We start from the raw sequence: 72,089 nt of genomic DNA, 5'->3' as shown, positions 1-72,089 counted from the left end.
CATGGCCTCAATGATGTTTAAATTCAAGAAGACACCCCACAGAAAGACTAGGCCCACGCACCACTCACTACCCCTGGGCATAATGGATGAAAGCTAGGCAAAATGGGTGCAGGCCTCAGACACTGCCTGTCTTCAAAATAGCCCCTTGAACCCCAAGCACATGTTGCCTGTACCACCACTCAAGATGGCCACCACCACCCACATGGCCAGTCCACATCAACAGTACACCCCAAAAAAACGAAAAACACACAAAAATCACCACAATCTAATGCCATCCAGGATGTTTACATTAAAGAGAGTGAGACCCCACAGGCAGACTCAGTCCATGCACCACTCACTACCCCTGGGCAAAAGGCCCCACCAGAAGCCCCAAAATAACGACAAAAACCACAAAATTCAGCACAATCCCAGCCCATCCATGGCCTCAATGATGTTTAAATTCAAGAAGACACCCCACAGAAAGACTAGGCCCATGCACCACTCACTACCCCTGGGCATAATGGATGAAAGCTAGGCAAAATGGGTGCAGGCCTCAGACACTGCCTGTCTTCAAAATGGCCCCTTGAACCCCAAACACATGTTGCCTGTACCACCACTCAAGATGGCCACCACCACCCACATGGCCAGTCCACATCAACAGTACACCCCAAAAAAACGAAAAACACACAAAAATCACCACAATCCAATGCCATCCAGGATGTTTACATTAAAGAGAGTGAGACTCCACAGGCAGACTCAGTCCATGCACCACTCACTACCCCTGGGCAAAAGGCCCCACCAGCAGCCCCAAAATAACAACAAAAACCACAAAATTCAGCACAATCCCAGCCCATCCATGGCCTCAATGATGTTTAAATTCAAGAAGACACCCCACAGAAAGACTAGGCCCATGCACCACTCACTACCCCTGGGCAAAATGGATGAAAGCTAGGCAAAATGGGTGCAGGCCTCAGACACTGCCTGTCTTCAAAATGGCCCCTTGAACCCCAAGCACATGTTGCCTGTACCACCACTCAAGATGGCCACCACCACCCACATGGCCAGTCCACATCAACAGTACACCCCAAAAAAACGAAAAACACACCAAAATCACTACAATCCAATGCCATCCAGGATGTTTACATTAAAGAGAGTGAGACTCCACAGGCAGACTCAGTCCATGCACCACTCACTACCCCAGGGCAAAAGGCCCCACCAGCAGCCCCCAAAAAACGACAAAAACCACAAAATTCAGCACAATCCCAGCCCATCCATGGCCTCAATGATGTTTAAATTCAAGAAGACACCCCACAGAAAGACTAGGCCCATGCACCACTCACTACCCCTGGGCATAATGGATGAAAGCTAGGCAAAATGGGTGCAGGCCTCAGACACTGCCTGTCTTCAAAATGGCCCCTTGAACCCCAAGCACATGTTGCCTGTACCACCACTCAAGATGGCCACCACCACCCACATGGCCAGTCCACATCAACAGTACACCCCAAAGACTCAGTCCATGCAGCACTCACTACCCCTGGGCAAAAGGCCCCACCAGCAGCCCCCAAAACAACGACAAAAAACACATAATTCAGCACTATCCCAGCCCATCCATGGCCTCAATGATGTTTACATTCAACAAAACAGTTGTATCATGCACCCATATCTAACCCTGGTCCTACTGGATACTGTGGCTACCCACAATATATTTTATTTAATGTCCTGAAAAAGTTCCAAAATTGTAGTTGCAGCAACTGTAATGCCCCAAACAAACTTACTTGTGAAAGTTGATTTCTAATCCAAAAGTGATCCAAAGAAAGTCAAAAAGGCCTCAAATCCAAATATCCAGCAGCATCCACAAGATGTAATCCTTCCAGGTCAAGGTCCAAATGAAAGTGACCAGCACATGAAGAAAGTACTGGGAGGAGCCTGCTGGACAGGAACAGGAAGTTGGAGATTGTGGGGCACTTCCATCCTCCCCCCCAAATGGATTCCTTGCAAACAAAAATGTAGGCAAATGTCAACCTGAGGAGTAATTCTGATAAAAATCATCATTTCCAGAAGGTTTATGCTGCTTGCTGGTGGATTTCTTGTGCAGAATTGCAAATTTTGCAATTTCGCGAGTGCGAGATTGTTGCTGCCCGCCGCATCTACGTGTTCGCAATTGCGAACTCTCGCGATGCGTGCTGTGCAAGGTGGCAAGACGCGATGATGTAATCGCGGTCGCCAAACTCCCGCGGGATCCCGCAGCAAGATCCAAAATGGCGCAGCACACGCAAAATATGGAGAAAAACAACTCTGCAAACGCTGAATGACGGTAAGTGAATGCCGCTCGCTGCAAAATTGTATCACCAAGCAAAAAAAATCCGCTGCCTGCGAATTTACGTATTTTCGGCAAATTCGCGAGAGGTCGCGGATTGCGAATTTGCCGAAAATCCGGAAATTCAGCGAGCGGAACGGATTTTACGCCCATGCTTAGTAGTCAGTGCTATACATGAGTGCCCCCCCGGGAAATCTTCAGACCTAATGGGATCCCAATAGATTTATGCAAGCAATATGTAGACTTCTTGGCTTCCATTGTGACCAATGTCCTGAATGAAGATAGCAACTTCACCAGCCCAAATGTTGGTTGGAATCTATTATTGCTCCAGTAAAAAAAAACAGGAGATGGGATCTACAAATGTCATGCACTGACATCCCTCATCGATTCCTTGCTGAGAATGGTGGGAAATTCAGAGAAAATCCTGACTCGGGTCATGGCAAACAGTAGCTCTTATTATGATGGTCGTCCCAATCTGCACGATTAGGACAGGACCGACATGCTTTTATCTACTGCAGTTTGTGCTTAGGCCCAGGATTAGGGCTGCAGCTCAAACCACAGTAGAAAAGGTCACGTTGTGCATAGCCAAGTGGTGCATGGTACACGGTGCATGGATGTGTGTGGGGAGGGCACTTGGCTGGAAACCACCTTCACTGAGTTTTAGTTTTTTCATAACTGAAAATATACATGACATTTCTATTTTAAAAAATCACTCACAGCTCTGAAACACTCTAGGCCTGAATGCCAGAAAGAGGTAAAACATGTGTTAGCTGTGCACTCCTCAGCGTGTTTCTGAAATTAATAAGGTGAGCAAGAAGCCAGAAAATAAGGAAGAAAAGGAAATAGAAAAGATAAACTGTACTGTATAATTCTTATACAAGTCTGTGTTATGTAAGCTATCTGCATCTTCATGTTAAATGATTTAGTGAGCCTCAGGTTACAGATTGTAGAGTTCCAATTTACTCAAAACTTATGAATTTATGAATGAGATAATATACAAAAAGAGAAATCTGCAGCATATCTAGCAGAAAGCACAACAGATAGTATGATGGAATGGGATGGGGTATTTACCACACAAAACAATAACCGGACAAAGATATCCAGGGTGCAGTACTTTCTGGTTGTGGTAAATACCTCTTTATCCTGGCGTTGGTCCTTGTTTTGTAGCCACACATGTAGACACAGTATTTATGAGCCCAAATTCCTCATGTTTGCTTGTTATTGGGACATTTGTTCTTGAAAAATTGACAGTGGTGTGATAATTACCCTATGCAGCCATAGCAACCACAGCCCTGATTGCAGCCCTCCTGGACTGTGGTTAAATGGCAGCCCTCATCCTCCTGGACCTGTTAGCCCCTTTTGACACCATCTCCCATCACAACCTGATCAACAGACTCCGCCACATTGGATTGCCTCATACCTCATCGGAAGAACCCAGAGGATTCCTCTTGCAGCATCCAAGAAAGTCATCTGCAGAGTCCCCCGAGAACCATCTCTTAGTCCCACCCTATTAAACACCTACTTAACCCCCCTGGCCTACACCATCAGATTGCTCCGATTTAACATTATCTCCTACACTGACCACAACTAGCTGATCCTCTCGCTGTCCAAAGACCCCTTCACCATTAGAGCCAGATTCCACAGATGCACGAAGAACATTGCTGACTAGATGAAGGACAACTGTCTCAAACTCAACACAGACAGATAGATGTCCTCATTCTTAGGAACAACAACTCGCAATGGAACAATGCATTGTGGCCCACGGATCTCGGCCTTCTCCTGCCCTGACACACTACGCCCGCATTCCTAGGCATCATACTGGACAGAACGCTATTCATAAATAAGCTGGTCTATGCAGTCTGATCCGCTTGCTTCCACACCCTTCTCATGCTCCGAAAGATCTTCATTTGGCTCCTAGTCAACACCAGAAGGACATTCACGGAGGTCTTCATCACTAATAAACTGGACTATGAAAATACGCTCTACGTAGGAATCACTGCACGTCTCCTGAAGAGACTTCAGACAATGTAAAACTCAATGGCAAGACTCATCCACAGATGACCCACATCACACTCCACCTCAAGAAATTACACTGGCTCCTGATCAAGAAGAGATGCCAGTTCAAGATGCTGACCCACTCATACAAAACCCTGCACATCGAAGGACCAGCATACATGAAAAAACACCTGGCCTTCCACCAGCCACACAAATACCATATATCTGCTTTCCTGTTCATTTCAGACAGCCCCAGGATCTGCTGAAGCAATAACAGAGGAAGATCTTTATCGCACCTGGTGGGGAAGACATGGAAAAACTTGCCCCAGCACCTCAGGACTAATTCGTCCCTCCATCAATTCAGAAAATACATCAATGTTCAAATGAGCAACTACCACGCAGCAGTTAAAATCTCCAATGCCTCAAGACCCTTACAGGTGATTGGGAAACATCCTTTACAACAAAACTTTTACAACGCACTACCATTACGATGCAACTTTTACAACGCAAACTATTACAATGCATATCGCTTGGGGGCACTCTAGGATAGGGAATAGGTTAATTTACTATCCAATAACCTTCCCTAGTGTCCACGGGGACTGGAGTTGGAATAGTAAATTAAACTATTCACTATCCAGCGCCCAAAAGAATTATGCGTTGTAATGGTATGCGTTGTAAAACTTGCGATGTAAAGGTAGGCGTTGTATCGTCATACATCCCAGGTGATTTACTGTGCTTTATAAATGCTGATTGATTGATTGACTGTTTGATTGATTGAGGTAGAAAATACTCCACCACGTGGTAAATACCCGTAAGTAAATTATTATGACTCCTACACATATTTATATATGATTGTTGGATTGGAATTGAGCTCAGCACTTATAATCATGGCCTCAGCACAATTTGGTATTTACTCAACAAATTTGCAGTACATAGTTTCCTACAGTATATTTCCAAGCGATGATGCCAGCAACCAGAGAAGTGCTCCCAGTCACACACAAAGAGTTCAGCCACATCCTGTGAACATAACTTAGGAATCCTGTGCCCCTCCCTTTCTGTGAGAGTATAAAAGGCATGCCCTGAGCATGAGATGTGCAGCAGACCCAGCAAGTGAGCCAGGTTAGAGACTCCATCCCCTAATCCTTACTCTGCTAGCACCATGAGGGCCTTCCTTGCAGCTGTGGTCATGCTCCAGGTACTGATAACTGGAGGTAAGATGGTCATAAACTTGTACAGTTTTGATTGTTGTGAGTATACACTAAGGTGCACATAGATATTAACCCCTTCGCTGCAGGGTGTTTTCCCCCCTGTGCGGGGGCGAGGGGGGCCGCGCGCGGCACTGCTGTGCTTGTGATTAGCTCGGCTCGTCATGAGTCACAGTGCAGCTGCACTCATGACGAGCAGAGCTCGTCACAACCACACCCGTTTTTCAAACGTTCAGCACAGTGGGGTAATTATCCCCGCGTTCGAATGTTCCAACGGCCATGACGAGCTCAGCTCATCATGAGTGCAGCTGCACTGTGCGTAGAAGAGGTTAAGAGAGTAATGATCAGGACAGAGCTTAATTCACTCCAGAAATCTGCTGTAAGTTTAAATGTCCCCAGATGTCTTTATCTTCTATCATATCATTGCCATTTTTCTTTGTTTCTGTCTTTCCCTCTATTGTTCATTTTTTAGCTCATTTTTGGACAACCTGTAAATGCCAGGGTCCGCCTCCCTAACCACAAACTCTAGGAGGGGCCTATAGGTTATATTAATTGGAATGCCTTGTATTCTTTAGGGTGTGTTGAACTGTACCTTAGGTTCTGCTTGTGGTTCGGCCAGGCTGGACCTTGCTACGGTTTTGAGTTCTGTCCCTTGGGGCTTGTCCTGCTAGCCTTCCTATGAAAATGCAATCTAACGACCTCATAGAAACCGAGCTCCTTTGGATTGCTTTAATGTTAATGTTACTGTGATTCATAAAGTGCACATATACCCGGAGGTGTCTTGGCGCTGGATGCATGTTAATTATTATATACAATGTAAGAGGTGCATTGTAACAATGATCACAATCATCTTCAGGGCACCTGTTGTCATGGTGACCATTAGATGATCACAAACATATGTGTGCCTGAAAGTTGACTGCAAGAAGAAGGTTGGCTGCTGGCAACAGAGAAATAACAGAATCAGCAATGTCTCCAGACCCTCTTACTACAGTGCTCTCTTTTGTCCTCAGTGTGTCTCAGAAGGAGATGCACAAACACTTACAGGGCATTCTTGGCAGGATTCTTTTGGTTCAGGAAGGATCTCCTTCCGGCACAAAAACAATCTTTAGGGGCATTTTCCTCTTTCTGTGCATGCTACAGAATGCAGACCATATGAAAAGAGGAAATAACAAAGAGAAATACATATATTTCTCCTCCATCCCCATTGCTTGGCAAGGCATAGCATTTCATCACTTTCCCAGGTTCACAACTCTTCCAAAATCTGGAAATGCAGCAAAATCCATGGCAGAATTCATGGGAAAGCCCGTGCTCCAATCATGTAACGACTCCCAAGTTGAAATGTAACATAATATAGCGCAAGCAGCTGCCTTGCTTTACATTTCTATGAAAAAGTCCATGCAATGCTGTGAAATCAGGCTGTGTGAGGCTTTGTAAATATTACTGGAGCCTTTGCATTGTACATGCGTCACTCTAAATATTCTTGGGTTTATTTACAAGCCCCTTGTGCCACACGTACATAACTTGTCCCATCTTAAAAATGAAGCATAAGCGGCGCAAGGCGCTTGTAAATAAGACCCTTTTTTCTCCAAACATTTCCAGCTTTCCATGTGTGCTCTAATGAACAACATTTTTAAATTATCTATAAGCACAGAATTTTGTAGTGGAAGGGTACACTTCCAGTCCGAAACCCACGCGGCACATTACAGAGATGGCTTTGCACTATAGAGCTTAGCAATGGCGGACAGCGAGTTGACAAGTGAAGGGCGTGCGACCTTCATGAAAGATTATATTGCTAGCGTCTATTATCAAAGAAGAACATGCAAAGATAAGGACAGAGGACAATTCATCCCTGTTTAATACCAAAGAAACATATACAATCCAACTAAGACCTGCTGTAGAGGATCTTCCAAGTCAAGTACTGATAGATGCAACCACCTAACTTCATTATTAGAGATAGCAAAGGATAATTGTACCTATCACACCAACCTCTGTGACAGCACAGGATATCACCAATAAGGTTCCCTCATTACTAGCTGTTTGAGTTTATCCTTTTCACTAGCTGCACAGATAAGTTGTACTGCCAGAGTACCCCAAGAACGTCACAAATAGATTATCTTTCCCCTCCTTCCATCCGTTTTTAAGCAATTATAAAAAACAAGTCCTGAAGAAGGTGGTTAAAAAGCAATAGTACCATTGAAACATGTGTTGGCTAAGAGATAGAGTGTGGCACCCCAGATTACAGCACAGCTACTCAGGGGTGATCATATCACCTTGTTCTCATCTGTGCATGCTGTGTTGTTCTGGTGGTGCAGAGTATGAATGTGTGAGTGTAAGAGACAAGAGTGGTAGGTGAAAGAGGTGTGATTGAGTGTAGGGGAATTGCTGAATGACTGTGATATAATTTAATCACATGTGATTTCCAAATTATAGATATGAATAGGATAATGTTTTAAGTCAGAAGCCACAAATACTTCTGTATCTGAGAAAATGTCTTTCTAAGCATGAAAATTATAATAAACACAAAACGTAATGAATATAAACAAGTATATAATGAAGAAAATAAAATAAAATACGTAATGAGAAATTTAAAAAAAACATGTTTTTGTGTAATTCAATTTTCATGATGCCCTATTTCTAAGCAATATTTAGCCAGTATTTAAAGTAATTTAGGTCTAGAGGGAATTCTACTGTTGTAGTTCATAGTCTGTTGTTTTTTCCCCTGTTCCCAGACCTACAGAAATCAATTTTGCTCCAGCACAGACAGAAAGAAAAACACAATATATTAGTCAAAATGGTGCTGTTCTGATTTCTCTCTCTCTTTGACACAATACAGCTCATCAAATGTGTTTGTGTGAATGCTTTAGTTATCTCTAGATCTTTGTATTTGTTCTCATCTATTTCTGTTAGTCTCCATCTGTCTCTATGTGCCTGAGTCTAGCCATTTGTGTGTTTTTATTGGTTTCTCTCTGTCTCATTCTGTTATAATCTTCTTTCTGCCTCAGTTTTTTCTCGCCTCTCCTTGGGACCCTTGTGTTTATATTACTTCATTTTTCTGCTCTCCAAACAATTGGAACTCTCTGATGCATTACCTATTTCCTGTTATATTTTGTACCACCGAGTACCAGAACTTTCTTCTCTTCTCCTTATTCCTAAAAAATTCCACGTGAAGTGTGAATGTGGCCCGCTCTAAGTCTAAAGCCCCATACTTGTTTTTTACAGATATTTCTCTATGTTTGAGTGAAAAGCACAATTTTGCTCCGATTTCTAGATTGCATTTCTTTTTCCTGCAGATTGCCTACTTTGCGAGAAGTGTCTTGCTACCGGCACCACACAATGCTCAGGTATCTTCAAGCAATGCCCTCCTGACGTCACTCACTGCGAAAAAGGGCTGGAGAATGGCACAATTGGTGAGTGTCACATGCCACATATCTGTAACTCTGTACACTGCAGCTGGCACCACCTGTGGTCCTTGTCAGCACTGCCTGATACCTGTACCAATGGCACACCTACATGAGGTAATGAATGAATCAATGAATTAATAAATAGTGATATTTCTTGAGAACATGACTACTCCAAGGAGTGTTCTGGCACCGAGTGGAATGTAAAAGGGCAACGGAAGAGGGGATTATAGAGTGAAGAGTCTATATACCATTACAGTCCTGAAAGTATGACTATACCAAGTGAACCAATGCTGTAAGAAGGACCTGAGCAAACGCGTTGGTATTATTATTTTATTAATCTTATACTAAACACTTTTCTCAGGTGTATTTTCAAAAATAGACTAACTGAGCCACCATGTTGAGAGTTGTCATAAATGTGTGCCGCTGTGAAATAAGTCCGGGTTTCAGAAAACACCAGCACAAATTAAGAACTGATTCTGGCCATTTAGTGGTTGGTTGTAAGGTGCCTCTGTGAACTTCAGAATGCTCTTCCGTTATATCTACATGGCATCGACTGATTCGGGTAAAATTTGTAGGCTGGCATACATTCCTCCCCGGGCCCCTTGCTTGCGGTGCCAGAGGCCCCTAACTAATCTACAACTCACTAAAGAGGCCTAATAATGGTGTAACAGGGTTGTGGTGCTTGTTCTCCCTTCTGGAGAGTGTCTTGACTTCCAGTTCAAGATGGATTGTTCTCATGGGTATCAGGTCACTACTGATTTGCATAAGAACGGCTTCTTTTGTATGGAGTGGCACAGTTGGCATACAATGGTAGGTTGGAAATCTACTGGGAGCTATTGAAAGTGGTTTAGAAGTATGGAAAAAGTTATAAATGCATTTGAGTTCAAAATTAGCAAAATAATGGAGTAATCATCACAGGGGTAGGGGCAAAGTGTGACACCCCATAAAAAAACTTTAGGAGGGATATTTTTCTTTACATAAAAATGGCATTTGATGCATAAACACTGAAATAAAAGCTATTTGAACACATTAAACTCTTACTTTTGCTTGGTTTGGTTGTTTCACCCAGACTCCTTAAAGGTAACCATGTCTGCTCAGGAACTCATACTGAGATCTTTTTTTTTGTTTAATCAAAACTTGTATTTGTGCCAACAGGGGATAATGTTGTTGTAACTGCGTTCAAGGACTGTATGAATCCCTCCAAAGAAGCAGCCTGTGGAAGAGAGTTATACCTCCAAAACTCTTTGTTTTCTTTCCGGATCAGTAGAGCATGCTGTGACTCTGACCTCTGCAATGGAGGGGATGTGGAAGGTATGTATAAGAGTGTATATGGACTGTGAAATCTGTTACACAGGTAATGTGAAGAGTAAATGCAGTCTGTGACTCTAACATCTGTAACAGAAAGTATGTGTAGTCTGTGACTCCTACATCTGTAACTCAGGGGGTGTGCAGGGTATGTTCTGTAACAGAAGGGCACACAAGTTACGTACATTCTTAACTCTGACATCTCCAGCATAGGGGATGCACGGGGTATGCGCAGTCTGTGACTCCAACATTTATAACATTGGGGATGTGCAGGGGGGTTGGAGTCTATAAATTCAATATCTGAAACTGAGAGTTTAGGCAGTCTGGGCTGTCTGTGACTCCAACACTTTTAAAATAGGGGATGTTTAGAATATGTACAGTCTATGAAACTGACATCTGTAAAGGAGGGGTTGTGCAGTTACATGCAGTCTGTGAGTATGTCTCCTGTAAAGAATGAACTGTGCAGTGACATGCAGTCTGTGATTCTGATATCTGTATAGGAGTGGCTGTGCAGTGACATGCAGTCTGTGATTATGTCATGTGTAACTGATGGGATGGGCAAGGGACATGCAGTGTTTGACTGACATATGTGACAGAAGGGATTTGCAAGGTTCATACAGTGTGACACTGTTGTGACATAGTGTGTGAGAGGTTGGCCTGGTATATGATGCACACAAATGTAAGTTGGCAACCAGCACCAGTCCAGACAACCCATGTGGTGATTTTAGTGGTCTTAGACAGCCTTAAAAATCTCTCTAAGTAGTAGTTGTGGAGAGCAGCCTTCAGTGCAGAAGGCGTGTAAAGCAGCTTGTTTTACTTGAACATGATCGTATATGTATAGAATAAATGAAAAAGAACCACACAGTATATTTATATAAACATGTATTTATTATAAGACAGAAAAATCATGTGAAGGTGACAGGTTTCTCAACAAGCCCCAATCTGGATCAGATGACTTCAAGATAAAGTACAACAACAATTTTGTTTACCAGGAGGTTATAACCCATAACCCAGTAGACGCGCGATATTTACACCCAACTGGGAAGGGCAAGTAAACCTCTATATTAAAAGGACCCTCACTCACCACTAGTTGGTGACATGCTTCATCATTGGGTCCCCACTGGGGTGGCCGAATGCCCCCCCAGCGTGCTACAACGCCTGATTTACAGCGCAGCGGGTTGGTGGTGAGTGTAACAGTGGTATAACTCAAAAGGTGCAAAATATGTGAGTGCAAGGTTAAAAAATACAAAGTTGAAACCCAACAAAATATTTAATGTGGGCCAACCTGTATTAAAGTTAAAAACGTGAAAGGCGGACAACTACAGGTTCTTAATTATGAGACCAGTGTCCTTAATAAGTATATACGGTCAACATGTTTCTGCTGCTAAAACGCAAGATCGCACAGCATTCGTCAGGACCTCTAAAATAATAGCTCTCCGGTGGTATGTGCGCAAAATACTGAACAGACCAACATGTAAGCCAATATTCCAGTATATGCCTGGTCATGTATGTGCAAAGATCAATTGGTCAAAGTGTTGTATCCACCTTAAATAAAGTGGCCGGATATAGTTCCCCTTAATAGATAGCATTTCAATATAGGGGGGTCATCCATTGTGAAACATACAGTGGAATAGTGCATGTTGAGATCATGGAACCGACAATGTAAGGTTCCAAGTACAAAAAAAAATGTTTTCTTTCTCTAACAATCCCAGGCTTTCCAATAGCGGAAGGCTATGACTCCCTTCCCCACTGTAGTGTAGTTCCTATCTTCCCAATAGGCTCTGCGCATTGGAATAATACCTACAGCAGTAAAGGCCTAGGCCAGACGTTAACTAGGTCTACTACTGTCGATACTAGACTTAAGTTTTGGGTTTGCCAGCGTAGCTCAGAGTTCGCTAGAAACTTTCTCGAATGTTCAAGGAGGAATTAACTTCCCTGATTAGACAAGAAGGGATTTAGTTTCTGACAACCATAGAACATGACAACTTTGCTCTCCCCTAATCAAGAGTCAATCTCGAGAGTCGTGTGAACAAAAGGCAAATTATTTTACTCAGTCAGTACGTGCATTCTTAGTCTCATCAGAATGTAGAGAAAAGGAAGAGACGGGCGTGTTCAATAAAAAGGTGTTATTTATTGATCAGTCTCTTTTCTCATACAAGAGAAATGGATCGATATTATTGCAATACTTATAGTTAAGTAAAGTGCATACATTAAAAGCAATAGTATAAAGTAATACTGTAAAAACATTGATATGGTTTCTAAGCCATATGATGTTTAAAATGAATAAAATATATTTACATACACATATACATTTGACTAAACGTACTCAACTGGTGTTTCTAAATACGCCTACCCCGTGTACCTGACCTAAGCCTAATACGTGGGCGGGAATAGAAAGTTACAGTTTAAGTTAAGTTTGTTTTTGCCAAGTGAATAACTAAAGAATTCTCTGTGAGGGGTTATTCAGTTCTGTACCTGGAAGTTAGGATGAATGAGGAATGGTATCTCTTTCTCTGGTCTCGATATTCCAGGCTGCCTGCGAGGGCTGCCCAGAAACGCCGGGGCTGGATTCTCGGCAGGAGAAAGCAGCGCGTCTCTCAGCGCGTCAGGAAGGCGGGGCTGCTGCCAGCGAGGTCTGCTCTGCTCTCGGCTTCGGCAAGTATGGCTGCTCCGTCTCGTCACCACGCGTGTGTTTGCATATGGCAAGATCGGTAATATTTATACCTTTAAGGTGCCGAGATTGACGTAAGGATGGAAATAGATACGTCAATAAAGATGTCATACGATTTGCTCGTTAGCACATTCTTTTACTAAAGTTCTCGGTGAAATCAAAACAATGGCCGCAGGGTTTTGCCCAGGTTGTCATAGGTTTGATTTGTTATGAGAACTCCGTATGCCTTATCAGGGGCTGGAGGAATATCGCTTGTCTAATTAGATCGCAAGCGTTATGACTTAATCAGATAACACGTTCCTGTGCCGTAGTGTGACTGCGTCAGATAACGGTATCTGCATCATGGGGAATTTCTGCCTCATGGGCTGACTGCTAGTTAACTTGTTGGTTTGTTTAACTAGAATAGGGTCAGGAATAGGGGGATCGATTCAGAACCGATAGGAATACATGACACCCACTCCACGATAACTATGGACATATTTACTAATCTAGGCATAGTATAACATAGTACAACATACTATAGAGTAGTGTGTATACCTTACCACCCCAAAATACATAAATGCATTTTGAAATTTTCAAAAATACGGAAAAATTGCAGACATATATATATGGTATGCACTCAAGCTGTAGAAAAAGGCCAAAGTAATTGCATTTGTATACATTATTGCTTATTTGGTATATGAGAATTACACATGAAATGATTTCTGACAGAAAAAAGTTTCGAGACCATTCCATCACAGAATAAAATATCTTTATGAACATGCCAGCGGGCAGCTAATGTCTATAAGCTATCTAAAATTTAGAAACCTTAGTTCTCTAAGAATAGTTCTTACTTTAAGCAGAAGATAGTGTCCCGAAAAATATGCAAAAATATTTGGGGCTGCTGGAAAAACTGCTGTCCGTGAACTGGAGCGAAAATGTTCATGAGACTTTATTTTTAAAGTTGAAGGCCGAATTCAGGGAGCGCCGTGTGCGAGCTTGCTCAAAAGTCTCTATTTCTGTTCGGGTGAGAACTTCATATCATTTAGGCTTTCGAAAAAACTGTCAACAGCTTCCTGGGAAAGTTTCACTAACTCGGAAATAGGTGTAATCATGCATTCCTTGCGACTTGTAGATCATACGTTTCTTTTGATGACGAGAGCCTGGTAGGCGTCTGAAGAAGGACTGTTTTCATTCTGCTTAAAGTATCTATTCGAATAGAAGTAATTTTCAAATCGGGCCATGCCCTTGCCTCCCTGTCTGGGAAAGAGCTGGGGAACAATGAGCGTCCACAGCACTTGACCTTCGCAGTCGTAGTAACTAGATAAGGAGTCCCGGGCATAAGACTACAACATCTGCGGTCTACAATAAGAATGTAACTCCCATTATAGAGTCTTTGAAAGAATGGTTCTATTTCTGTTGCAGGTGCGCCTTGCTGGTGACATGAAAGGTTGTATGAATTCCCTTCACAGGCTCCATGCAAACTAATTCCGTTACACAGAAGCGTGCCGCTTAGTGACATCGCACAATTGTTGCCACTAAGAAACACTTTCTGTCCTTTATTACTGACACATGCATGTGAATAGGGCAGGTTCCAAGTTGTTTTAAGGTACCCCTTTCCTAATTTCTCGTACATGCCAGCCTGTATATATTTTTGGCAGTATTGAAACCTGAAGGTTGAGATTGGAATATTTATGATTCCGTGTATTATCCATTCACTGACAGGTCGTTCTGACATTGTCATTGGTAATCTTTCTAGTTTTTCAATGCTCAAGATTGTATAATCAGCACCCTTTTGCGCCATACCGATTTGTCTATCAGTAAGGTTAAAGATTTGGAATAGTGACAATGTGTTGATTAAACGCCAAGGCACATAGCCTGAACGCAGATTTTGTAACGTCCAGCCAAGCTGTACAATAGAACGCAATTGTGACTGACCATGTTGTAATAACAGTAAGTCTTGCGATAATATATCGATTGCTGACGACACAATGCTGTCCAAAGAAAAAATTCTGGAGGACAGAGTCATTAACCCATTGTCCACTACAGAAAGTGATTTTTCCAAATTAATACGGTCAATTTCCCGTATTCTCTCTGCTGTTTCAATTTGAGTAACCTTCCAGGCCTCATTGTATGCTGCATATACAGAGGCTGCTATGAAACGTTTTTGACGCTGTTTGCGTGGTCCCAAAGTGAAATCACGCAAGTCAGCACCATCAGTAAGTAAAGTTAGGTGTTGCTTAATTTCTGCCAGTGTGGAAGTTTGTAGCCATTGAAGGCATAATTTGCCCACACTGTAGGTGGTTATTATCCCTGGGTGATGTCTTTGAGGATATATAGGGTCTGGCCTGTTCATTTTGAAACCCTGTGTTTTGTTCAGGAATCTGTCTTGACAGTTATTAGTATCTGTGGGCCAGATCAACCACTGTTTCCAATTTGGATGTGTTCTGTTTTGGTTTAATATATGGTTTACGTCTATCTCTTCATCTGTATCAGAGTTATTGCTAAACATTGTTGGCTTTGGAATAGACGGTTTAATTAAATCTTTGATTTTGGCTAAGCCAAGACAGGTGGTTTGTTGAACAGTGTCATTTAAAAATATCATTTGTTCTGGGATCATGCAGGCTCTGAACAAAGCTTCTATACCCTGTACTTGCCATTCTTTTGTACCCCAAACACTTTTCAATTCAACATTTTTGTCCCAATAATCAAATCCAAAAGTATTAATTTTTTCAAAAAATGAGTCTGAATATAACAATTTTGTGTTGGTTATCATGGTCTTGGTTCCTGTCTTGTTTGACAATTTAAAATAAAATGCTTCAGCATTACTTGTGTTAAAACCTGAAAAATATGAATATTTGTCGTAAACGGTTCTTGAGCTCCTTTTTGGAGGTGTTGCACAATGTTCCCATTGATTATAATTTAAAACATTTCTAGGTTGTGCAGATCTATGTAAAAAGTGGTTACCATAGTGGTTATAGCAATACATATTGTCATAATTTGTAGAACCCTGCAAATAATCATGTTTGGTAAATTTAGCAGACATTACTAAGTCAGACATCATGTTATTAATGCTTTCGAAGTCCCAATCATCAGCAAATGAGTTTGGTTTTGCAAAGTCACTCAATGAGATCTTAATTTGGTGAGGATATTTCAGGGTCTCGACCGGACCATAAATTTCATAGTCAGTGTTGTCCCAGGCTACCCCACCAGGTATCGGATTGGCTGTGAAGTTGGCTGAAGAAAGTTCTCTTTTCTCGACATGTGAAGATGTGTGTGGTTTGAGGATCAAGTTGATGTTCTGACTTGCTGTGTCCATTTTAGCATATTTTCCCTCAATGAAGCGTCCCAATGTTAGTATCATGATGAGCCAAAGTATGAGGATAAATGCACCAAAACCCACCCAGAATTCAATCCATGGAGAAATCAGATATGTTTCTTTCAGTTGTTTCAAAAGTTCCTTAGCTTTGTCTTTAAAAGATTTTGATGATGGCTGTGTCTTTGATTCACTGAAGCCTTCAGAGGAATCATCGAAGTTTATGAAGTAGCCGGATGCAGTTCTGTCAATTGTTCCAATTGGTTCAGGATTTTTGTTCCTTGCATTGTCACTTGGTACTTCATTATAGATTGGTGTGTCTCTGCTAAATGTTTTTATTTGGGTTTTCAGAGGTCTCAGTTCTATTGCATTGTTGCATAGTCCTTGTTGTTCTTCTGTAGGCGTTTCGAATGTGATGAGCCTCTTCGTTAGGACCTCTGTACTGGTAGCAAACCTTGGTGTTCTGCTACTTATTGGGAGTCCACTTGGCCTACTGTTTGTTATCGGCCACATGTTGTGGTTTTACCAGGTCGATGGATACAACTCGGTTCTCCTTTTTACCAGCAAGTGGCGGTAGTACAACTGATCTTGTCCCGTTGACAGACAAGACAGGAACTGCTTTTCTGTAAGAAGGCCCAAATTCCTTCTTTACCGCGATCTTCTCCCTGACTAGATCCCCGACTTTTGGAATCCAGACAGGTCTTGCTGGGACAGGTGGTGGTTCTTCAGTGGTTGTTGGCTGTTGTTTCAACTTTATGTTGCTCAGGTCTTTTCTTGTTTTGTTTAAGTCCTGCAAAATAGCCAAACGGTCTTTGATATCAAAGCTTTTTTCTTTCACCACTGAAGTCTGACTATCAATGTCAGAGATCATCATCCTAGTTCCAAATAATAATTCGTACGCACTGAATCCCTTCAGAGAATTTCTTGGCAAGTTATTGAGACTACGTTGGACACTTATTAGATGTTTGACCCACCCAGCTCCCGAACCTAATATCCTTTCTGCTATAGATTGCTTTATGCCTTGGTTTTTTCTTTACACCATCCCGTACCCTCAGGAAGGAAGTGAGAAGATTCCCGCTGGACTGTGCTCATTCGGCCATGTTTCCCCCCAGGCTGGTGGGCCTGAGTGAAAACAATGGTCGAACGTAGCATGCTCTTAGCGTATATGCCATTTAGACTCGCAAATCTTTGTATAACAGTCCGGACGTCAGCCGAGTGCTGGTGATCTACATTATAAGTGGAACTAGCCTGTATATGTTAATCGCAACCCTTCCTTATTACTCCTGATTTTTCTTGGAGTAGAACGACGAGGTATTAAACTGTTTCTCTCCCCACTGCGATCTCTGTTACAGTTTGGGCAGTTTTTTACAAACATGGTATGACGCAGGCTCATGCCTGGCCACCAGTACCGTGATTGTAATTCTTCGAGAGAATCTTTTAATTTAAGGTGTCTGAGACCCTCGCCCATGTGTGCGTCTGCGATTAACAAGTTTCTCCTGTCCATGTTTGGAATCACTCTATCCCCCACTCCAGGGATTCGAGCAAAAGGGACGGAGTTTGCATCGATTATGTATGTGTAATTGAGTGGATAGTTGATCGGTAACGCTGAGCAGTCGCCTTTTGATGACGTTTTCACTGCCAGCACTGTTTCCCCGTCAATGTATTTTAATGTACGCTTTTTTCGATCTACGGGAGCCGATTTAGTGGCTGCTGCTGCGGCTGTTTCAGCCAATGAATTCCCTACAACGTGAACGCCATCACGCTGTTGACTCAGTGAGTGAGTCACGTGAGTCTTTGGTAGTTCTTTTTGTAAAAGAGCTATTTGGTCCCAGAGCAGTTTCTGCTTTATTGGTGCATCTGTGTCATCTTTGTAACCGTTTTGAATCCATGTCTGCAAATCGCTGTTATATGATTTGACGCAGTAATATGAATCTGACACTATAAGTGTCGGGAATTCGCGATCCGCATTATCTAGCGCCATTTTTAAAGCTAATATTTCAGTTTGTTGTTCTGAATTACTTTCTACTGAGTGTGTCTTTGTTAATAGAGGTTTTAGTTTACCTCCGCGCCACACTTCTTTTGTAATCTCACATGTGGGGTTGTATGCTTGTTCTCCCCAAACGGACGGTTGAGCATGTCCGTCTGTATAGATTACACAGGCGTAATGTCGTAAAGGCAGAATGTCGATTGGCAGAGGATATGTTTCTTCATATGCTAGATTTTTCAATTCTTCTACTTCTGGATCAAAGTAGTAGTATACTTTGTCCGTTGTGATTGAATTTACCCATTGTAACCATTCTGTATCCAATGTTGTTGTTGGTAAATTACACGGTGTTGTTAATACCTCAAAGGCTGATTCAGCTGTTCTGACTGTGATATGTCTACCGTCTGCCTGATCTTTTTCTCTAGCTATTGCGGTTTGAACTGCATGAACAATTTTTTCTTTGTTGCTGAATTTCTGTTCAGCTTTTGTGTACAAGTGTGATTTGAATGCAATTGGTACCTTTTCTCCCTCATTAGAGGTCAGGTATGTGAATCCGCATCTCCCTGGGATGACTCGAATCACAAGATTGCGTGTGTTATCACGTGTTTCTAATTTTGTTTTAATTAGCATGTCTGTTTGTAAGGATCTCAAAATTTCTGTGTGTATTTGAGTCCAATTGGATCTTTTAAAATCTGGTTTAATTAGATCATAAAGGGGTTTGACCCTTTCTGCGTAATTTGCAATGTATGTTCTTCCGAAATTTAGGAAGCCTAGAATTGACTGTAAGTTTTTTATTGTTCTAGGTGCTTGGAGTACGGCACATTTCTCTAGGAAATTGTCAGCCAGGCTTTTGCCTTCACTTGATAACTCATATCCTAAGAACAGGACTGTCAGATGGGCAATTCTGGACTTTTTAAAGTTGAATTTGTAACCCTCTGCTGCGAACCCAAGTATTATGGTGTTCACTCTTTTCAAGTGAGTCTCCAAGTCATCATCTGTTAAGTAAATGTCATCGACATAAGATAATGCTTCATCATCATATAGTTGTAGTAATTCTGTTACTCTCGCTGAGAATACTCCCGGGCTGTTCTTGTACCCCTGGGCTAACCGACAGAATTGTTTTTGAGTGCCATTTACTGAGAATGCAGTTAAATATCTGCTCTCTGGTGCTATGTTTTGACAAAAGAATCCATTGGAGATGTCCAAGGTTGTTTTGTATTTTTTGCGCACTATGTTATTCATCAGTGCAGCACTGTGTGAGTTTTGCACTGCAAAAGTTTTGCAACATGTGTTAAGGTGTCGGTAATCCAAAACTAGACGATATGAATTGTCTGGTTTGGAGACCGGAAACAAAGCATTGTTCATTGGTGAGGTGCAAGTTTCAATCACCCCCTGGTATTCTAGCTGATCTATTATTTCATTTACCTGTTTTTTAGCTTCTTGCTTAATTGGGTACTGCCTTTGTGCAGTAGGTTGTGATTTTAACTGGATTTTGTGAGGAGGAGAGTCCCCATCCCATCCTACATGATTTTTATATAAAGCAGGAGCTAAAGCCACTGCCCATTTTCTGGCAAGTGTGTATTTTTTATGAATCGGGATATGATTCGAGAAGGCAGGCATAATTACTTCTTCGCCATGAGGGCACTCCCTTACAAACTCTGGTGGCCAGTCTTTTTTAGCTAGAAGGATATCATAGCCCTTGGAGAGATTATCCCAAAATAGTCCCCATATTTTCCTAGTCTTATCTCCCTCTATACGTAATGTTATCTCGTATATCTTGTGAGGTTTGCTAACCCTGGTGTCTGCAGTTTCCACTTGAAGATATTCATTCGTGTCCACTGTCTCCAGATGATTCATAAGGACTTTGCGAGCTATGCTCACTTCTGCTGCGCTGTCTAGCATTGTCTGAGCCCACTCTCCGTTTTTCAGTTGTGTCCTCAGTATTCTCGGCATTGTTAACTACCTTGATACTGGCTACCTTCTTTTTTGGAAATTGTAATTTCTTTTTTAGCTGAGCAGGTTCCTTGTCTTTGGACTTGGCGTGCTCTTCTCTTTGTTCTGATCGTCCTCTTCTTTCCGATTTCTGCAAGGAATTCTGAAAAGATTGAGAGGGACGTGTATCAATGTCTTGATATCTATCAGGCTTTTTTATATTATCCCTATTTCTAAGGTTATATCTTTTCCCAGAGGGGTCACTCTGGGGTGACCTGTGTCTCTGGTTCGGAGATTTCTCCCTTCGCCTAGGAGACCTTCCTCGGGACTGGAATTTCTTTTCTTTTGGATTGGATTGTTTGTTTCCATCCCAGTTCTTTTTCGGTGAATTATTATTAAAAAATATTTTTTCTGGACTTTCAGTCAGTTGTGGTCTTACTGGTATTCCACCTAAGCTATCTCTTCCTAGTTCCTCATAGGATTTTTCTATGATTCTGGTAATTTCAGCTGGTTGGTCTGCTATATCTGTCTCTTTTAACCTCTGGCGGATCGCCACGTACGCTGCTTCACCTTTTATGTTGGCTAATAGTATAGCCGAGACCTGCTTGAAGTCTTTTAGTAATTTCATACCAAGAGTTAAAGCAGGTTCTGGACCATATTCGTCTTGAATTTGTTTTAGCACATCTGGTATCACCGAAATGGATGGAACACCGTGCGTTTTTGTGTAGATGGAAGCAAAGACTGTACCCCAAGTGTCACAGTCCTCAATGTGTGGTGCGATTCCCATTGGGAGACAGATAGTCAGAATCCTGTGTTTTTCTAATGGGGTGGTGTCAGGAAACACCGCCTCTATTTGGGTAATTTTCTGTGCCAACCAGAATGGTATTTGTTCCCGTTTAGCCGGTACTTTACCTAGGCAAGACTGGATGTTCTGTGGTGTAATTTTATTTGTGTTCCCCTGGTGAGGGGTCAGCTGTGGAAGTTTAATCGCTGGCTGAATTGTTGATGTCCGCATTACATATTGGACTAATTGTCTATGAATTTTTATTAATTGTTTTAGTTGTACTAAAAGATCTGCTGCAGGCATTCTTTCGAAGTCTGGATGTGGTGTGTATCCGGCTAGTACCGGCCACGTTGCTCCTGGTCTACCTAAAGGACCGAGCCTGGTGATGTGATTATTATGTTTTAGGGCGCCATCAAATAAGAGCAAATGCTCTTGAAATTTGAGTGGTACTTCCACCTCCTCGAAAGGAGTGTACTCATTAGGAGGTTCCTCTATTTTGTAATAGTGGAAGTACTTTGTTACAGCATTAGCTGCTGGAAAATGTATCCATGAATAATATACCTCTGTCTGCCGATATTCGTGTGCCTCAATTACGAATATGACTGTACCACCTCTAGGTGTCAGTCCATTTTCTATAAGTTTTAAGGTTATAGATCTCCTTTTGATGACCGGAATGAGTATTATATCTGCGTCTGCTGCTTGCATGGTAGCATCAGCATCTGCGAGTTCAGTTGCTAATCTAACTGCCTCTCTTTCATCATCACTCTCTGCCATTTTACCGACAGGAAGCTTATTTTGTTTGTTTGCAGATCAGGTTTCTTATGGAAACAGAGATTAGATGCACAATATTTTGGAACCGTTTACCCTTCAACGTTGACTATACCAAGAAACATACATAGGAGTTCCCTCCGTCGAGGTCTGGCGGATATTACCTTTCACCCACTCCAGACGTCTTTGGAGTATTATGGGAAAAGGGGTCTGAGTGAGAAAGCACGACTGAGTTACTCTAAATATCTTACGTTAGTTTTATCGCCCTTTCCAAACGCGTTGGGCGCCATGTAGTGTAGTTCCTATCTTCCCAATAGGCTCTGCGCATTGGAATAATACCTACAGCAGTAAAGGCCTAGGCCAGACGTTAACTAGGTCTACTACTGTCGATACTAGACTTAAGTTTTGGGTTTGCCAGCGTAGCTCAGAGTTCGCTAGAAACTTTCTCGAATGTTCAAGGAGGAATTAACTTCCCTGATTAGACAAGAAGGGATTTAGTTTCTGACAACCATAGAACATGACAACTTTGCTCTCCCCTAATCAAGAGTCAATCTCGAGAGTCGTGTGAACAAAAGGCAAATTATTTTACTCAGTCAGTACGTGCATTCTTAGTCTCATCAGAATGTAGAGAAAAGGAAGAGACGGGCGTGTTCAATAAAAAGGTGTTATTTATTGATCAGTCTCTTTTCTCATACAAGAGAAATGGATCGATATTATTGCAATACTTATAGTTAAGTAAAGTGCATACATTAAAAGCAATAGTATAAAGTAATACTGTAAAAACATTGATATGGTTTCTAAGCCATATGATGTTTAAAATGAATAAAATATATTTACATACACATATACATTTGACTAAACGTACTCAACTGGTGTTTCTAAATACGCCTACCCCGTGTACCTGACCTAAGCCTAATACGTGGGTGGGAATAGAAAGTTACAGTTTAAGTTAAGTTTGTCTTTGCCAAGTGAATAACTAAAGAATTCTCTGTGAGGGGTTATTCAGTTCTGTACCTGGAAGTTAGGATGAATGAGGAATGGTATCTCTTTCTCTGGTCTCGATATTCCAGGCTGCCTGCGAGGGCTGCCCAGAAACGCCGGGGCTGGATTCTCGGCAGGAGAAAGCAGCGCGTCTCTCAGCGCGTCAGGAAGGCGGGGCTGCTGCCAGCGGGGTCTGCTCTGCTCTCGGCTTCGGCAAGTATGGCTGCTCCGTCTCGTCACCACGCGTGTGTTTGCATATGGCAAGATCGGTAATATTTATACCTTTAAGGTGCCGAGATTGACGTAAGGATGGACATAGATACGTCAATAAAGATGTCATACGATTTGCTCGTTAGCACATTCTTTTACTAAAGTTCTCGGTGAAATCAAAACAATGGCCGCAGGGTTTTGCCCAGGTTGTCATAGGTTTGATTTGTTATGAGAACTCCGTATGCCTTATCAGGGGCTGGAGGAATATCGCTTGTCTAATTAGATCGCAAGCGTTATGACTTAATCAGATAACACGTTCCTGTGCCGTAGTGTGACTGCGTCAGATAACGGTATCTGCATCATGGGGAATTTCTGCCTCATGGGCTGACTGCTAGTTAACTTGTTGGTTTGTTTAACTAGAATAGGGTCAGGAATAGGGGGATCGATTCAGAACCGATAGGAATACATGACACCACCTCACATTGTAATGGAGCCGGGTGTTTGGAAGTAAAATGGTACGCAGAAACTTAAAAAACCAAAAGAGCAACATAACTCAGAGGATCTAGAAAGAACAGCACGCATTCCGACAGGCTAGCGGTACCATGAAATGATGTTAGCGTTAACATCATGTCTATTAGCACTTACAAACATAAGGAAGGAAATTCACTACCTGGGACAGGACGGCGCGGGCATGTTTCACGCGGTGTCCAGCCCTAGTGAAAGGAAAAACAAAAAGTAAAAGTAAAAAGTCCCTCCAGATCATTCAAATAACAAAAAGGACCGCTTGCTTGTAAAGCAGTTCAGGAAAACTGATACACTGTGACCTACTCTTCGGGTGAAGCCGTCCGTCTGGAGGTGAAGAGACATGGCTTGCGTGCTTCTTTTCATAGCAACGTTCTTCCGGCCCCGTGGTCAGCAAGCCCGTACGTACGGGGGTGTGGCCGGGTGCGGAAGAAAGATCTTAAAGGGACATAGTCCTTACAATGAATCACACAGTGCGCCGGTTCGAGGCCCCTGTCCGTTCTTACTGTGAATAACCACAAAAGGGGGGGTTGGTTGGGGGGAGTATGTGGAGGGAAGAGGAAGAGGTTGAAACGGAGACACAACCCGGAGCCAATATTATATGAGTATTTTATGAGGTCCAATTCAGAAAGGACTATTTTCAGACCCATATTTCGATTGATTCTCAATGATGAGGTGAAAACCAAAAACATTCCAGACCCATGTTTCGATTAAATCACAATGGTGAGGTGAAAGACCAAAACATTCCAGATGAAGGGCTAGCATGTTAATTGCGCAATTTGTACAGTAGTCACAGCCCTATATTGGTACTGGGATGAAATTATAAATCATTACTGGTTGGTTGTTGATCTCGGATGCATAATGGGGTTACATTATGATGCCAAAGAAGAAGAAAAAAGCTTGCACATTGTCAGCAGTAATAATCAGTTTTATCAAGGTCTTAAAACTGAACCCCACGGAATATCATCATTGAGTCCAAATTTATTGGTGGACCGGCGATACACCCACCGTTGCTCTTTCTCAAACAACTTGACTTCCGATCGATTAGTCAGATGTTCCAGGATTGTCCAGCGCATATCGTTGGGGGTATGGTGTTTTTCCAAAAAATGACATGTCATCCTGGTTGTTGTTTTTCTACAGCGTATATTGCTGCGATGTTCTCCTATTCTCAATTTGATACGCCTGGACATCATGCCAACATATTGTAAACCACATGGGCATGTTATTAAATAAATAACATTGGTCGTGTTGCAATTAGTGTGGCAACGCAGTTCCCATCGTTCTCCATTGGTCAGAATCAATGATTTCGTGTGAGAGGTCAGGTGGCATATACTACAATTCTCACAGGGGAAATGCCCAGTAACTGCTGGTAGGCCCCAGGCATTCAATACAGTGGCAGCCGGCATCGTTGTCGTTAGGTCCCTAGGGCGCGTGTGAACCAAAGAGTCCTTCAAGCTTGTAGCTCTTTTATATGAAAAGAGAGGTTTATCCCACTGGTGATTATTACTAGTTAATATCTTCCAGTGTTTTGAGACACTCTTACTCACTGCGTTCGATAGTGGATTGAATGTTGTAACACATGTTAAAGGGATCTCAACATTTTGAGTCCTTGCAGTGATATCCAGAAGTGTGTCCCTCTGTTGGTTCCTTGCCCGTTTTTGGCTGCTGGTGATGATCTTCTGTGGGTATCCTCAGTTTTGTAGCTTAGTTGATAAGACATCTGCCTGCTGTTTGTAGTCCGGCAAGTTGCTACAATTCCGGCGCAGCCTTAAAAACTGGCCGTATGGGAGATTCTCCCGCAGAGCCCTCGGGTGATAGCTGGTGTAATGTAGCAAGTTATTTTTTGCTGTGGGTTTAGTGAATGTTGTCGTCTCCAAATGAGTATCCTGTCTTCTAATAGTGACATCCAAGAATGTAATGGTGTCGATGGAATATTCATGTGTGAACTTGAGAAGCTGGTCACACGTATTAATCCATCCAAAGAAATCCAATAATATGTGCTCTTCCCCCTTCCAGATCATTAGCACATCGTCGATATAAGGTTGCCAAAATATGATATTGGCAAAGAACGGATTTGCAGGGCCCAGGATGTTGTTAACCTCGAAATTTAACACATACAGGACTGCCACCGAAGGGGCAAAGGTACTGCCCATTGAGGTACCTGTGGCCTGGAGGTAGATCTTGCCCTCATGTTCAAAGTAATTCTTCTTGAGCGCCAAAGTGGCACAATCCACAACAAAGGGACGTGATGTAGTAAAGTCCCAAGGTGCCTTATCCAATGCCTCTTTTACCACTCTAATAGTCTCATCTTGTGGGATACAAGTGTACAGGCTTTCAATGTCCATTGTGACAAGGAAGCATGGCTCATCAGGCAAGACAATTGTTCTAAGCATAGGGAGGAGGCTCTTTGTGTCCTTCAGGTATGTGCTGGTGGACTCAATAATTGGTCTTAAGAAAAAGTCGCAGTACCCTGTGGTTTACAATATGTTGGCATGATGTCCAGGCGTATCAAATTGAGAATAGGAGAACATCGCAGCAATATACGCTGTAGAAAGACAACAACCAGGATGACATGTCATTTTTTGGAAAAACACCATACCCCCAAGGAAATGCGCTGGACAATCCTGGAACATCTGACAAATGGATCGGAAGTCAAGTTGTTTGAGAAAGAGCAACGGTGGGTGTATCGCCTGTCCATCAATAAATTTGGACTCAATGATGATATTCCGTGGGGTTCAGTTTTAAGACGTTGATAAAACTAATTATTACTGCTGACAATGTGCAAGCTTTTTTCTTCTTCTTTGGCATCATAATGTAACCCCATTATGCATCCGAGATCAACAACTAACCAGTAATGATTTATAATTTCATCCCAGTACCAATATAGGGCTGTGACTACTGTACAAATTGCGCAATTAACATGCTAGCCCTTCATCTGGAATTTTTTGGTCTTTCACCTCATCATTGTGATTTAATCGAAACATGGGTCTGGAATGTTTTTGGTTTTCACCTAATCATTGAGAATCAATCGAAATATGGGTCTGAAAATAGTCCTTTCTGAATTGGACCTCATAAAATACTCATATAATACTGGCTCCGGGTTGTGTCTCCGTTTCGACCTTTTCCTCTTCCCTCCACATACTCCCCCCAACCAACCCCCCCTTTTGTGGTTATTCACAGTAAGAACGGACAGGGGCCTCGAACCGGCGCCCTGTGTGATTCATTGTAAGGACTCTGTCCCTTTAAGATCTTTCTTCCGCACCCGGCCACGCCCCCGTACGTACCGGTTCGCTGACCACGGGGCCGGAAGAACGTTGCTATGAAAAGAAGCACGCAAGCCATGTCTCTTCACCTCCGGGCAGACGGCTTCACCCGAAGAGTAGGTCGCAGGCGGGGAGTCGCGAGTGTATCAGTAAGTTCCTGAACCGCTTTACAAGCAAGCGGTCCTTTTTGTTATTTGAATGATCTGGAGGGACTTTTTACTTTTACTTTTCGTTTTTCCTTTCACTAGGGCTGGACACTGTGTGAAACATGCCCGCGCCGTCCTGTCCCAGGAAGTGAATTTCCTTCCTTATGTTTGTAAGTGCTAATAGAGATGATGTTGACGCTAACATCATTTCATGGTAACGCTAGCCTGTCGGAATGCGTGCTGTTCTTTCTAGATCCTCTGAGTTATATTGCTCTTTTTGGTTTTTTAAGTCTCTGCGTACCATTTTACTTCCAAACACCCGGCTCCATTACAATGTGAGGTGGGGAAGGGAGTCATAGCCTTCCGCTATTGGCAAGCCTGGGATTATTAGAGAAAGAAAACATTTTTTTTTGTACTTGGAACCTTACATTGTCGGTTCCATGATCTCAACATGCACTATTCTACTGTATGTTTCACAATGGATGACCCCCCTAAATTGAAATGCTATCTATTACGGGGAACTATATCCGGCCACTTTATTTAAGGTGGATACAACACTTTGACCAATTGATCTTTGCACATACATGACCAAGCATATACTGGAATATTGGCTTACATGTTGGTCTGTTCAGTGTTTTGTGTGTCAGTGTGTACTTTGTTTCTCTCCTCTACAGGTATCCTTGGCTGCTGTGTCCTACAGCGAGCCGGCACGGGCAATATCCGTGAGTAATTGCACCTGATGGATATATATAAGATTTTTTCTATTTTTTCACACTTATTGCCTCACGGGAGGGTGTGCCTTAGCGCGCACATACCACCGGAGAGCTATTATTTCAGAGGTCCTGACGAATGCTGTGCGATCTTGCGTTTTAGCAGCAGAAACATGTTGACCGTATATACTTATTAAGGACACTGGTCTCATAATAAAGAACCTGTAGTTGTCCGCCTTTCACGTTTTTAACTTTAATACAGGTTGGCCCATATTAAATATTTTGTTGGGTTTCAACTTTGTATTTTTTAACCTTGCACTCACATATTTTGCACCTTTTGAGTTATACCACTGTTACACTCACCACCAACCCGCTCCGCTGTAAATCAGGCGTTGTAGCACGCTGGGGGGGCATTCGGCCACCCCAGCGGGGACCCAATGATGAAGCATGTCACCAACTAGTGGTGAGTGAGGGTCCTTTTAATATAGAGGTTTACTTGCCCTTCCCAGTTGGGTGTAAATATTGCGCGTCTACTGGGTTATAACCTCTTGGTTAACAAGATTATGTTTGTACTTTATCTTGAAGTCATTTGAACCAGATTGGGGCTTGTTGAGAAACCTGTCACCTTCACATGATTTTTCTGTTTCACGTCGTATTTATTTGTACACAGAGTCACTCCTTAGTTGTTTATAATATACTTGCTTGGGGCATAGGAGTGGTTACTCGCGCCCTTTCTCTCCTGTTGATTCATTTTTATTATAAGACACTCACTAACACGTTTGGATATCTCCTAGCTGGAGATATACACAATACTCACAATACTTTGTAATAGAAACAGGTACGTAGCACAGAATACACAGTGGTCAACGGAGGCCGCGTGCAGTTTGGTAACACTACCGCTGGATCAATAAAAGTCAATGGATAAGTCGCTGTTGAAATTTTAAAGAAGAAGGACCCTTCCCAGTGAACCATGAAGAAACCCCTTGGAAGACAGTAGGTTAGAGAGCCACCCCACCCATGGATACCTTAGGAACCAGGTTACCTGCACCAAGGAGGCCAGGTTGTAAAGTGGCATCAGAAACGATTGTCGAACTCAATGAGAGATTTCAGGAAAATGCCACTGCTGGGGAAGGTGAAAGTGTCCAGTAGAAGCCAAAGGTGAATGTGAGATGTGAAGAACCTGTAAGCAGTGGGGACAAAGTCTATGACACTCAGGAGTGACCCGGAGGCACGGAAGAGGAATGCCCTCTGATGTCGGGGGTTGCAGGAGGGCTGACAGTGACCTTAGAACTGCAGCTGTGTGGACGAGAAGACACTGGAAGACCAAGAGCCATACATGAGCTTTCCTACATCAGATTTTGAGAGTTGAGGAATCAGTGTTTGGCGGGAACATGTAAAAACATTGGTAAATGCAACCAGAAGGGAAGTTGAAAGATGTGCAATGTCTGGACCAGCAAGGTCCAGGAGACTCAACATAAGTAGGGGACTCAGGGTAGGCCCAAGCAATCAGGGGTGACCCTCAAGAGGACCCACAGGCTGGTGGCACTGGAGTCACAGAGGACCTCAAGCAGTTCACTAAGAGATGCAGGCCCACGGTGCAAGTGAAACAGTGGGAATGAACATCTTAGCCACTGGATATGCTTGAGGTTGGGACAACTTGGAGCCCAAACATATTGGTTTAAAGAAGCGAACAAGCCTTTGCAATGGCAAGTCAACTCTGTTCACAGTAGTATGGTTTCTGTAGATCAGACGAGGGATACAGGCCTCAAAATTGGTGAGAGGGCAGGGCAGGCCTTGTGGGATGTGAAGAATTACCATCTGTGTTGCAGGAACTTTTTAGAGTCTGGAGGAGCTCAGGATCAGCAGACCAATCAGCTCATTTGAGGTACCTGCAGATGCAGGAATTTGACTTATTTACTTCAAGGGGGATTCCTTCAGGTGTCTTTGATGCCCACAGGCCTTGAAAGGTTCCTTTATGGTGCACAGGCATGGAATTGCTTTTATGAAGGTACCCATACTTATGTTTGCCGATGATACCCTTATTATCTCAGAAACACAAACAGTGTTGCAGGGTGCACTGAAAAGATTTGAGGATTTTTGTGGTGACCATGAGTTGGTGGTTAATGTGGAAAAAACAAATGTATGGTCCTCCACAAACAAAAAGTGATTAAAGGGAGGGTTTTATAAATAAGGTACAACTTGAACAAACTGACTTATTTACGTATTTGGGGATTACTCTAAGCTGAATCCAAACTGGAAGACCCGGATCGACGTGATGGCCCTTAAGCTTGCCCAATTGACAGGAGCACTAATAAAGGAACAGAGACTCTCTCAAACGAGGCCAGTAGGGCCCGCTTTAAAGATTTATAATACCAAGGTTAGGGCCTCAACGTTATATGGTGCCGAGCTCTGAGGCTTTGATAATTTGACATCTTTAGCTACAGCCCAGCATAAATTTGTGAGAGCCCTCACAGGTCTCCCAAAATCTACCCACTTAAGCCAGTTTACTTAGATCTGGGTTGTGGTACCTTGGAGAAGGAAGCCCGTTATAGACCTTTAGCATTCTGGAAATGGCTTTGGTCTAACCCGGAGTTGTAATTTTACGCAAAAGCGTTAAAAGATGTTAGAGAGGCTGATTTATCATGTAAGGTCCCTTGGTTACAAAAGGTAAAGTTCACACTGGTGAACATGGGTTTGAGACACCTGTGGGAGGATCCAGCAGGTAGTCCCTTTCCCTATAAATACATTTTAAGGAAGCACAGGATTATAATCAAAGTAAATAGCTTGCGGTCCTCTAAGAATACCTCTTTGTTCGGCATTTTCATGGAGCACAAACATGATACCTTGTTTGAGGATTACTGGGATTTTTTATCCAAACCCAGAGACAAGAAGCTATTCCACCAATTAGGGTAGACACACTCACTGTTAAATTGTTCACACAGAAATGGCATAATGCATCGGACAACAAATGTGTATCCTGTCTGGAGCAAGACGAGTCAATTCTCCATATTTATTCGTATGTCCAGCATACAAGTCCCCCAGGGCCAAATGGCTGAAGCCAATATGCTCCAACCTTGGTACCAGGTCAAGCAATATAGCTCTCCGTATACTGAAGACCAATACTCAAGAGTCCACAGCGATAGCTATTGACAAATTATTCAGCTGGATGTGGGGTAATTGTGCTAATAAGCTGAAGAAGCAAGAGCTAATGAAACGTAACAATGCTTGCATAGAACCATGATAGCAGTCTTTTTACTGAATACGCTCTGCTTAGTGGGGCCTGTTTTTTTAGTCACAAGAAACATGTCTGATTCAATAGAATGTTTTAGCATTTTATGAAATGGAAGTATGTACTTGAATGGCAGTTAAGTAAAGTAGCTGCACCGATGTGCTTCACTGTTTGTATCATTCTTTTAACCCCTATTCTTTGTTTTTACTTTGTCTTAATAATGCAATGTATATACTAAGAGTTACATTGTGTTTTTTCTAGTGTAGTCACTGTACCATAGCACTTGTACAAGAATCTATTCTAATTTTTCAGTCTTAATGTAATATTGTAAATATTATTTGTGTCTTTTACGATCTCAACGATCAATATAAAGACTGTTTTGACTTTGACTTTGATATATGACTTTGACTGTCACCACCCGGGGCAAGAAAAATAAATGGTTGTGGGAGGCTTCAAGGCCCCCAAAGCCACGTGGACCACCACCCCTGGGGTTTTATGTATTGTGGGAGGGGGTTGCATGGCCCCCATCCTGGAGCACTCAAGCGCCCTGGGGACAGCCACTCCCCAGGGCTGGCTCCTGCAGTGCCCCGGGGAGCACACCCTCAAGACACTGCTGTTTGCTATGGGAGGGCGGGAGCCGAGGCTCCTGCCCTCCCATAGCAAACTTGGTTTGGATTTTGAAAGAGAGAGCAGGGAAACATGTTTTTTTCCTAATTTATAGCAGATTGCTTTTCCACATGGGGAGCTGCATGTTAGCAGATAATTGTGATTTTCTATAGAAGCCCATGTTCTGGTGTGAACATGGGCTTATGTGGGAATGCTCTAAGGCATATTATCAAGCCCATTATCGATGCTTTAGCGGCAGTTTTCTGCCGCTAAAGCGGCAATAATTATAATGCCATGCTTTATAATATGCCCTGCAGTTTGCTATAGGAGGGCGGGAGCCGCGAGACTCCCGCCCTCTCATAGCAAACAGCAGTGTCCCGAGGTAGGCACCCAAGGACACTGCAGGAGCCGGCCCTGGGGGGTGGTGGTCCCAAGGCCCTTGAGGTCTCTAAAAGGGGTACAACGCAGCCCCCGCCCACAATACAGAAAGCCACAGTGGTGGTGGTCCCCGGGGCTTGGGGGTGTCGTTGAGGCCCCCACCACTATGTTTGCAGGGGGGGCATTGGCCCCCCCACAACCATTGATTATATAGCCCTGGGGGGTGGCTCTCACTCTTGCATAGCAAACAGCAATGTTGAAAAAATCTTCCGATAAGATAACAAAGGATTTTGAATTCCATTTTGCCGTTTCTTTTGAAGATTGCTGACGTTAAAGCGGCGACAATTTTAACAGCGTCTTTGTAAATATGTCTAAAGTTTTGTAATGTCGACAATCCCATCAACAATTTAAATAGGCACAAAGTAATTATTGAAGTGCATTGTGAATCGTGAAGCAACACTGTTTAATTGTGATCGATAAAGAATTGAAAGAGTTGTGTGCTTCTTTCGCTCATAATGTGCATAGGGGCAGAGTTATAAGTTCATTGCGTTACTATTGCATCACTTTTAAGATGGGAAAAGTGACACAAAAGTGGTGCAAGGGGCTTGTAAATCTGCTACACAGTGTTCTGTCTTACTTTGCCTTCCCTTCTGTCATGCAGAGGATCCTGGGTAAATATAAAAGGTTTTTGTACACTCAGTACCTTTCAAGCCTACCCCCAAACTCCTTACTGCCTGTTACCATAGTAACAGTTCATGGAACACTTAAGTGAGCACAGAGGTTAGAAGTTCACCACACAATGTTGCTAATCGAAACAGTTACTGTGCTGGAGTTTTAAAAGTTTTCCATATGAACCGTTAGTCTTAGCTATAGACTCTGGTAAAGAGCTGGTAAAGAGTTAGCCTCAGTATTATACTTCTACTTATAAATATAATTTCTATTTTTAAATCTTTTTTAAGTATATGATTATCACACTAAATAATAGTGAAATGTTGTCAGAAGAAGATGACATATACTTTTTTAAACTTTTATTAAAACAACAATAAATAACTAGAAATGTAACTTTAAGATAACAATATAATTAATAACTAGAAACATAACCTTAAAAAAACACTATAATAAACAAAATGTGATATGGACTCCAATAGAAGTAGGGTAGGTAATCTGCAAAACAAAAATGAAAATAAGTGTTTAAAGTTAGATCGATGTGACTGAAGGAGGTCATAGATTACAAGTTAAGGTTAATTTACACGTCAGCAGTGTGCCTGATACATTCCACCTCTCTTATAGGCCCGCGTTCAAGAGGTGTCTGTATAGAAGTGCCTACTGCGTCAGATTTACAGTATGGACCAACAGGTCTTTAAAATGATTCAGAGATGAGATAGAATTAGGTGAGAGATCAAGTCATTATGCAGGACAATATTCTTTGGGGCTTATTTACAAGCCCCTTGCGCCACTTTTGCAGTACTTTTCCCTTGTTAAAAATGATACAAAAGTGGCGCAAGGGGCTTGTAAATAAGCCCCTTTATTTCTAACACATTTAATCGGAGGCATTGTGTATCTAGGCCTCTCTGCTTACCTTCTGTAAACACTGTGGCTAACAGAGTTCACAACTTGAACTCAGCTTTGGTTGTACACTGCAGACTGTCTTACATTCAGCCTTGATGTTTTTTATCAGCAGAGTGGATAGCAACATCCATAAATTTAAAGGAGAAAGACAAACTATGTGAGAGAGGAGAGAAAGAAAGAGAGAAAAAACGGCATTAAAACTGAGAGAGAAAAAGTTATAGATGGAGCAGTTAATACTGGAGAACATCTTGGTAGCTCACCCGTTTGCCTCTGTTGTGTGTCCAAACAGATGGCGGTTCATCGTGCACCCTCTAGTTTAGTGATCTGACAGATAGTATAGAGTTAGTAATAGCAGAGGTATATACAACTGCACAAGTATATTTTTACTTTATGTCTTTGTAAAGACAGGATACTGTATTTCACTAGCTTCCACTGTAAGGAGGTGTGTGTGTGCTGTTTTTCTTCCAAAGTACTATATACCATACACTCCCACTGCATAGCGGTGACTTCACAATAGGACTCCTAACTTCAGGACTCCTACATTGAGAAAAATCCTAACTTTAAGACTTTCGGTATTCACAGAAGGCATTTAGGAGTCCTAAAGTTAGGAGTCCTAACTATACTAATCCTAAACTGTGAAAAATCCTAACTTTAAGACTTTCGGTATTCACAAGAGGTATTTAGGAGTACTAACTTTACTACTCCTAAACTGTGAAACATCCTAACTTTAAGACTTTCGGTATTCACAGAAGGCATTTAGGAGTCCTAAAGTTAGGAGTCCTAACTTCTGTAAATACCGAAATGAGTTAAGTGCCTTCTGTGAATACCAAAATGAGTAAGTGCCTTCTGTGAAAACCAAAATGGTAGTAAGTTTAGGATGTTGTCTTAAGTTAGTTCTGTGAATCGGGCCCTCCGTATGTCCATATTTGCATTCCACATCTTCAAAATCACCGGTTTGTAATCATTATTGTACTTTGATTCTTCTGTTCTTTTTTTGAGTGATGGTATGCCTCACTGCTGACATAAAACTGTTCACTCTTCCTTTGGAAATTACTGGACGTAGAAAGCCAAATTGACATTTTGTGTAAAATGTATCCTTTGACTTATATTTCCATTGACAATTCTTTCCACATTGATGACTTCCAAATGCAAGTACGCTTCATTATCGACGGGAGTCTGGTGCTGTGGTCGCTGCCACAAAGTTGGGGGTCACTGCCATTTAGGACTCAGGACACAGTTCCACATATGGAATCGGCTTGTGTTGAACAGGGTTAGTGGTAACACGTGTCACCGGCTTGTGTTGAACAGGGTTAGTGGCACAACGTGTCGCGGCTTGTGTTGAACAGGGTTAGTGGCACCACATGTCCAAAATTCAAATTGCGAGCTCTGCTGCCTGCAGTGTAGACTGCTTTTGAGTGTTTGCACTTGAAGATGAATTTGGTGATTGTGTGTTTGGTGCTGTGGTCGCTGCCACAAAGTTGGTGTCACTGCCATTCAGGACTCAGGACACAGTTCCGCATGTAGGATCGGCTTGTGTTGAACAGGGTTTGTGGCATCACTTGTTGCCAGCCTTGCATATGGAAATATGCCTCACAAATCGAAGGGAGTCTGGTGCTGTGGTCGCTGGCACAGACCTGGGATCACTGCCATTCAGGAAAATTCGAATTGTGAGCTCTGCTGGCCGCAGTGTAGACTGCTTTTGAGTGTCCGTTTGCACTTGAAAATGAATTTGGTGATTGTACTAAAGGTATACTTATATAAAAAAAGGCTCCTGAATCAAGGATACTAAAAGGATATTATGTAGGTTTTAGACCTCTGATAGTTACTTGCCTAGTGGACTCTGTAATTAATGAGTCAAGACTTAATTTTAATTGTGAGCCCTACTGACCTCAGCGTTGGCGTATCATGAAAAGATGTAATATGAATAGAATACACTGTCGAAGTGTTGACTTTTCTGAGTACAATCTTGTTGATAGAAATTCGCTTTTAAAATTCGAATTGCGAGCTCTGCTGTCCGCAGTGTAGACTGTTATTGAGTGTTCGTTTTCACTTGAAGATGAATTTGTTCATTGTACTAAAGCTGTAACTGATACTGGACTGTGTCATCTGCAATCGTGAGTCTATCTATTTGTGAGCCCTGCTGACCGCAGTGTAGGCCATAGCGTTGAACAAGGGCCCACAGCCACGTGCATAGGTTGGTGGCCCCACCGGCCTGCGTGGTTCAGGTTCAGTGTCACCGACCTTGCATATGGAAACATGCCTCACAAATCGAAGGAAGTCTGGTGCTGTGGTCGCTAGCACAGAATTGGGGTCACTGCCATTCAGGACTCAAGATACAGTTCCACATGTGGGATCGGCTTGTGTTGAATAGGGTTAGTGGCATCACGTGTTGCTGGCTTCTGTTGAACAGGGTTAGTGGCACCACGTGACACCTGTTTGATGTGAACAGCGTTAGTTGCACCATGTGTTGTAGCTTGCATTGTACAGGGTTAGTGGCACCATGTGTCACCAGTCTTCTATATGGATATAAGCCTCACTCAATCAATCAATCAATAAATCATCAGAATTTGTATAGCGCGCTACTCACCCGTAGGGTCTCAAGGCGCTGAGGGGGTCGCTACTGCTCGAACAGCCAGGTCTTGAGTTGTTTCCTGAAGGAGAGATGGTCCCGGGTCAGCCGTAGGTGAGTGGGGGGGGAGTTCCAAGTCTTGGCTGCCGGGTAGGAGAAGGATCTTCCCCGACGGTGGATTTGCGGAATCGTGGGACCGAGGCGAGGGCGAGGCTGGTGGATCGGAGCTGGCGGGTGGGTGAGTAGAATGTCAGGTGGCTGTTGAGGTACTTCGGACCCATGCCGTGGAGAGCCTTGTGTGCATGGGTGAGGAGTATGAACGAGATCCTCTTGTTGATGGGGAGCCAGTGCAGGTCTTTCAGGTGGGTAGAGATGTGGCTGTGGTGAGGGATGTTCAGGATGAGTCGTGCTGAGGCGTTCTGAATGCGTTGGAGTCTTCTCTGGAGTTTGGCTGTGGTTCCATCATAGAGGGTGTTCCCGTAGTCCAGACGGCTGGTGACGAGGGCCTGCGTGACCGTCTTCCTGGTTTCGGTGGGGATCCATTGGAAGATCTTGCGGGGCATGCGTAGGGTGTTGAAGCAAGATGACGAGACGGCGTTGACTTGCTTGGTCATCGTGAGAGAGGAGTCCAGGATGAAGCCCAGGTTGCATGTGTGGTCCGTTGGCTTGGGTGTGGTGCCCAGGGCAGGGGGCCACCAGGAGTTGTCCCAGATGGAGGGGGATGGTCTGAGGATGAGGACTTCCATCTTGTCTGAATTCAGTTTCAGATGGCTGATTCTGCGACGTCTTTCATTCCTTCCTGGAGGTTGGCTTTGGCAGTGGCGGGGTCGTTGGTGAGGGAGAGGATCAGCTGGGTGTCATCGGCGTAGGAGAAGATGTTGAGGTTGTGTTGGCGTGCGATGGCTGTGAGAGGGCTCATGTAGATGTTGAAGAGGGTGGGGCTGAGTGAGGATCCTTGCGGAACGCCGCAGATGACTTCGGTGGCTGGGGATCGATATGGGGGGAGCCAAACTCTCTGGGTTCTTCCGTCGAGGAACGAGATGATCCACTCCAGGCTGCTCCTTGGATTCCGGAGTTGCTGAGGCACTGTATCAGGGTGCGGTGGCATACCGTGTCAAAGGCTGCTGAGAGGTCCAGGAGGATGAGGGCAGCAGTTTCCCCGTTGTCGAGCAGGGACCTGATGTCGACGGTGGCTGCGATGAGGGCGGTCTCGGTGCTGTGGTTTAATCGGAAACCGGACAGAAAGGGGTCGAGGGATCCGTTGGTCTCGAGGAAGGTAGAGAGTTGTCTGTTGACGGTCTTCTCGATGCCTTTGGCTGGAAAGGGGAGGAGCGAGATGGGGCGGAAGTTCTTCAGGTCCGCGGGGTCCGCGGTGGGTTTCTTCAGGAGGGCGCTCAGCTCGGCATGTTTCCAACTCTCCGGGAAGGTGGCGGATGCGAAGGAGCTGTTGATGATGTTCCGGAGTTGGGGTGCGATGATGGAGTTGGCTTTGTTGAAGATGTGGTGTGGGCAGGGGTCGGTAGGGGAGCCGGGGTGTACGGTGTTCATCAGGCGGGTGGTGTCTTTGGTGCAGACAGGGGTCCATGTGCAGAGGGTGGTGGTGGGGTGTGCTGGTTCCGTGGTTGGGTGCGTGGTCAGCGCGCCGAAGCTGTTGTGTATGTCGGCGATCTTGCTGTGGAAGAAAGAGGCGAGTGTGTCGCAGAGGTCTTGCGAGGGTGTGATATCGTTGTTGCAGGCGCTGGGGTTGGAGAACTCTTTAACGATGCTGAAGAGTTCCTTGCTGTTGTGGGTGTTGTTGTCCAGTCATTCTTTGAATATTGTCTTCTTGGTGGTGCGGATCAGCTGGTGGTGTTTGCGGGTGGCGTTCTTGAGTACGATCATGTGTTCTGCTGTCTGGTCGTGGCGACAGGCTTTCTCGAGGGTGCAGCAGGTTTTCTTGGAGTTTTTGAGGTTGTTGGTAAACCACGAGGCTTTCCTGCTGCCGGGTCTGCTGGGAGGATTTTTCAGAGGTGCGAGTTCGTCGGCGCAGTTGGTGAGCAACTGATCGAAGGGAGTCTGGTGTTGTGGTCACTGCGACAGACTTGGGGCCACTGTCATTCAGGACTCAGGACACAGTTCCACATGTGGGATTGGCTTGTGTTGAATAGGGTTAGTAGCACCACGTTTTGCCAACCTTCCATATTGAAATACGCCTCATTGATCTAAGGGAGTCTGGTGCTGTGGTCGCTGCCAGGGATTTGGGGTCACTGCTATTTAGGACTCAGGACACAGTTCCACATGTGGGATCTACTGTGCTGATATTGCGTCGTCCGGGCAGGGCGTACTGGTAACAATGTCTGTTGCCTACTGGACTGCGTCATCTGCAATCGCGAGTTGCTCTGAATTGTGAGCCCTACTCACCAAAGTGGAGGTAGGAGGCAGCGGTCAGGAAGGGCCCAGAGGCATGTGGCATTGAGTTGAGCAATGTCTTTTGCCTACTGGACTGCGTCGTCTGCAATCGCGACTCAATCTGAATTGTGAGCCCTACTCACCGTAGTATAGACAGGAGGCAGCGGTCTGGAAGGGCCCAGAGGCATGTGGCATTGAGTTGAGAAATGTCTTTTGCCTACTGGACTGCATTATCTTGAATTGCGACTCAATCTGAAGTGTGAGCCCTTCTCACCGCAGTGTAGGCCGGAGGCAGCGGTCAGGTAGGGCCCACAGCCACATGTTGTTGACTTGAGCAATGTCTGTTCCCTACTGGACTGCGTCATCTACAATCGTGACTTGATCTGAATTGTGACCCTTGCTGTCCACAGTGTATATCGAAGGAAGTAGTTTGTACAGACATAAATCCATGGTGCTGTTCCACTGGGGGCCTGTGTGGCAGAAGTCAGCGATCGGATGAGGAGGCTGGTGGTAACGATGGCGGCTTCATGGCAGTGTGAGGGGTGCCGCCCTGGCAGACGCTTTGGCTTTCCCACAAGTGAACCACGTCCAGAGCTCCAACCTATTTATTCATACTCCTACCCTGAAGTGGCGTACGTCGGATCAGCCTACTCTGGTTACGCACCAGTAGTATTTGTACACTTGGAGAGGTGTGTGTTCTGCATACTGTGATGTGTCCAGCACATCACTGTTACACTTTGCATTGTGTGCATTGTTATTCATGGGTGAATTGCTTCCTTCACATATAGTTTGTTCACACCTGTCCCAATATTCAGCTATTTTGTGGCTGAGGGGCCATGCGGTTTTCTGAAAGTTTGTTTGTTCTCTGCTGCCTTGGTGGTACGGGGGAGAGGGGTGGTACGGAGGGAGGTCCTGAGGGTTGGGGCAGTGGGTGTTGTGTCCTTCTTGGGTGTTGGAAAAAACTATAGGTTAAATGAACATTATAATTAGAAGTTAGCATTAAAAAACAATGAAATTCACTGAAAAAACAATAGGTTTCAGGCACGTTATAGATGGTAATTAGCATTAAAAAAACCTTTGAAATATACTGAAAATACCATAGGTTTCAGGCACATTATAGTTTGACATTAGCATTTAAAAACCTTTGAAATTCACTGAAAAAAACGTAGGTTTTCAGGCATGTTGTAGTTAGAAATTAGCATTTAAAAAACCTTAGTAATTCACTGAAAAAACCATAGGTTTCAGACATGTTATAGTTAGTTGGACAATTCACTCGTACAAAACCATAGAACTTCCACAGTTATACTTAGTTGAGCTAACTGCAAATCGCGCCCCAGCAATGCACTGCTGATGACGTAGCATATTGTACCATTCATGCATGGTCAGTGACATCACTGATGACATCTAAAATTACATCACTGATGACATCACTGTTCCCTTCTACCCATGGAGGACCTTGATCTTTCTCATGGGTGATGGGGCAGCTCCCCGTATTCCTCACCCCACTGCTGGGAATCCTAGAAAATATTTACAACAAGGGGTGGTGATGGACAGAGTCTCTGAATTAAGCAGAGTACTCTCACCCAGTCAAGAGATCAGGGCTAGATCCAACACCGTTTTTTAGCTCATTGCACCATCCCAGTTTCAGAACCTGGCTGTATGCAAATTAGTCTGTCCCTGGCCCAGTGCATCATGGGAACAGGGCAGACCAGACTACAAAAGCCAATTCTTACACTGGGAAGGAAACAAGCTTCCGGGGACCGGTTTCTGGCATTACAGCCGTCTTCGGCCCGGCTTGCTTGAATCCTGATGGTGCAATGAGCAAGGGACTCACATCTGAGTATACCCTTCCACGCTTAGGGTGGACAAAAATATTTACAACAAGGGGTGGTGATGGACAGAGTCTCTGAATTAAGCAGAGTACTCTCACCCAGTCAAGAGATCAGGGCTAGATCCAACACTGTTTTTTAGCTCATTGCACCATCCCAGTTTCAGAACCTGGCTGTATGCAAATTAGTCTGTCCCTGGCCCAGTGCATCATGGGAACAGGGCAGACCAGACTACAAAAGCCAATTCTTACACTGGGAAGGAAACAAGCTTCCGGGGACCGCTTTCTGGCATTACAGCCGTCTTTGGCCCGGCTTGCTTGAATCCTGATGGTGCAATGAGCAAGGGACTCACATCTGAGTATACCCTTCCACGCTTAGAAACTGGGATGGTGCAGTGAGCTAAAAAACGGTGTTGGATCTAGCCCTGATCTCTTGACTGGGTGAGAGTATTCTGCTTAATTCAGAGACTCTGTCCCTCACCACCCCTTGTTGTAAATATTTTTGTCCACCCTAAGCGTGGAAGGGTATACTCAGACATGAGTCCCTTGCTCATTGCACCATCAGGATTCAAGCAAGCCGGGCCGAAGACGGCTGTAATGCCAGAAACCGGTCCCCGGAAGCTTGTTTCCTTCCCAGTGTAAGAATTGGCTTTTGTAGTTTGGTTTGCCCTGTTCCCATCATGCACTGGGACAGGAACAGACTAATTTGCATACAGCCAGGTTCTGAAACTGGGATGGTGCAGTGAGCTAAAAAACGGTGTTGGATCTAGCCCTGATCTCTTGACTGGGTGAGAGTATTCTGCTTAATTCAGAGACTCTGTCCCTCACCACCCCTTGTTGTAAATATTTTTGTCCACCCTAAGCGTGGAAGGGTATACTCAGACATGAGTCCCTTGCTCATTGCACCATCAGGATTCAAGCAAGCCGGGCCGAAGACGGCTGTAATGCCAGAAACCGGTCCCCGGAAGCTTGTTTCCTTCCCAGTGTAAGAATTGGCTTTTGTAGTTTGGTTTGCCCTGTTCCCATCATGCACTGGGACAGGAACAGACTAATTTGCATACAGCCAGGTTCTGAAACTGGGATGGTGCAGTGAGCTAAAAAACGGTGTTGGATCTAGCCCTGATCTCTTGACTGGGTGACAGTATTCTGCTTAATTCAGAGACGCTGTCCCTCACCACCCCTTGTTGGGAATCCTAGAAAAGGCAGTCGCCAGTAGGTAGTTATAGTTAGAACCTCATTTCTACCCAAAACGTTTCTTTTTTTTACCAATATCTTTAGCGCTGTTTGACAAATCTTTTCAAAAAGAATGGTTCACTCAGATCAGCTCATGTCTTAAAAGTTTTGGGGTGATTCGTAAAACAGGGGCAGTGAAAAACGGGGGTCCCAAAACACGTTTACTCTTCCTCCTGCTAATTTCCATAGGAAATTTAGACAAAGCTATGGCTCAAACTGCTGAAGGGAATTACACCAAATTTGACAAAAAGCTAGGCATTGGCCCAGAAAGTGTGATACACTTTGAATTGTATACATCTATTCAGTAGCTCCTGAGAAATTAAAAAATATATATATATTGATATTGATATCTGGGCATCAAGGAGGATTTACAAACCCTCCCGAGCACAAGCTTCATTTTGATTGGCTGCCAACACTCCAAACAAGAATGCTCAGTCCCTCTGGGAACCCCTGGTGAAAAAAAGCATATTATAAATAAAAAAAAATCTGCAGAATATGCGCTGGGTGCGTGAATCATGCAGAAAAAGAAAATCGAAGTGCGGTCTCCTGTGCTTAGTTTACTTAAGCACCAGATCGAGGGGGCAATCACAAAAGATAGTAAAGGGGCCCGCAGGGGCCCATGCAGCCCCGGTGACAGCAACCTCCCCGGGGCCATGCTGATTATATGCAGGGGGCACATAGCCCTGGGGACCACCACCTCACTGTGGCTTTAATATAGTTAAAATGGATGGGGGTTCATGCAGCCCCCCAAGCAGCCATGGGGACTGCCACCTCCAGGGCATTAATAATTAAATGTATGGGGGCATGTGCCCCCCACAGCCTAGGGGTAATAATTACTATTGTAATTCCAGTGAGTGCAAAAGTAGGGTAAGTGTCTGATAGTGTATAGGTACTATGCATTGTAATGGTATGCGTTGTAATTACTTGCAATGTAATACCTGCATTGTAGTGACATGCATTGTAATGACATGCGTTGAAATGACATGCAATGTTATGGCTGCCTTGTAATGACATGCGATGTACAGGATGTTGCGATGTTATGACTGCTATGTAAAAGTAGTGTGATGTTATGACTGTGTTGTAAAGGTTGTTTCCCATTTAGTGTACAGGAATTATGTAGAGTGGGATTATGTGTTATGGAGGGTAATTATGCGGTATGGTAGTCTGTGTTGTGGAGTGGTAACCTTAGGTTTCCTTGTTTCCATTGAAGCAAAACTATGAACTCAATGAGGCAAAAAAAGAGGAAATCACTGGGGAGCACTTCTGGACCTAGTCAGAGGTATGAACAGGGCCACTGGAATCTTGTGCCTGTGTGGCTGCACCGACTTTTGCACAATAATACATTTTACGCATTAGCCACATAATCCATCATCTGCTGCCTAATCTGCAGATTTGAACAAAAAAGCCTCTCATGCTTCTTTCTGCACCATTCTTGCCTCTTTCTCCACCCCTGTTTCCCCTTTCGATATCCTTGTTGCTTCTTTACGCACTTCTTTTACTTTTCTATACCCATCTTATCTTTTTCTGCACCCTGTTGCTCCTTTCTGCACCTCTCTTGCTTCTTTCAGCACCCCTTGTGCCTCTTTCAAAACCGTCTTCCAGCATCCATCTTGCCTTTTTCTGTACCTCTGTTCCTTTTTTTCTGTACTTCTTTTGTTTCTTCCTGCTCCTCTCACTTCTTCTTGCACCACTTTTGCCTTGTTCTGCACCCTTCTTACCTCTTTCTTTACCTCTCCTGTCTCCTTTTACACCTATGTTCCTTTTTTCTGCACTTTTTCTGTTTCTTTTTGTACCTCTCTTGCTTCTTTTTGTACCCCTTTTGCCCCTTTCTCTACCCATCCACCCTCTTTCTGCGCCCCTATTGCCTCTTTATGCACTTCTGTTCTATCTTTCCGCACTTATTTTGATTTTTGCTGCACATATCTTGCTTCTTTCTTTATCCCACATTAATCTTGCTGTACCCCTTTCCCTCTTTGTGCATCCCTATTGCCTCTTTCTGTACCTTTGTTGCTTCTTTCTGCACTCCTCTTACTTCTTTCTACACTCCTCGTGCCTCTTTCTCACCCCCTATTCCCTTTGTGCACACCTCCTGCTTCTCTCTGTACTTCTTTTGTTACTTTTTGCACCCCTTTTGCCTCATTCTACAGCCCTCTTGCCTCTTTCTGCACCCCTGTTCCTTCTCGTGTTTCTTTCTACAGCTCTCATGCTTCTTTCTGCACCCCTTGCCTCTTTCTCCACCACTCTTCCCTCTTTCTGCACTCCTGTTGCCCCTTTCTGCATCTCTGTTCCTTCTTTCTGCACGTCTCTTGCTCATTTCTGCTTTGCTCATGCTTCTTTCTGTACCCCTGTTCCTTCTTGTGTTTCTTTCTGCTTTACTCATGCTTCTTTCTGCACCCCTCTTGCCTCTTTCAGCACCTCTATTCCTTCTTTCTGCATTTCTTCCATTACTTTCTACACCTCTCTTGCTTCTTTCTTCACCCCACTTGCTACTTATTTCTACCCCTGTTCCCCCTTTTTGCATCTCTGTTGTCGCAGGGATTCTGCTCCTACCCAGAACTGTGCATAGAGACTTGGAACCTTAGTGAATTAGGGTGTGCCAAAAACTCACCTTAGTAGCCAAAATCCCCTACCAGACTAGCAATCAGTGTCTCATTGGTTCTAACAAACTCCCAATGATTAGACAACCCAGAACATTGACTTAGAACTCCTCAGGTAACGTGGAACATATAAACACTCTTACACTATCATATCAGTCCAAAACGAGGAATAAATGGACACGTGCAAGTTTGAAATATTTATTTCTAATGCAGTGTTCTCAAGCGCAGTATCTTGCACAAGCAAATATATTATAAGCAACAAGGTTACCAGCAAAGTAACTAGTCCATAAAATACAAAGGGTGAAAGCATGTTGAAATGCTAAAGGAAAGAAGTCTAAATAGCACCTCAGTCTTACCCTCCCTTGCTAGTATATTATATTATATTATAGAAGGTCTCCTTGGGTTTTAGAAGGGTGGCCCCATACCTCTGGTCTTAGTAGAAAGGGATCACATCATCTTCTACACCAACTCTCTGCATGCGAATATTCATCAAGTGTGTATGCATGCTCTACGCAGTGCATTATTAAACGCGCCAACAGCCAGAGTTGGCCACAGCTGCCCATGTGTTATGTCTAAGACGTGCGCTGATCAGATCGAACAACAACCGCTGTGTTGAAATAACCTTGAAGGTCTCGGCACTCACTGTTCAGACATAGCTTACCAAGCAAAGCTGATAATATAGGAAAACTTTATTCTCGTGTGAAGCAAAATATTCTACTGGCCTCAAAGCATTGATAACAATATGTGCCGTCTGCAAAAGAAGCAGAGAGGTAAAATGGCGTTTAAACTTCTAATAAGTTCATTCTAACTTAACACAGTGTAAAGGCAAAGACTATCTACATGACACTGTTGCTTCCTGCTGCACATCTTTTGTCTATTTCTCCATCCCTCATCCCTCTTTCTGTACCTCTGTTCCTTCTTTCTGCAACCCTTGGGCCTTTTTATACTCCTCTTCCCTCTTTCTGTGCCCATCTTGCCTCTTTATGCACCTCTGTTCCTTCTTTCTGCACTTCTTTTGTTTCTTTTGGCTGCTCTCAAGCTTCTTTCTGCATACCTCTTGCTTCTTTCTGTACCCTTCTTGCCTCTTTGACATACTGCTTCCCTCTTTGTGCACTCCTCTTGCCTCTTTCTGCACCTCTATTCCTTCTTTCTGCAAGTCATTGTTTATTTCTACACATCTCCTATTTATTTCTGTATCCCTCTTTCTCCGTTCTAATTCGCTTGCAGATGGGTAGCCAGTGCAGACCTTGGAAAAGTGGCAAAGAGGCGGTCCTGGCAGGAGAGTTGGAGACTAAGTGGGCTGCAGTGTTTTGAACCACATGAAGGCTGTTAAGAGAAGACACATTGGCTGAAATCAGCAGGGTATTACAATAGTCTAAACGACTAATTACCAGTGCCTGAAGGAGAGTTTTACGGTCTGTCATGGGGAGAAAAGGAAAAACCCTTCTCAGGAGGCTCAAGATGTGGAGGCAAGAGCTCGCAATAGTCATACCTTGATCCTACATCAAACTGGGGGCGGAGCTAGGAGGAACATGGTGGCAGGAGATGGCTCGCTGCTGGCTGAAATCGGGGATGTAAACTGAGAGGCATGACTCGGCGGTTGTAGACGGTAAGAGGGAGATGGCGCTGCCTAGAGGCTTTGAATCGAAGGTATTATTCTAACCCCATCCTTTTGAATTCGTTTCCCCGAGGTCTTTGGCCATATTTCCTGCTTCCCTCAGCAGCTACGGTGCTAGGAACCGGGACGCAGGACGTTGGGACAAGGTAGGCGTGCATGTTCCTCAAGGCGGAGACAGAGGAAGGATGACCAGGAGAACACCGGACGAGCTTATGGGTCCGAACCCCCTCGGTCTTGGCACATCTCCAGGTCCGGGGGTCAGTTTATAAAGACATCTGTTATGCTCCCTATGCTCCCTATTTTTGTATTTTACCTACGCAGGAATCAGTAGTAAGGCGCTGTAAGGCGAGACTGGGGTGTGAGCACGATTGTATGGATCCAGAGCCAATAGCTGCCGCTCCGGTTAACCTTACGTGCGGGGGTAGTAGAGCTGGCTCACGAACTGGTGTTAAGGCTGAAGTTGGCTGATAATTCCACTGTACCTGCCCTAATTCCAGTCTGCTCTGCCCCAATATTTTTTACCCCGGGTGCTCCTCCTGATGTTGGTTACTCTGTACAGGACTGGGGAGTGTTTTCAGCAGCTCCACTCTCTCCGCCAAGGAGACGCAGGAATAGATATCAAATTAGATCGCAGCAGGAGCTGAGATCAAAGGGGTTGCTGGACCTAACGGAAACAGAGCGGCCCACACCACTAACCACTGGTAAGTGGGAAAAAGAAGTCTGAGAACATTAAAAAAAAGTCAAAGGGTCGAAAGTAGTTCAACTGCCTCTAAAAAACACCCCTGCACTTAAGACTTATTTTAAAATAGCGGAGCAGGCAGCAGTATCTGGAACACAGTCGGATTCAGTCATGGCGGCCCAGGAGATCAGGCCTCCCCCGTTTCCGGTGCACAATAACTTTGCTCCTCTAGAGGGCTTGCCGGATACTGGGAGTGGAGAAGTCGAGCCGGCAGAAGATCTGACCACTGAACCTCAGGTTTTGGCAGTCAGTTATAGCTAGCTCCTTTCTTTTCTCCACACAAGTTGCAAGCACCTTGGAAGCCTTGGAAACCCGGAAGGGTCTTCAGGCTCCTCCAACTGTAGTACTTCCCACACTTCAACTCCCTGGAGCGGAGGGTAATGCCTATAGCCATAGCAAGGCTTTATCTAAATCTAACGATTTGGTACATGTTCAGGGGGCTCACAGGCAGTCTGGAAGCTTCGACGGAGATAGGTTAGGCTTCCTTCTTCAGTCTTTAAGGGGGGATTTAATGACCAAATTTGAGATATCAGAGAGTAACCAGAAAGCCATCCACGATAGATTCAATTTACTGGAGTCCAAATTAGATGATGTTATTACCCGGACTGGGAACTTGGAAGCCGAACTTACTACCTTATCTGAATCTGTCCAAGGAAACTCCAAAAATATTGACACCCTAAAACTGCAGAACAGAGCCCTTGCTATGGATCTTGAGAGACTAGAAACACAAGCCCGAAGGAACAATCTTAGAATTCTGAAGATACCCGAAGGGGAAGAACAGGATGATATTAAGGGGTTTGTTTGTAAGCTCTTAAGGGAAGGGGTTCTAAAAGATCGTCCTGACATCAACTTGGAAATGGAAATTCAAAGGGTGCATATAGATCCCTTTAAATTACAAGCAGACAGGAAAGCTCCTAGGAAGATTTTAGTGAACTTTCTGTCCTACAGTGTCAAGGAGTTAATCCTGGGCAGGTGTTTATCTCAGGCTGTCTTGTATTATCGGGCAAATCCATATCTAATTAGATCAGATATTGGTGGGAGAACAGCCCAGAGGCAGTGGGAATTGGGTTCTAGAATGCCCGAATTGAGATCACATGGAGCCCATGTCCAAATGAATTTTCCGGCCTTATAAAAAATCATGTGTCAGAAAAAAATGTATAACCACAGTCAGCCTGAGGACGTGGACGATCTCCTTTCCCAGATGAGGCAGAAATAATAGCACAATGAGAAATCAGAAAGGGGAAAAGAGAGTATTGGGGAGACGAGGTATGAAGTAGGAAGAGTGAAACATGGGGGTTAGTGTAAGGGGGAGTGTTAAAATTAGGTGACATTATAAATTTAAAAAAAAGAGTTTATAATAGCGAGAGAATTAAAGGGAAAAAGTCTATTAAAAAATTAAAAAATAAATAAATAAAAACACGTGTTTATTTTAAGCACCATCCTCTCGAATACCATGAGTTGCAACTTCATGCCGCCGTAGGGGTAGATAAGGATATATCAGCCAAGACTTCTTAGCCAGGGCAGTTCTCCTGGGGCCCTAAAGGCGGTTTCATCGTCAGGTATGAAGGGAGGGTTCCTCGGGGGGGGGGTGGTTGGGAGGGGTCAATGGGAGGTAGGGAAAGTAGATAAAATGTCTTCATAAGTAAAGAAAGTATCTTACTCACTTAAAACTATAGATGGGTGGGAAGTCGGTGCCTGGACATGAGTAGGTAAACAAGCATAAAAATCCTCTCCTAGAATGTGAAAGGAATAGGAGAGGGGAGAAAACAAGCCAGAGTCTGCTAATTTTTAAGAAACTCAGATGCTCATATTATCTTACTACAAGAAACCCACCTAGAGTCGAATACCTGTAAAAGGGTTTTTGGGAGATTGGGATGGGTGCAGGAAATATTGTGTTCCAGGCAAAAGGGGGTAACTAGGGGGGTCGCGATAATCACTAGGACAAATAGGGGTATTAGGTTGTTAAAGTGGGATACTGATCAGACAGGTAGGTGGCTGGTGGCGGCCTTCTCCATATGTGGGATTTATTACACCTGTGCCGTTTATTATGGCCCTAATGAGGATAATCCTGGTCCCCTTTTGAAATTGGGGCTGAGCTACTTGAGACATCGGCCCGATGATTTTGGGGGGGGGGTTTAATTTGGTTTTTGATCATATCCTAGACCGGACCTCCAAGGCGAAATATCATGCACCCACAAATTCTATCTCGGCTCTGAGAACCATTATGAAAGATTTTAACTTGCTGGATGTTTGGAGATCTCAATATGGCGCTACTAGAGGCTATTCATTTTACAGTAAGAAGTACAGACAGTTTTCCAGAATAGATTATTTTTTAACGGGTCAGCATTTGCATACAGATATCACCTCGGTCTCTTATAACCCAGTAGGGATTTCTGACCACTCGGTAGTCGAATTAGTTTTTGAATTAAGCTCTAGACCCAGAGATATCAGATGGACACTAGACAGGACGCTGCTTCTAGATGATAGAGTAAAAGTGGAGGTTAAGGAAAAGGTCACCAAATTTTTCTTCTTTAATATTGGCTCCTCTACTGACCAGATGGTCTGGGAGTCTTTTAAGGCTTTCCTTCACGGAATGTTGAGCTCATTAATGGCTCATAAAAGGAATGTTAGTAAGAAGAAGAAGTCAGATCACTAACAGAAAAGGATGCTGAGTTACAGACGGCTATTATCTCAGATAGGGGAAGGGTCCCGGAGCTTGAGAAAGAGCTCCTGGATCTACAAACTTCACTTAAAATTGCTGATAAAAAGATCATTAAGGAGAGGTGGGAAGTCAGCAAATTGAAAAATGTTGAGTACGGAGAGAAATGTGGGGCCCTTCTGGCTTGGAAGTCTATAGCAGAGAGATCCAGGAACAACATTAAAGTACTAACTCAGAGAGAGTCAGGTCTATCAATTATGGAGGACGGGGCTATTAGGGAGGAAGCTAGGGGATTCATGAAAGGCCTATATCAAGATGATATGTGCTTTGGGTCAGATGAGGCTCAGGCATGGCTGATCCAGAGGAATTTAGCCAAAATTTCAGAAACAAATAAGAATTATCTGGCGAGCGAGATAACGGAGGGGGAAGTGAGAGATCATCTCAAGAAAATGAGTGGCGGTAAAGCGCCCGGGCCAGACGGGCTACAAATTGAGATATATACAGTCTGTGCAGAGGCCTTGATACCTATACTTACCACACTCTTTAACAGCCTTTTGATTTCTGGTCATGGTATTCCCCGTCTTGGTCTAAAGCCACGATTACGCTTATAGCTAAGCCTAACAAAAACCCCAAAAAGATAGAATCCTACAGGCCTATCTCCTTCCTAAATTCGGATCTGAATCTCTATTCTGGGATACTGTCTACTCGACTTGCCAAAATTATAAAATCAATCATTCATCCAGACCAAAGAGGGTTCATTCCTGGGAGGCAGTTGAATGAGTTAACATTCCAGGCAATAGGAGCAATTGATTTTGCGGAAGAGAGAGGGTTGCCACTAGCCATAACAGCGATCGATGCGGCCAAAGCCTTCGATCAGGTAAACTGGTCATACCTTTGGGCCATTATGGCCGGCTTTGGGTTCCCTTCTGTCTTCATTGAGGGAATAAAATCACTTTATCAGAACCAAAGTCCTGGTTAACGGAGGCCTACCGGATTGGTTTAAAATTTCCCGTGGAACTAGGCAGGGTTGCCCCCTGTCCCCTCTTTTATTTGACATTTATATTGAGCCTTTTGTTTGTGCGATTAGAGCTTATCAGGTTATTTGTTCCTTTAAAATAGCAGACCTGGAGCTTAAAGCAGCTTTGTATGAGGATGACCTCCTCTTATATACTTCCAACCATGAGGAAGCAATCCCTAGGCTATTTCATCTTGCTGAGGAGTTTGGAAGGTTTTCGGGATACCAAATTAACAAGGAGAAAACAGAAATAATGTGGTGGAATAACCGTACGGTTATTCAGGGGGTTAAACATAAAATGAGGGACTTAGGATTCCACTTGACCCAAAAATTGGATGATATTCCTAAACTCAGTTGGCAGATAGTTGTGAGAGAGATTAGCAAAACGCTACCAAGATGGGGTAATTTGCCACTGAATATTTATGGAACAGTTAACCTCATTAAAATGACAATACTCCCTAAATTAACCTTTCTCTTTAATAGCATCCCATTACCCTTTGCCCCGAAAGATATCATGAGCCTTCAAGGGAAGATCAGTTCCTTTATATGGGCTTCAAAATCTCCTAGGAAAGCCTGGAAGAAATTAAGGAGGGGGTTGAGGATAGGTGGTCTAGCTCTACCAGACCTACTGCTATATTGTCACGCCTTTCATTTCAAAAACTTTAGATTATTGGATAATAAATTTGACTTTTTTTCACAGGGCTGCCTCTTTCAGCCGTTATTGCACAATCAACCACAGGGCCAGGAGTTCTTCCTTTTTAAATTTGGAGACGAGAAATTCTATAAAAAGTCTGACTTAAGATCCTCCAGACAGGACTTAGGAATTGGGTATATGTCCGGAGAGCCCTGGGGATTCCATATTACAACACCCATGCCCCAATTTGGGACTCCCCGGGCACTCCAGAATGCCTGCAGGATCAATTGTCTCGGCCATTAAAAACAGCTGGCTTAATTAGATGGGGAGATCTCTGTGTCAACTCAGCCCTTATGGACTGGCATTCTCTTGCATCCCTGACCAACGGGTCTTTAACAAGATTCAAATTCTATCAACTTTCTGCCTGGTGGTCTAGGGAGGCGCTAGAGTTGGAAGATGAGACTGGGATTCTTGATTCTGTATGCAGGGAAGGACTTTGGAAACAAGAGCTCTCTTATTGGTATAGGTTGCTAACGGGGGTAAAAGGTATGTTATATTCAGAGATAGTGAGTCTTTGGGGTAATGTGATAGCAGATAGCCCTGAGGAAACTCAAAAGATTTGGGCGGATTCATTCTCCATTTCCCAGAGTCTAATAAAACCAGCTAACCTTAGAAGAAACCAACTGTTTACTGCCTATAGGGTATATTGGACCCCGGCCAAACTATCTACGGTTACGCTAAAGAATTACTGTTGCCCCAGCTGCAAACTCCCGGCAGCAGACGACCTACATATATTTTTAGAGTGTCCAGAGATTACTGATTATTGGAAGGCTGTCACCGGTTTTTTGGAAGAAGTTTAATCAGCTTTTATTACCTGCTCTGCAAGATTAGACTTTTTTGGATTGCCGTCTGGATATAATGTTAATAGTTTCGCCTCACAATTTATTTTTTATGTGATGGTTATAGCACGGAGAGAGATCTGTAGAGAATGGAAGTCGGATGCCCCTCCTAGGTTTGCCGACTGTTTAAGAAACATAATGTCAGTCAGCAAGCTAGACATGACATGTCAAGAGGTGAGCGCATAAAGGGTATGGTCGGCACTGGTGGCCTGGTCCAAGATCTAATGGCGGTCCAATGATTATGCCAGATGTGTGTGGGTCATGTCCTCCCAGTTTTACGAGGCGCTCCATCAGAAGGAACAGGAGTTGGAAAAGGAAACAGCCTACCTCTGGGAGATTCCTGTTAGCCGCACACTGATTCCAGGGCAGCAACCAAGTTCGACAGTGTGAAAGGCTTCAGGAGTTCCCATCTAGAGTATCTATCATCTGGTGGCATGTATGAGGACAACAACATTTTTTTTTTTTTTAAACTTGATCCTACATTTTATTTCTGATCTGTATGTACTCTTAGGTTTATACCACTGTTTTCGGGATGGGGACAACACCCAGGTCAGTAGGGCACCAATCAGGGGGCCAAAGCAGGGGCTTTGGCCCCCTGATTGGTGCCCTACTGTTCTGCATCCAGGCTGATATGGCTATCATGCCTTCACAGAAGGTAGATTGGGTATTTTGCCAATTTTTGTCAAATACCATTAGAAGCTGGATGCCGTCAGCATATGAGATTGGGAAAAAGCCCAGTTCCCTTACAAGATTCGCAAAGGGGAGCTTCATAAATGTTGAATAAAGTGGGACTGAGGCACAATCCCTGAGGCACACCTCTAGTCAGGTCTGATGTTTGGGAGAAGAAAGTGCAAAGAATGATGGTTTGGGTGTGGAGGGTTAAGAAGCTGGCTAACCAGTGGAAAGCAGAGCCCTGAACTCCAATGTTACTTGCTCTATTGAGTAAGATGGAATGGGATATTGTGTCAAACTCCGCTGACAGATCCATCAGCACCAGTAATGCTGTTTGCCCATTATCAAGGAAGGGCCCAAGGTTGTCCGTGACTGCAATTAGAGCCGATTCCGTACTAAATTTGGGTTGAAACCTGGACTGAGAGGGGTCTAGACACCTTACGGCTTCGGTGTACTCTGAAAGATGCTTGTTAATGTGTTTTTCCAAACATTTGCATGCATAAGGTAACAGGGAGATGGTACGGTAGTTAGACATATAATCCTGAAGGGCATTAGGTTTCTTCTGGATGGGAATTACCTTGGCAGCCTACCATTCAGAAGGAAGAGATCCCTTGTCCAGGGAAGAATTAAGAATGGAGAAGATAGTGGGTTCCAACTGTTTGTAGAATTGGGAGGATATTTTAGCAGGTAGAATATCCTGGGGGGAACCTGATTTGATGGTTTTCATGAGAGACTCCATTGTATCTATGGAGAGTGGAGGGAAGCAGTCAAAAGAATGTGTAGTAGTAGAGGAAACTGTAAGGGGGTAGATATGTCATTAAGGCTCCCTTTCCTTAACTTTTGTCATATATATTCTCAATTTTCTGGATAAAATGATTGGCTAGTTTGACACAAACTTCTTGTGAGGGCGTTGCCTCATTCTGACAGGCTTTCGGATTAGTGAAAGAATTGAAGAAACAGAAGAGTTCTTTAGAAGATTTACTGGGCTGGGCTGATTTTTGTGTGCTTTCTTGAGATTTTTGTGGCATAGGGCAAGAGATCTCACATAAGTGTTTTTGTCATTAGCGGTGTGGGAGAGACACCAGCGCCTTTTTCCATTTTTTCCATAGCCTTTTTTCCTTCTGCAAATTGGGGGAAAACCATGCTGCCTGCTTTCTCCCGGTCTCGGTCGGAGAGGATTTATTGGGGACAACTGTTCTGGGCTCATTCAAACTATGTTGTTGTACCTGGCCAGACAGTCCTCCAAATTATCTGAAGCCGGATAGGCATTCATTGGAAAGCTATTTGCAAAGTATTCCGGCGTGTTTTCATGTCATTGTCTTTGCAGATTGTAGGTAGTTTTAGTGGGGCTTGGACAGGCCCCCACTTCTTTTATTTGAAAGTGAAGTAGAGAGCGGTCTGACCAAATGAGAGGGCAAGGTGCCTCACAGCAGACATTGGGGAAGTGGTCAGGATGAGGTCTAGAGTGTGTCCTGTGAGATGTGTGGGGCCAGTTTTGGACTTTTCCAGCAATAGAGTGTCTAGATCTGCCAGGAGAGTCACGGTGTCCACATTAGAAAGGGTTTTGCTAGCTACGTTAAAGATAATCTGGGAGGCAAAAAGCTCCATGAGTTGTAGTGGAAGGTCCTGAAGGGGGCCTGGCGGTCGGTAGATAAGTGCAGCTTTCCAACAATTAAAGGGTTGGAATTCGATTCGGAACACAAGAATTGTTAATTTATTGCCACAGTATTGTTTCAGGATAGTAATTTTGATTCAGTCCTTGTAAACTATGGCTATGCCTCCATCGACCTTAGCCGGCCTATCAAGTTTTTGAATGTAGTAGCCATCTGGGATAGCCATAGTAATCGCTGAGGTGAAACCAGGCTTGAGCCACATTTCTGTTAGGAAACCAATGTTGGTATGTCCTAAAGAGAGCAAGTCCCAAATTTCAGTGGGGTGCTTGGGCACTGATCTAACATTGGCCAAGAAGCAGTTCCATCCCTCTCTGGGATTACTGGTGGAGTGGTTATAGTGTGACGGTTGGTGATTTGTTTCCCCATGAGGATTTGCTTTCTGAAATTCCAAGCTGTTGAATTGGCAGTCTCTACAGGCAACAGGTCCTTCCATTATCAGGGGGCCTTAGGAGCGCATGTGGGGATGCTTACCTTTCTTAGAGTGATAAGCTCTGTACTAGTATAGGTGTATTTCTGGCTGAGGCACCAATCTAGGTTGGGAGGAGTTTTGGCGGGCCCACTGCTTGCGTCCACTGTGCATGGGGAAAAGCATTGTATTAAATAGAGAAGGCCAGAAAGCATATAAACTGCTAACCCTAGGCTCCTCCCAGACAGGAAGAGACTGAGCAAAGGGAAGACACCACAGATAAAATCCCTCCATGCAAACAGGAGATCCCGTGGTGGACGGCAGAGGAAGTGGTGTGTCACAGCCTGGCAGGAGAGCGGGAAACCTGACTAAGGTGAGGAGAACTCTATAGGAAAATAGCAAAGCTAAAAGTATTGTCACCAGTTCAATAAATACAATAAAATCATAATTTAGCAACACATGATTAAGTAAAGGAATACCATTGTTGTAAGCGACCAAAGTGGCAGTGTGTTAGTAGGTAATGAGCCTCACTCTAAAGCACGTCTCTAAATCTATTAAGTATATCAATCGAATAAATCAATATCTGTCTCTTTGCATTTTTCACGGAGGAGACTCCCTATTGTACCAATTGGGAGTGTTACTGCATGCTAACCAATCATCCCACCATCTTTCACCTCTCACAGTTGTGTTGTACGAGTCAGGAGAGCTTAATTTTTACTTTCATGATAAGTTGATTGTTTAGGTTATATTATACTTTTAATAGTCTTGCAAGTCTGTCTTACAGTTTGTGGCTTCAATAGATTGGGTCAATTCCAACATTCACATATCCAGTTCTCTCTGGTGGGCTAATGCTTCCCTGTTCCAAATGGTGGAGGCACTCATTAATTTCTCTCTACTGCTCACTTTCCCATTCCCATAGCATGTGAGATGAGGGCACTGATATGTGGTTTTCAGTCAATTATGTATGGAGTGTTGTGTGTGGGTATTGTTTTTCCTGGCATAACTTGTAATGAGACATGTTCCTGTGGTAATGCAGTACGGAGGCAAGGTAAGTTTCTTCACTTTGTTTATTTCTCTGTGGTTGAACCACCTCAGGGCATAGCTCAGGCAGCGTCTGACCTAGGCCTGCCACAGCCAGCAACGCTTGACATGGAACCCTCACACAAGGAGATTCCAAACCAAGTTCAACATCCAGTGATAACCACTACAGTTCTATTGAGCTATTGTGTGCTTGCTTAGACAAAAATAAAGTGATATTTGAATTGTGTTGTGCTCTAAGGTGCTTTTTGGTTTAATAAATACATCATACACAAAGTGAAGTCAAAGTCAAGAGGTAGTTAATCTGGTTACACGTTCTGTCTACAAAGGAAGTCTGTGTGTATTGTCCATCTGTTGGATGGATTACTCTCCAGGAGTTACAGTGGGAGAAATTGGATTGGATCTCTAAGAAGATGTCTCTGTCTCCTCCTGGATGTTGGGTCATCAGCTATGTCCAGATATGGGTCTGGTGCAATGTTCCTGTCTCCCCCTAACAGTATATTTGAGTGTGGGTACTGAAGTATATTACTCACTAGGGTCCTAAACATCTCAATATTTGTGGTGATTGGTCCATATGGAGAACCAAGCATCATGGACTGGATCTGCATTGAGCCCCTAATGAGGACAAACTATTTCCAGCGGTCTCACCAATCTATATGAGGATCGCCACTCCTTCTTTATGATGTGACTTGCAAGAGGGGCAAGAAGGGTCATGCTACCAAGTTTGTCGGCATTAACTTCTCTCCATACCCAGTCACGGCATGATCTACTACTCTCAAAGTCAAAGATGTGTTTCTTATTGGAAGGCTACATCCAGACATAGTGAGTGAAGTTAGGCGGTACTTACTTTCCCTTAAGATAATAAGTATATACATTTACATTCATTGAAACTATCGACAGATAATTCAGCAGAGCTTGTCCTTATTTGGAGACATGAAGGGGGAGAGACCCACCCGCTGTTCTTTAAGTTAGCAAAGGATGTGTGTATGTTTGTTGTAGTACCTCACATGTATAGCTTTGGTGTTTAAGGCAATATAGATTTGTCTAAATTTACTGGGTTTGCTTTTATGATAATGTTATAAGCTGAGGACTTGGTACCCACAGGATGCCTATGGGTAAGTCCAAGTGAAGTGATTCAGTCCTCACTTGCTCACACCCATAGGCAACTGGGACAAATGGGCAACTGTAACTGAGGTTTGAACCTGCGGCCCAGGGATCAAACTCCTCTATGCAGGTGGCTTGAGTTTTTAATATGATCTAGATACCTTTACCATGATGCTAAGGAGAAACCAAGATTGAAATGGGTAGGCAGACGGGGCAGCCAAGAATAACGAAAATGACCTAAACTAAAAAAAACCTGTGTGGATGCCCTGTCTTATGCATATTTGGCTGATATTCAATGAATTGCACCCCACACATTGTCGACTCTGATAGATCCCTAGGTAGTTCTTCAGAGAATGACCTCTCTATATTAAAACACATCAGCGCCATCACCAGGGGAGCTGACCATCAGTTACATATCCCTGGGTACTCAAACGTTTCCTTCACCAAACTGACCTTACAAATATGACTCACGCACTTGTGCTTTCGAAACTAGACTTTGGAAGCACTGCTCTAGTAGACCTCCTAAAAAACTCACTTGCTCCTCATAAGGCAACACTTAATGTGGCAGCTAGGATCATCACAGTTTCTAAAAAGAATGATCACATCAAGCCTCACCTTTGAGCTCTGAATTGGCTTCCCTTTGAGGCCTGGATGTATTTAAAAATGGTTACATTACTTATAAAGAGTGGCACCACAACAAAAATTGACCCATTCGGGTGGAAATAGATCCACCAGAAGAACGAGCTCATTACTCCTCAAGCCACAAATATTCAAGAAAAAAATTCTTGTCTTGAATGATCTCAAAATGTCTGAAACTCCCTCCCTATTGAGATCAGATACTGACCATCCACATCTTATTTCCATCTCTATGTATTGTGCTTCTCACTGCTGACTTCAGAGCTCCTGCAGTATTGACAGTTTGCTGCCTGCCATCCCTTTCTGCGATCATTCATAGCACTGCTATGAATGGGACCTGTTGATGACCTGAGAATCATGACTAAGAAGTTCAAGACTCGTTAGGGTGGAGTACCACTGGTAATTGTAGAAAATCTGTGGACTATATTTCCCGTTCCAGAGTACTCCAGCTAGGCCATGAGGCTAGTTTAGGCCCAGTCCCTTTCCATGGCCCTGAGTCCTAGTTGACCTCTCTTGTTCCAGGACTTGCACCTCACCTCCTCCAGATGATCTGCCATGGGGCTGCCCCATACCGCAGGACACTGGTACCTTTGCATACCTGGATCCAGTTCACGATCAACTCTGATGCGCTGCTCTATCACTAAACTGGGGCTCTCTTTCCAAACCCTGTGTCATTGTGTGTCACTGGAGATCACTTCACTTTCCTCCAGTGCTCAAAGTTTCCTCTCTTGGCTTTCAGTAGTTCATGGCATCTGTGGTCCGTTTGGACAGTGGCACCTTATGGGCATTTCAGTAGTAGCTGCCGCTTCTGTATTCTGAATGGTGTCCCTGGATGTTAGCCCATCTGTCTAGTTGCCATGTGCAGTCTTTGTAGCATGGAGACCTACTTAAATTATCCACCTTTATTCCTTTTTTTGTGACTACACACCCATATTGCTTGCCTATATTCTAGGGGACCCCCTGCCCAACGGACCTCTACTCCCAAGTCACAGAGGCTCCCCTGCCACTGGGCCACACCATGACCTCCATCCCTTTCTTATTAAGCAGCTCCAGATGTAGTTGACCTCAAAGGGTTAGCTACTGCCATTTTGCTCACAAGGGATCTCAGGTATCCTGCCCTCTGCCTCTGATCCTCTCACTGTTCTCCAAATGCTCTGTCAAGGGCTTCCAAGGGGCCCGCTCACCACCTGATGTCAGTTTTGAGTGAAGGACCCTCGCTTCACATGTGTTTGAGTCTGCATTAGAACACCAGAAGCCCGGAACATTCAAACACCAGTGGAAAGCCTCCATTCACCCAGAACCTAGCTTTACCCCCTCACTACTGTCTGAATGTATTTGAGCAGCTGCCAGTGGAAACGCTGAGACCTTTAGCTGCTGCCTTAAAAGAGAGACTAGACAAGAAGAGGAAGTGGCAAACTGTTGTGTCACTATTACACACAACATCTTTTTCTCTAAAGGCAGGCAGGTCTACATGTACCAGTGAGCTTTACATCTGCTTATAGTCTCAAAATGTCAACAAGGGAGTAGAAATTAAAAAACAAACAACATGCTCCTTGATAGCATTGTTCATTTTTGAAGGTGAAATCAACACTTCATAGTTGTGCCTTCTATTGTCTGCTGGCCCAGGTCATGAGCCTACTTTGTCCATGCCTTTCACTTCTCAGTCTGTTGTGGCACCAATGAGGTGCACATGGGTGAGCTAAATACAAAATCACCACTTTGGCAGAGACACTTCTTACTTGATTTGATTTAACTATTTATAGAGCACAGCTGTCACTCCAAATTGGTAATCCTGATACTGTACGGAAGAAGTGAAGGTGAACAGGTAGGCAGGATGTTCCCGTTGAGGAACAGAATGCCTCTGTGGCCCTGAATATCAAGGTTTTCAGTGATTTCCTATTAAGGGTTTTTGAGTCCATCACCCTTAGTTGTGCAAGCATGAGGTTCCATGCTCTTGTTCCCAATACTGCTGCAGATTTTTCTCTTTTGGTTTTATTCCTAAAGGTGGGATGTGAAGGATCTGAGTGTCCTAGCAGTAACATAATGAGTGAATGTAGCTGCTAGGTACTTAGACCCAGAGTATCTGATGGCTCTTAAAGTGATTACCAGGAGTTTGAATAAAAATGTTGTGGGGCTGGGCAGCAAATGCAGAGTTCAAGGGCTGTAGTGGACAGTGATCGATGTGGCATTTTCAGCATTAAACAGGCCACTGCATTCTGTACAAACTGCAGCTGTTTTATTACTTGTTTGTTAGCTCCTGCGAAAGGATGTTGCAGTAGTCTAATCAAGATAGGATAAGTGCTACAGTTATGGGCTTCCTTGCAGAGTAGGAAATACAATCAGAAAACCTTTTGAGGGTTTTTATAAGGTTGCAGCACATTCCTGACACTGCAAGAGCTTCTGACCAAAACGAGAGGGAGCAACATCAAATTTTACCCCCAAGTTCTTGGCGATCTGTACCTTATTAGGCGGAGCAGGTGCATCTCCTGGCCACCAATGTTTCGGGTTGAAAGAATTGTCCTTCCCTACCAATAGGATCTCGGTTTTATCCGTGTTGCATTTAAGATGATTGAATCTCATCCACAGGATAACCTCTGTCATACATTGCTTAAAATTAAGCTCTGTTTTAGCTGTGTCTTTGTCTAGGGTCAGAATCAATTGCGTATCATCTGCATATGAGGTTGTGTCAGTGTTAAAAGAAAATATTAGCAAAATCAGCAGAGCCATATAGATGTTGAATAAAAGAGGGCTGAGAGAAGAGCCCTGGGTAATTGGTCAAGGGTCACTGTTTATCTATGGTTGTTAAGAAAGGATTTTATCCAGGCCAAGGCAAAGGTGAAATGTTTTGTTTGATTCTGGATAGAAGAATGTCATGTGAAATGGCATGAAGCGCGGCCGATAAGACCAATGGTGCAGACTCAGTTGATTGTGTAGGACAGAAGCCAGATTGGCTGCTGTGTAGTATCATGGCTTTCTCATGGAAGTCAGTGAGCTGTCTGTTAAAAAGTCTTTCAGTTATTTTGCCAAGGATGGGTAGTAGTGATATAGGACGAACATTGGAAAGTGTAGAAGGTCTATGTTCTGTTTTTTTAAGTGGTTTCCATTCTGCAGGAGTTATGCTGCAGTTAGCGATGAATTAATTATGTTGCTAATATCTGAATTAACAATTTCTACCACCTTGTGAAGAACCACAGGGAGGCATGCGTCAAAGGGGGATCTGGACTACAGGCATCGGTGGTAGGGTTTACATCTATCGGCTGTGTGTGTGAAGCGTTACATTCTGTTTGGATGTTAAGAATGTGTTCTCTAAAGAAGACAAAGATCTGGTCACATAACATCTGTGATGGAGGAATGTCCTTAACTAACATTTTTGGGTTAGCAAAGTATTTTACAACTGAGAAAATAATTATCTGATCATTTGGAGCATCTAAGAGTTTGTCAGAGATATACTCTTTTTTCGCAAGCTTAATTTGTAGATGGTATTTTTTTCCGCTTCATTTGAAGAGGTTCCGTTCACCTGCACGGTATGCTCTTCTCCATCAGCGTTCCAGTTATTTGCACTGGAGGTGGAGTTCTGCTAGTGTATGCGTATACCAGGGTGATGAAATAGTGTTTTTTTCTTTATGTGTAGCTTGCTCTAATGGGGCTAGTTCATCACTAATCGCTGTTACCTATGTGTTAAGGCATCAGATGTCCTCTAAGGTGTTTCCTGATATAGTGGATAAGGTAGCTCTAGCATCTCAGCCCATTTACAGCTTGGTAATAGGGTTGGTTTTAATTAGAAGGTTAGTTTAAATGACCAAGGTTAAATGTTGGATAAAATTAGCATATAGTCTGACCAAACTTGTGTCACTGGGGTGAATTTGAACATTCTCCATCGATGTGTGCCAGGCCTCGTGAGTAGGGACTGAAACCAATTGGTGAAGTCCAAGAGTTTCTAATGTTTCAATGAGGTTATCTGCTTCAGGATTGTTTTGGCATTCTAAATGTAGATTAAAATTGTCTAGAAGAGTAAAATTTGAATACCTGATCATAAGGTGCCCCAACGCACCACCTACATTTTTCAGGAATTCCAAGCTGGGGCCAGAGGGTCGGTTGATCAGGATGCCTCAAAAAAAAGAGAAGGAGACATTAATTTTGAAACACAAACCCATAGTTTCTGGTCATTTCAGGGAGGAGAGGTGAAAGTTTACACATTGCAAAGAGTCAGGATGAATAATGACCAGCTCTCCTCCCCATGTTTCATTTCTGTCTACTCTACAGATGGTATAATTGGGATGTTAAGCCATGTTAGGGTTACACCATTCCTTAAGCCATGTCCCAGTAAAGAATAGAAAATAAAGTTGTAAGTCAGTGATCATCTCATGCAGTCTTGGGTATGTTTTCAAAGAGAGCAAGCGGGTATCAAAGGCTAATCTAAAAAATTCTCAGTTCGGTTCTACAATTAAGAGACGTAAGTATGCCTTTGATTTTATGGGGTATAAAATAGCAGTTACATTTTCCAGCCATGTTAAACGTTTTGAGAAGGTGGAGATTGGGCAGCTTGACTCGTGCTGGTTGCGTTCCTGGCATGGACGGGTGCAGACAGTCGTGCCTTTGGCATGCTTTGGCACACCTGGGGTGCACCCGCTGCATGCATCCGCTGCACATCCTCGGTGGAAGGCCCATTAAATACTGGTGCCTGCCATGCACAAGAGTGCTGCAGCACAAACATGGCGGCTCAGAGTGAATCTTCCTTCTCCTCTAAAGGGAAGGAAAAAAATGCAAAGAGCGAGATGAAATGAAAGAAGCGTCTGCAACATGTGATCTCGGTGTGATGTGAGGGCAATAACTAGCTTAGATCAAACTCCGGGTAAGCAGTATATCTTCATAGTCATTTACCCCAAAAAATGTTACAATTTGAAAAGCTTGTTTTTAAAGAACTAAGTCAATATTTAAAACCAAGAATCACAAAGTAGAGTTTAGAGCCGGCATACACGCTAAGGCATGCAGCCTAATCTTAGCCTCTACTGCTAAGGGTACCCTTGAAACCCAAGGGTGCAGAGTGCTCTTGAGCATGCCTGATATGCAGGTGTATTGTTGCCTCAAGTCTCCCAGACATGGAGAATACTGGGTCTCATTTACAAAGATTTGGCAAAGGACAACAGCTCATGTCATTCTGCTGTGCTGCTCTATGCTAATTCGAAAGGGAAGGAATGTACCAAATGTACACAATATGGCACAACTCTCTCCTTTTAGCTATGGCCCAGGCACAATTAGCAATTGAGTGCCAACACAGGCACCCTTACATCATGGTACAACCGTGTCTGTGTTGATGGCACAATTGTTTTTATGTTGGGAGAGGCACCTTCATGCACAAAAACAATAACGAGAGGCATGTTACTCATTCTAAGAGTGCTGTAGAGGGCTGCACACATTGAAAGGGGAAAAAATGAGGAGAAATGTGAGCATTTCTCTTCATCACACCTACTCTGGAGAGGCATTTTTTGGTGCTGCCCCAGGTTTACGTAATTTTGTAAATCTGGAGCAGTGTCAAATTCCATGGGCGTTGAGTGGCAAAACCCACAGCAACCCCCCCGGAACGCCTCCTTGATGTAAAGTGAGGCAAGGCCACGCTTTTCTCTATATCAATGAGGCCAAGCAAAGCCAGGCCTCATAGATATGATTGTGAGTCCTGTGCCACCAGAGAGTCATGAAACATTACACTGCGACAGTGCTGGCCTCTTGTAAATGAGTGACACAATGTACAGGTCTAGTGCGTTACCAAAACCCACACTATTCTACAGCAGTCAATGGAAAAGAATTTCTATTCCGGGAAAAAATTAAGTCAATAAATTCTGTGCATCATGAGTTGAACAAAACATTTATTTTATTTTCATACAAAGTGCAGTGTTTAATGCTACTGTTGTTAGGGTGGGAGAATTTAGCCATGACTTAGCACCCAATTTCTGAACACATTAGGTTTCTCAATTTCTGTTCTATGTTATTTCAGTGGCTGCTCTGGATAGGACCCCCAATGGCTATAAATGTGATGAGTGTTTTACCGACCAGTCCTCGGACTCCTGCATACCGACTGGAGAAATTCATTGCACTGGGGAACAGAACACGTGCCACGGCCACTCCGGTAAAGCAGTCATACCTGGTGAGAGAAACTGATTTTCTAAGTATGATTTATATATCCCACTGTACCAATCTTCTTGGTTTCTGGTCCTTTCTTTCAAACTAAATGATGTTCACGCTATTTGATTTACATTTTTTCTTTGAATCCACTTGAATGTCTTCAGTGAGCTTGGTTTCATTAAATTCAAAGTAGAAATCATGTCCCATTCACCAAATATACCCTGATGATGTGGTATTTGTATAACAAAAACCTAGACAAAAGAGCAATGGCGTTCTGTACAGGGTCGGAGGCAAACTAAACCAAAACTAAGATTTAGAATGACCACAGTATTTACAAAATGGACTCAAGGATACTTGAATCCAGATCAACAATTGCATTTTATTGCCCTTCCATTTTGCATGGTGTTGCAAGGGTAGAGGAATCCTTAAATCAGATTCTCTAAGCAACACAAGGTAAATCTGGATTAATGCGAGGGGGTGAAAGTCCCTGGCTTGCTCTTCTCTGCCACATGGAGGCATTCCTTGTGTGGAGCATGGATAGTTCAAGTTCAAGTTCAGGAATTTATATAGCGCACTACTCACCCAGAGGGTCTCAAGGCGCTTGGGGAGGGGGTTCATAATTTATCGAATAGCCAGGTTTTAAGTTCTTTTCTGAAGGAGAGGTGGTTCTGTGTAAGGCGGAGGTGAGTGGGGAGTGAGTTCCAGGTCTTAGCCGACAGGTAGGAGAAGGATCTGCCTCCCATGGTGGATCTTTGAATACGCGGAACTGCGGCGAGGGCTTGATTGGTGGATCTGAGTTGGCGGGAGGGAGTGTAGAAGGACAGCCGGGTGTCGAGGCATTCGGGTCCTAGTTTGTAAAGGGCCTTGTGTGCGTGGATGAGGAGACGGAACGTTATTCTTTTGTTGACGGGGAGCCAGTGAAGGTCTTTCAGGTGGCCGGTGATGTGATCTTGGCGAGGGATGTCTAAAATGAGTCTCGCTGATGCGTTTTGGATGCGTTGGAGTTTTTCTGTAGTTTGGTTATGATTCCAGCGTAGAGGGTGTTTCCGTAGTCCAGACGACTCGTGACCAGTGCGTGGGTGACAGTTTTTCTTGTCTCGGGGGGGATCCACCGGAAGATTTTTTTGAGCGTACAAAGTACGTTGAAGCAGGAGGATGAGACGGCATTGACTTGTCTGGTCATCGAGAGTGAGGAGTCTAGGATGAAGCCAAGGTTGCGTGCGTGGTCTGTGGGTATGGGTGCTGTGCCTAGAGCCGAAGGCCACCATGAGTTGTCCCAAGCAGTGGCAGTTAAGTTTTAGGCAGCTGTTTTTCATCCATTCGGCTACTACTTTCATGCCTTTGTGAAGATTGGTTTTGGCGGTGATAGGGTCTTTGGTGAGGGAAAGGATCAGCTGGGTGTCGTCGGCGTAGGAGATGATGTTTAGGTTGTGTTGGCGGGCGATGGGTGAGAGTGGACTCATGTAAACATTGAAGAGGGTGGTACTGAGTGATGATCCTTGTGGTACACCGCAGATGACTTCGGTGGCCTCTGATTTGAATGGGGGAAGTCGGACTCTCTGAGTTCTCCCAGATAGGAACGAGGTGATCCATTCCAAGGCTTTTCCCTGTATGCCGATGTTGCTGAGGCGTTGAATGAGGGTGCTGTGACAGACTGTGTCGAAAGCGGCGGAGAGGTCGAGTAGAATGAGGGCCACTGTTTCTCCGTTGTCCAGTAGTGTTCGGATGTCGTCTGTGGCTGCGATGAGGGCGGTCTCGGTGCTGTGATTGGCTCGAAAGCCGGGCTGTGAGGGATCGAGGGAGTTGTTGGATTCAAGGAAGGCGGCGAGTTGGCTATTGACGGCTTTCTCAATGACTTTGGCAGGGAATGGGAGGAGGGAGACGGGGCGGTAGTTTTTAAGTTCAGAGGGGTCTGCTGTGGGTTTCTTCAGGAGGGCGCTGACTTCGGCATGTTTCCAGCTTTCTGGGAATGTAGCAGAGTTGAAGGAGCAGTTGATGATGTCACGGAGATGGGGTGCGATGATGGAGTCTGCTTTGTTGAAGATGTGGGGGGGACAGGGGTCGGTTGGCGAGCCAGAGTGGATGGAGTTCATAAGGCGGATGGTGTCTTCAGTGGTGATTGGGTTCCAGGCGCTGAGGTGGTTAGAGGGCGGTTTAGGTTCGGAGGGGGGTGGAGAGGATTGTTCGTTGGAGATGTTCTCGAAGCTGTTATGTATGTCGGCAATTTTGTTGTAGAAGAAGGAGGATAACGAATCGCAAAGGTCTTGGGTGGGAGTGATGTCGTTTGAGGCTGCGGTGGGGTTGGTGAATTCTTTGATTATGTTGAATAGTTCCTTGCTGTTATGGGCGTTGTTGTCGAGTCGATTTTTGAATGCTGATTTCTTGGTGGATCGAATCAGTTGGTGGTGTTTGCGGGTGGCTGCCTTGAAGGTGGTCATGTCATCGGTGGATGTTTACGTGTGTGTGCTGCAGATCTCACGTTAAGTAAGCCACTTGCTGTAAGGTGAGTGTTCAGTTCCTACTGCCAGAAGGCCACCAATTGATAGTCTTATTGAGCAAAATGCAAATAACACAGCATGAAATGGAGTGACAAAGCCGAACAGCACTAGGTGTATCTATTGATGTAACAAAGCCTTGAAAAATTCTTAGGTATGACTGAACAAAGTCAGTTAATAAGAGCAGCCTCGTGCACTCATTTCAAATCAGTCAATCAATCAATCAATCTTTATTAAGTTTACTTGTGAAACCATAAACATATAATACGTTCAGTGATTGCATGAAAAAATAACATAAATACATCATAAAAGAAAACATACAACCAATTCATAAGATGAAGAAACTGTTAGGAGAGAACATTTTCTAACTCGCACAACATTATTTACAAAACTCGGTGCAAAGTTAGATATGGGCACAGTAGGAAATGATTCAGGACAAATAAGAGCAGGTCTGCTAAATTTGTTTAAAAACTGAGTCCTAGGGATTCTCTAAAATGTATAGAGCAGGACAAAATGCAAAGTGCTTTGTAATGAGGCTCTTTCTCAAGGTCAGGCTCCTTAAACAAGTGTCACAATGTAGAGTGTGCCACCATAAAATATATAGTGTTCCACGTTAAATATGGGAAAATAAAGTGATAAACAAATCCAACTGAATACCTCCTCAAGATAAAGTCATGGATTGGTCAGAGACTGTTTGATTAGAAATGTCACACCCTTCCCTGCAGACCAGAGTGATCCCTCTTAGTTTACCTTTCAGTTCTGCTTTTGAAAGTGTGGCACTAATTGTGCCTTTTTCAGAGTACAATTTAAACCTAGGAGAATATGCAATGTTCTAATCAAAGAATTATAAAGGGAGAGACAAATAAACAAAGATTAGTCTTTTCAGACTGGTTTCAGGTTTGGCCCAGATATACTCTATTCGTTGTACCTCAATGTAAGGTAGACCCAGTTATTTGTGTTAGATCAACCCAGAGGTTCAGCAAGCAATCTTTGAAGTCAATGCTATCGTTGGCAATCGGCATAGACTCACACAATAAATTGCAGCAGAAATACATTTACTATGTTATATATTACACACGACTTGACCCTAATCCGACCCTAATTTAGAGGCAAATCTAAATCTTGTACAGGTGATTTTCAGGCTGCTGGTTCCTAAGAATGAATTTGGGTTTCCAATTTCCAGAGCCGTCAAATAGAATTCTCAGCTTAAAAAAGGTATTATATTTGGGTATCTATAGCCTTTAATGGCAAACTGTTGTGTTTTGATCCTCCACCTTAAATCATTGTGAATATTTTATTAAGGATCAACTTTAAATTGAAGCTTTCCATACAGACCATAGAAGTAGGTAAGAGAAATTGCAAGCCAGTCGCTGTAAGTGCAATGAGAACGTCATTTTCAGAGTACATAAGAGAAAGAATTGGAACAGTAAATCTGGTATTTGTGAAGCGTGAACCACTCACCCCTAAGTGTCTGAAGACGCTGGAGGGGTCAAGTCTAAAGAGGTGGTCAGTAGGGTCTGTTCAACGATTTTTATATAGATATGGCCTTTACCATCCAGAACGGTGTCCAGCACTCATTTCCAATCCTCTCCGAATATGATATGGGATTTTCAGAGTTCAATGATAGGGCAGTTAAGGTGGGAGAGAATGGCGGACATGTCACTGCTAGGAGCGTAGAGAGAGACAAAGCTGAACACCATAGTGCCAGTCCAGAGCTTGGCAAACACATATTGTCCCTCATTGTCTGACCAGTTTTCTAGAACACTACATTGAAGGGATTTGTGAATGAGAACGGCCACCCTACATTTATTGGAGCTGGGCATGGTGTCACTGAGTACGGTAGGGTCATGACTGGTTGATGTCTTGCAGCTTTAGAGGACTTTTCGCACCCAGTCCAGTGAGTTTCTCTGCCTCACTTGCTGAAAAGTGTGTCTCTTAGAAAAGGACTAATGTCAGTGTGCTTAGATATCAGGGAGGATACGATATGTTCCTATTTAATATGAGTACAGCACATTAAATTGAGCGTGGTGAAAATAAGGAGGTAGCAGGCTATGTTATTGGCGATTAGCGAGTGAAGTTGGTAAAGTATACGGCAGGAAGAAGGAAGGCAAGTGTATTTTGTCAAGGACGTTGTAGAGAAGGGAGGGAGAGCACAGTATTTGTGAGGTTCTTTGGGTGCACAGGAGTGGTGCAGTTGAAGGGAAGCCTAAACCCCAATATTATCTAAGGGCATGAGCGGGAGGTAGGCAGATGAGGGGGATTTGCCACAGGGAGGTTGAGCCAATAATGATGCAGAATAGACAAAGCAAAAAAGAGTGAAAAGGGTTTGAGTAGTAAATGTATATCCAGGTGGTGTTAAGTATCTGTTTCTTGTGTGTTGACACCCCTCTTGAAGACAAAGGATGGTATGGAGTATTCATGATGGTCATACTCTTAAGAGATACGTATGGTCAGTGTGATACGACTGGGAAAGAGAGGAGAGAAAATGATACAATGGGTGCCAAGGGGGCATGGCACGCTAGCATCTTTGCAACTGTTTGGGGGCAGGGGAGTAGATGGTGAGAGTGCAGACCTTCCATGGGATATGTCTCCAAGTCAACAAGACAGATGACGGATGAGAAAATGTATGATGATGTATAGAGGCCATTCAGAAAGATGGGGAAGTAAAGGAGGGTGCCCAGCCTTAGGGATGTGAACTGGTACAAGAACAGATGTGAGCAAGTATAGCAACACTACCAGAACCCTGGACACAAATACTACCACAAACAGGAGCATCAGCATCAACATTAACATCAACATCGTGGTTCACTGGTAGGTCTCAAGTCCACAAACCGACATCCCATGGGGATCAGGAAATGTACTGTCTGCCATAACAGGTAGAACAGACAATGCAGAGAGTATCATGCCAGAAAGGGGCAACAGTAGGTAGATGGGATGTAAAACCATTTCATAGTGGAAGGGAAACATTGCATGTTTATCATTATGCTACTCGTCATGGTCTGCCATGGTCAGATACACTCGGAGCATCTGAACACAAGTTTTTCCTTCAAATCTGTCTGAGCTAGTTCTGCTACAGCTACATTCAGAAGAGCTCCTCTGTGATTAGTCCGGTAGAATGTTCTGGTGGAGTTTCAGCTCCCCTGCATGTGCAGCCAAATCCCCTTTTTTGAGAAAGGGGTGGTGGTGTCCATGGCATACAGGACCAGGCAGTCCAGGAAATGGGCCAGTTTGGTGGAGTCAAGGAAATCTCTAGAGCGGCGATCCAAAGTAATCCACATGGTGTCCAGTTTAATAAAGCCTTATTTCATATCCCAACTATAAGCTGCAGGCAAATGGCTAGAAACACATTCCTTTTAGTGTTGGTCTCTGATGAAAAGCCCACTGTGATGTGCATCCAGTTTAATAAAAAGGGTTTGGGCATGAGTAGAAAATAGGCAATCAGCAGAGGAAGTCTATTGAAGCAAACAGTAGAGGAGTGAGTAGTATAAGACCACATTCAATGGCCCTCTGAATTTCCAGTTGGGGCTGCAGGACAGACCAGTGATGCATGGGATAAGATCCAAGAGGAACTTGTGGGTGTCATTTCATTCGAGACATTCTGGTATTCCATAATAGCAGATGTTTAGGTTGGGCGACCAGTCTTCAAGGTCAACTTATAATTGGGAGATGGTTGCCCAGTTCCAGCACCTCCAGGTGCCCCAATCAGTCTTCTGTGTTGACTAGCCACCAGCAACTATGTAAATGTAAATGTACAGGAATTTATATAGCGCAAATCACCAAGCAGTTTCTAAGCGCTTGCTTAGGGAACCCGTCCTGGTATTCCCCTGTGAGACAACCCCGGCAGGGTATCCACAAGGTGAAAGCCAGGCATCCCGCCGCGAGGGGCCGTTGTGGAGATTAAGCAAACTATTGCCCAGAGTCGCAGAGTGTGAACCCCTGAATCGAGAAGGCACCGGAGCGAGAATTGTCGAGTCCATGGACATTTTAGGACTCAAGACCCTGCCGAGCCGGGAATTGAACCCTGGTCCCGGGCTGACCTCTGCTTCCAGGTCTGCCTCCTCTAACCAGTGAGCCACACTTCTCCACTATGTCCACTCGGGCTTGAATAACGCTTATGCTGTCCTATGTGGTTGTGATGACATCATCATGCAATATCTTCAGGCCTATGAAAGATAGCTGGAGGAGGTACGTTTCTTGAGGATGGTGTCTGTTTTTTTCAATGATGGTGATGCAGAGGCTGATTTCTTATTGCCACCCCACTACACCTTTGAAGAGTAGCTGGTTAGAGGATTTAAATGAGAATATTGTACTAGGATCCGGGTTTAGTAACTGAAGTAAAGACGGCAAGGCCCAGGTGCAGAGGGATGTGAGACAGGTGAGAGAAAGCAATCACTGTCCAGTCCAGGTGGGGTTAGATAGTGTAGCTGCCCAGAAGGTCTTCACTGCAGGAATGTGTGAATCTGCCAGGCCAAGACTAATAGTGCAGTAGCATCAATACATAAAGGTGTATCATCTCAGGTCCTGATACTCAAGTGGATTGACCCATAAAAAAGGGACAGGAGATAGACGAATAATGGACTGGGATTAATTTCATCCATTGGCAGTTGATCTAGTCATTGGTGAGAATGTCTGAGGGCCAACAATCTCTGAGAGACATGGGGAAAACCTATAGACCAGGGCTGATTCATCAGTGGGATGGCCCTTAAAAAGGAGCAGGAAGGTCACTCACAGCAATGACTGAATACCATCCAGGTGCAGGGGATGCAGTAATTGCTGTGAGTGTCCAAGGTCCTATTGTCTCTGGAAGGTGTGGGTGAAACGTGTAGACTGGGGCTGAGTTAGTGTGGAGGGCCTTTTGAAGAAATACCTAAGCTAATAGTAGGGGTATTGGCTTAACTTCAACAAGGCCCATAGAAATCATGGTTGCACCATTGTTCTAATATTTGAGCTGCTCCACTGTGATGATAAGAATTGTGTCCCTCAAAGGTGCCCCTAGCATAGAATTGTATGGCTCACTTGTGGTAGACACTGCTGAAGCCGAAGGGGCTAGTCCAGCAGCGTGGACCTGGCAGGACAGCTGAGGTCCTCTGTGATGGGTCCTGGAGACATTTGTCCTGCCAGCTCCAACCAGCTCCAACCAGCATTTTGTGATGTACTTGGGAGGCACAGGCATTAGCCACAGATGCCCAGCAGGCCCGGATGGAGAGAAGGGGCAGTAGTACCCTGTAGTGTATTAAGGCTTCAGGGCCACTGTAGCTGAGGAGGTTGTTGGAGCATTTGATATGGCTCAAAGCATGCACAGATGTCCGCAAGGCATGTTCCCACTGGGGGAGTGAGCAGGAATGGCTAGGTGTAGAAGGAGGGACCATTTTGTTATCCGAGTCATGCGCAGCCACACAGAGTGCGGCAATCTGTGACTGTAGAACTATTCAGTCCCACCCCACCTAATCAATATAAATCCAGAGAAATGCTTTTCTTATAATTTTCTGTTGTCCTGCCTGTTGTGGAAAGAGATGATAAGATAAAAAAGTGGATGGAACACTATAAGATTATTTCTGTCCCTGCAATTCCAACTTTTCTGCTGTGAATAAATGTCCGTCATACGGTACGTCCCAAAGGAATACACCACACAAAATCAATACTTTTCCAAATAATGGGATGCTACAGAACAAAGTATGTGGCAGGTGATCAGGATGGGGATAACACAGCTTTCCTAATGCCAATGGTCCACTCTTGTGAGCACAGAGAGCTACATACTAACAATGGCAGGTTCTGTATTTTACCACTGGACACAGACTCAATGACACCCATCAGCAATACCAAGAAAATAACCAATACCCACATAGTCATTGTTTGTGTGTCTGAGCTATTTTAGAGGACAAGTTCTCCCAGATGATTCCATACATTTAGGGCAAGCTGTGCAACTTCTCTAGGGTGCAAAGTTCAGCCTGTCTCTAAAAAATGTTCATGTTGGAGCCACAGGGACAACAGGAGTGTGTTGTTCTTGCTATACCCCCCGCAGAAAGAAATATGGTTCATGTTTATTCACACTTTGCAACACCTGTAGCCTAGAGGATAACAGCATGATGAACCACAAGGATGGATCTTTTTGTGAACTCACATTAATAGGTTAATCACCAAGGTGAGGCAGCATAAAAAGATATAAACATAAAATAGTTTTATTTTTTAGTTAGGACTGAGGAACACATCATTACAACATTTGCAGAAACAACAAGTGAGCATTCTTGAGTTTTGAAAATCAGTTGAATTAAAATGTAACATGTTCAATATTTAGTGTAAAAGAAAAAAGTAACAAACAACAAAGATTTCAAAAACAGTAATAAAAATTCAATGATTCATCGATAATCTCTGTAAAAAAATGTGGGCGATTCATATTTATTGTTGGCAATGTACAGTTGAAATTAATACCTATCAGTCTGGCCGACCGTGTACTTGTTCCATGCAGTGCTCTTGATTCACACCATAAGGACAATTATAAACCTGTTGTGACCGTCA

At 43.8% G+C, this 72,089-nt stretch overlaps 2 long non-coding RNA genes across 2 annotated transcripts in view; both read left to right on the top strand.

The window, feature by feature from the left end:
- The first annotated feature begins 26,655 nt into the window (after positions 1-26,655).
- Positions 26,656-54,622, top strand: LOC144828292 (uncharacterized). The gene is made up of 3 exons (XR_013610417.1): positions 26,656-26,761; positions 26,861-26,928; positions 54,425-54,622. It is a non-coding gene; the product is annotated as an uncharacterized LOC144828292 (long non-coding RNA).
- An 8,209-nt stretch (positions 54,623-62,831) lies between these two features.
- Positions 62,832-72,089, top strand: part of LOC144828291 (uncharacterized) — a 10,042-nt gene continuing 784 nt past the window's right edge. The window contains exon 1 of the long non-coding RNA XR_013610416.1: positions 62,832-63,100. This is a non-coding gene — a long non-coding RNA (uncharacterized LOC144828291). The remainder of the gene's footprint in view (positions 63,101-72,089) is intronic.

The sequence above is a fragment of the Lissotriton helveticus genome, chromosome 4_1, assembly GCF_964261635.1.
Source record: "Lissotriton helveticus chromosome 4_1, aLisHel1.1, whole genome shotgun sequence".
NCBI classification, from domain to species: Eukaryota; Metazoa; Chordata; class Amphibia; order Caudata; family Salamandridae; genus Lissotriton; species Lissotriton helveticus.
The sequence above is the reverse complement of the archived record's forward strand: the minus strand, read 5'-3'. Positions and strand labels throughout refer to the sequence as shown.